The sequence below is a fragment of the Poecilia reticulata genome, linkage group LG2, assembly GCF_000633615.1.
Source record: "Poecilia reticulata strain Guanapo linkage group LG2, Guppy_female_1.0+MT, whole genome shotgun sequence".
Lineage (NCBI taxonomy): Eukaryota > Metazoa > Chordata > Actinopteri > Cyprinodontiformes > Poeciliidae > Poecilia > Poecilia reticulata.
In genome coordinates this window covers 4957285-5026305 of record NC_024332.1, presented here as the reverse complement: position 1 = coordinate 5026305, position 69021 = coordinate 4957285, and the positions used below count along the sequence as shown (strand labels likewise).

At 38.4% G+C, this 69021-nt stretch overlaps 1 protein-coding gene across 11 annotated transcripts; it reads right to left on the bottom strand.

The window, feature by feature from the left end:
• Window positions 1–24464: 24464 nt before the first annotated feature.
• atp11a (ATPase phospholipid transporting 11A) lies at window positions 24465–67654 on the bottom strand. Of its 11 annotated transcripts, none has more exons than XM_008426773.1 (33): window positions 67256–67654; window positions 46916–47038; window positions 46583–46672; window positions 43819–43899; window positions 43627–43734; window positions 43377–43505; window positions 42941–43044; window positions 42805–42852; window positions 42178–42242; window positions 42015–42096; window positions 40991–41141; window positions 40701–40898; window positions 40508–40621; window positions 40113–40172; window positions 39871–40037; window positions 39706–39777; window positions 39335–39408; window positions 39127–39230; window positions 37713–37894; window positions 36824–37075; window positions 36542–36719; window positions 36356–36458; window positions 35716–35861; window positions 35555–35614; window positions 35349–35476; window positions 34943–35078; window positions 34264–34287; window positions 31590–31655; window positions 31410–31513; window positions 31155–31320; window positions 28697–28815; window positions 28052–28130; window positions 24465–26472 (listed from the first exon to the last, which is right to left on the bottom strand). In XM_008426773.1, the coding sequence occupies exons 1-32, from the start codon at window positions 67298–67300 to the stop codon at window positions 28079–28081; spliced, it is 3531 nt and encodes a 1176-aa protein (XP_008424995.1). In that variant the 5' UTR covers window positions 67301–67654; the 3' UTR covers window positions 24465–26472; window positions 28052–28078. The 11 variants fall into 11 exon arrangements, 10 of the variants coding, with proteins under 10 accessions (XP_008424995.1, XP_008425004.1, XP_008424987.1 ...); XM_008426782.1 differs by having other exon boundaries at window positions 24465–26425; XR_535314.1 differs by having other exon boundaries at window positions 24465–26425; window positions 28052–28815.
• Window positions 67655–69021: the final 1367 nt, after the last annotated feature.

The following is a 69021-nucleotide window of genomic DNA, read 5'->3' as shown; positions in this document are numbered from 1 at the left end:
GGGGGGGTGAAGATACTTTTAGGAGTATTTCTATAGCTTTTTAATTTTACTGGAGTGATTTTACTTCAATAAATTCTGATTACTCTGCCCACATGAGTAACTTCACTGAAAGAACAAACTTGCTTTAATCAAAAAAGAAAGTCACCAGACACACACTTGAAGTTTTTGTCAAAGTTTCCTGAGTTTCATGTTGAAAGAAATTAATTTGAAAAATGTTTCTTTTGCCTGATTTTATTTTGTAATCATGGTATTTATACAAATCATTTTCATTTTAATCTTTAAAACACCAATATTTCCACATTTCTTCCTATTTTAGTCTGTCTTGCAATGTAACTTTTAAATATTAAAAAAATGATGTTTTGATCAGTTAGTACTTAAATAGACTTTTTACCTAATTTTTTTGGTAATGACCTGGACGGCTACGTTTTACTTTCACTTGAGCAAAATTATCTTGAGTTAGTGCTACTCTTACTAGAGTATGATTTTGGGTTCTCTGCCCACCCCTTTCTATGACTTTGCAAAGTACAGCAAGAAGCTTTTAGCAGAAGATGATGAATTTGATCAGGCTTATTAATGGCTCCTAATTTGATGATTCCATCCAGTAAAGGTCCTGGTCTTTGTCAGTGAGGTATATTCCTGACTGATGCATCCGGTTCCAGTAGGAGCGGCACTGAGCCCGGCGCAGCCCGGTTTTTTTCCTCTCCTCATGTTCTGCTTGGCACATGTTTGGACACCGCCGCTCTGGCACTTCTCTCTCCATAACCCTCCCCGCCCCCATCCCGTGCACTCCTGATGTCCTGAACGTGGATAATCGGCGTCAGTTTATCACGCCTCCGCATACTTCCCTGCCTCTTCTCCTATAAAAACCCTCACCTCTGTCGTTGGACCCGGTCCTGTCAGGGGAGATTACGGGGGACCGATTGCACAAGACTGAATGTGGCGAGAGGAGATTAGCCGGGGCGCCATAGAAAATAGCGACAGGGCCAACAGATTCCTTGCGAGGGGGCCTTATCATGCAATTACACGTTGACACGTTTTAACCATTTTTCAGCCTCTTAATCCGAGGGTCCCCCTCCTCCCCTTCTTTTTCCGAAAGCAGACCTATTGCTGCTGAGGGAGCCTCGCTGCTCTCCGTCTGACTCCCTCCATCAGCCTCTGCTGCTGCCTGAAAGTCTGCCTCATTTTCTCTGCTGAGTTATCACTCTGCTCATATCTCACACCATCTAGGAAGAGGAGAAACAGACATGTTTACACGCCTAAATCAGATATACAATAAATTACTAATAGGTTTCATTGTACAGTGTTACAATTATTGTGATTATACCTAAAGGAAATCAAAATCAGGATAAAAAATCTCGACAGTTAAATGTTTGTTTCAGGTTGCATTATTCTCTTTTTAATTTTTCTGTTTTTGGATTAAGGCACACATGCAGATTTTTGCTACAGATTATGTCAGGTTACAACAAATTTATTGGATTTTGTCCTGGACTTTGACTAGGCCGTTCAATAGCACACAAACACGTCTTGATCTAAACCATCCCATTATTGATTCAATAAAGGAAGACATGTAAAAAGGCTGCAACTTCTTCAGAAAATACAGCTATTTGTGGCTCTTCTAAAAGACTGCATCTATGTTAACATGAAATTTCATCACATCATCTCTAACATTCCCACGATATTTATATTCTTCCACCATCTCTGTGTTTGTGCTGTTAATTCTGGTCTTGGATTGGAAGGAAGGTGAGAAAATCTCCTCAAACCAAAATCATCATGTTGTGTTTCAGGTGTTTAGATCTAGGTGGACTTCATGAAAACGTTTCATAAAGTCCTTCACTAAAGGCTCACACTTATCCTCATCACAGGTCTCCAGTTTAACAATGACAGTATCATCTACAAATTTAAGGATGTGGTTGTTGTCATGGTAACTCCTGTAGTTATCATTATGCAAGATGTACAATAAGGTTGACAGAGGAGAAACTACGTTTACTCCCACCTTCTGAAGCCGAGCTGTTAAAAAATGTAATAAATTATTAAAGTGACATCGTATATTTTAAAATTAATCAGTATTTTATGTGCTTAATTAGCTGGATAGTATGAAAACAGACAAGAAATCTAGAAATAATGAGTTCTAGGATCTTGAGATGTTTATGTGTTTCAGCTGGGGGTTTTTTTTATTCCATTTAAAAAAAATTTTAAAATAATGTTTAAATTTTCTAATAATTCATCTTTTGTATTTCTTCTTTTATTGCAAATTTCTTGACGTTCGACCCGTTTTTCTTTGTGAAGAACTTAAACTAGAGTATAAACTCAAATAAACTTGCTTTCTTGCAAAGAAAACTGGTTTTGTCAGTTCTGTCATCTGGGTTTGTATTTTGATTATTTCCTTCAGCCCTCATCTCATGTATCTGATTCTTCCTCTAAAATTACTTTCAGCTGTTCCTCATCCTCAGCAAATTCTTGCATCAACTTTTGATTCCTCGACATGATCGAATCCTGACAGGTTTGACCTAAAACTACATCCAAACTGGACAGTTAATCTGATTTATGATCATTTTCTTGTAACTGAATATGTTACAGATTCATAATTGAAATATAAAAGCTCTTGAAATGAATAGAAAACGTTGTTTTCAGTGGAACGGGAGCTGTCCAAGTGCTGAAATGAACAAGGTTCCTCAAATTTTACTGCTTTGCATATTTTGTTTCCTACAAAACTAAAAACAAATAACTGATATAAAGCACCTAATGTCGGAGCTGGAAAGAATACAGAAACAAAACGTGTAGAAAGGCCTTTTTTTTTTTTTTTTTCCGGCTTTTTTTAAGATGCTCGTGTGCCCAGGTCAACTGGAAGCGAGAAAAAGCTTCAGCATTTCTACCTTTAAATCAATTATAGATGCGGGGGCAAAAGTGAAGTCTTGTCAAGACAATTACCTAAACACCATGGTACTTTTCCTGGAGGGATAGGGCACTCTGGAGAAGAAAAGAAAAAAAAGCAGGTGACAGAGGAGGAAGGAATGGAAGAGAGCGGGAAACACTAACATGATTACAACTGTAGCTGGGGCTAAGGTAATCACTGCAGTTAAAAGGTCTCCTGCCAGCCCAGAGGCCAATGAACCGCTCTCTTCCTTTCACCTCTGCAGAGGGGGGGGGCTCTGTCATTTGCAGATTGCAGGTGAGATCTGGTTCACATCTCTCCAATCTCCTACCAGAGTAGTGGCCAAAAACACTGGTCAATTAGTGCCATTCATCAAGAATAAGGCTGGCCGAGAGTATTTAGCAGCAAATTGTTCACACATTCAGACTTGAAAGTCCTAAAAGTCAAATGTGATACTTTTACACTTTCAGTGGAGTTTAAAAACAGAAGGAGGAAAAAAAACCATAGATAGGAGAAATTACAGTTTTCCTTCACATTTTGTCGTGTTGTAGCCGTAGAATTCAAAAATATTTTATTTGTATTTTATGTGATAGACAAATCTGTCCTTCAGTAAAGGAAAATGTGATTCTACAAAAAATCCAATCATGGTTGCTGAATACTAATGCACACCACACCTTTTAATTTATTATCATTTTTAGAAACGTGTCTTTTTCCTTACAATTAATAATTGTGAACTACTTTGTGTTTGCGTCTCACATAAAGTAAAAGTAAAATACATTAAACTTTGTTGATGCTGTGTAGCAAAATGTGGAGAAGTTGAAGGGATGGCAAGACTTTTTTTTAAAGCGATGCAGATGCGGTCGAATCAGCTGCAACATTCACAACTCAGAAGATTTTGTCTGTAATCTTTCAGGCACTGAACGCATTTTTTGACATTTCTATATAAAAAGATGATTTAAGGTCGTTATTTCTTTTAATATATATATCTAAGCATACCTTTGCGGTATTAAATAAATGAGTTTTAGACCGAGCTGAAACAAATACAAGTACTGTATTAATTAAAAATAATTGCATCATATTTAAACCATTTAAAAGCATGCTGGGAAAGATGCTCCTTTGATGAAAACACAAACTTCAGTATGCCGTTTTGCAGACAACATTAGGAATGCACATTTTTGTGTCATCGTTGAAACACGTTGACCTCTGGTAGTGAAGGTAAGACGCAGAGCAGAAAGCTATTAGCTGCACTATTTAGTCTGCCAGTGATTTTCTCTTCTCCTGCTTTTTCTAGTTAAACAAAGAAAAAAAGAGTTGATTATTAGAAAAACTCTTAGCATTTGGTCTCATGTCATCTCAGTCTCTTCCTTTTTGCATTATGAGAATCCTTTTCAATGCTCATCTGTTAGAAGGAATTAAAGATCTACTTTTGTGTACTAATAATATCTGAAACACAGCTTCAGATGTGTTCAATGTCTGGTCTGTAAGGTTAAGATGTCTCTCTGCTTCAACCAATCAAATGAAAGCTAAATGATCTCTTTTTTCATATCAAACATCCATCCATTTTCTTTACASCCTTGTCCCTCAGTGGGGTTGGGAGGCTTGCTGGTGCCTATCTCCAGCTAACGTTCCAGGCGAGAGGCGGGGTCACCCTGGACAGGTCGCCAGTCTGTCGCAGGGTAACACAGAGACACACAACCATGCACACACACACTCACACTCACACCTAGGGACAATTTGGAGAGGCCAATGTTTTTTGGACTGTGGGAGGAAACCGGAGTACCCGGAGAAAACCCACGCATGCACAGGGAGAACATGCAAACTCCATGCACAAAGATCTGGTCCAGGAATCAAACCCAGAGCCTTCTTGCTGCAAGGCAACAACTCTACCAACTGCGCCACTGTGCAGCCCCATATCAAACATATTTAAAGAATTAACGAAATGTATTAGATAAGAGTGTGAACAATAATCAAACCAACTTCTTGCAGCTTTTTAAATATTTTTTGAACTGAACTGTGTAGCAAATAAAAACAAACATATTTTTACATCACAAAATACAGTTTTTGGTTTGGTTCAAAGCCGCTGAAGATTAGATGCATAATATAAAAGTTGCAAACGGATTTAGACTGCATGACTCATGAAATATAATATCAATTCCTGCATCCAAGCCAGTGATTGCAAAGATGCACTCAAAGTGAACAGCCCACTAATCATTAAGTTTAACAACAACAAAAAAAGGAAAACCTCACAAAAATAAAACAAAGTGAGTTTGAAACGGGGACGTTTGATTTGATAACCTGAGATCTGGGGTGACCCGAAACATCCTGTGACCCTCAGAACATCAGCACAGATCCCACTCAGCCCTGCTACGCCAAAGCGGGCTGCTCTGCACGCTCTCACACACACACCATCGGCGTGAGCGTGCAGAAGTGTTTGCGCACACATTTGTGTAAAACAATATGCTAATCTCTGGCGTGGAGTGGAGGGATTTGCTGTATAAAGGATAGAGAGAGAGGGAAGCATGCTTGTTAGTGATAGCCTGGCTGAAGTTTCCTACACACACCCACCTCCCTGATCCACTTATGTAGGCCTCCTCGCGTGCGTGCGTGCGTGTGTGTGTTTGTGTGTGAGAAAGAGGATGAGTGATCTGTCAGAATATACGTCGTCATCTATAAATTCTTTTCCTGTTTGTGTTATTTGCGGATGCTGCATATTGAATATTGATATCCCCCGTGTGTTTGCTGGTGCATATGTGCGTGTGTGTGTAGGTGTGTGTGCGTGTAAGAACAGGGGGATGATCTGTGTTGGCAGCCAGTAGTTATGGACTCAGATTAAACATGGAAAGGGATTCAGACTGAGGGTATTTACAGATTCTCATTATAGCCTTAGTATCTGAGCGTATACACACACGCGCGCGCGCGCACACATATATACTCTAATCTTATCACCTTTACAGCTTAATCTGTTTACTGTGATTAAACCACATTTGAAAGTAACAGATTTTTTACTTCAACCTGGTTTGAAAACTGAAACGTTTCACTGTTCAGGATGAAAAACTTATAAAGGGTCTTTATAATTCAACAAAGTGAGACAAATTAAGTTACTGCTGTTATGAAAGGTGTATTAAGTCCAAAACTTATTGATCACCTTACAGTCATAAAGTTCAGCTGACAGTGCGGTGAGAAAGAGTAGCTGAAAATGTTAAACATTTTGAAATTTTGGTCTCCAATCAAAGTCCACCAGACTATCAGGTGTAAAAACACGTTTAATTTTTCTACTCTTTTTGAAGCACTTTGCAACTTTTGTTAAATATGCTACATCAATTAAATGTACTTGATATTTATAACATTATGCTGCTCATGTATGTTTTTATAAACAGGAAGAGCTGATTAGCATCTCAAAAGTGATAAAACCTGAACTATGATCCCCAAATCCCAGAGAAGTTGAAATTGAGACTTCATGGATGCACGAAATGAAGTTTCAGAATGGATCAGAATGGATGGATTTGAAATCCTAAATAAATAACTCCAATTTTTAACTCTACTGTAAATCCATTGTAAAATGAAAACGTTTTTGAAAACGAGCTCGTGAAAACGAACAAGATCAAACCCAACATGCAGACTGTGAAGAACAAAGAGGAAACTTTACACAATATAAATCATGTTTACACAAACTTTTTTTTTTTTTTTTTAAGTCGGCAACATGGTCGGTGGAGATGAGGGAAAGAGCTGAGGGGGAGCGATGGTGAGGGATGAGTAAAGGATGAAAAAAAAACAACAGAGGGAGGAAAAAGCAGAGCTGAAACACAACAGGAGCATCCATCCTTTAACCAGTGGGGAGTTATCGCCTAACCACAGAGCTTTTCCAAACGCTTTAAAAAGCACATTTGAAGATGTATTAGTACATCCCTGGATCCACTTGCTGCCAATAGGGGGCTGCTTGCTGGGCTTTGTGCATGTCTGTGTGTTTTTTTTTTTTGTGTGTAGCTCCCTTCAAATTCCCTTAGCGAGCGTTGCTAAGGTGCTTTAGGGATGGGATTAGCTGGAGGCTCATCACACATTCCATAGCAGGAAAAAAAAAAAAAAAACGATGTAAAGACCGAGAGGAAGAATTAAAGAGAAAACAAAAAGTAGAACGACAGATAAAAAAACCCAAAAATAAATAAATAGAAATGACAGACATTAAGAAACCTGGTGAAAAAAAGTTATTGTGGATTGTGAAGGTGAAGAACGACAAAGTAAAAATTTCAATAAAAAAAAATGGAAGGATAAATTTACAAAAAAACTTTTAAAAAATAGAAATGATGGGGGAATATAAGGAATATGAATAAGTAAACTGAATTAGAGAAAAACATATATAGTAATAAAGAAGCAGGCGAAGAAACAAGAAGAATAAATATGAAGGAAGGAAGAGGAATGAAGGAATCAGCTTGCTGACTGTTGCATCAGCCTGATAACCCAGGGCAATATGTGGAGAATAATACGCGTAATAAAGCATGAAGGCAGCTGTAGGAATGTGGCCATGAAACCATCTCTTCTCCTCGTTTAGAACATTTGAAATCCATCGGAGCAGCAGTCTGGCAGGTTTGGCATCAAAATATTTAAGACGGTAGCGCAGACGGGAAAAAATATAATCCTGGGTTATAAATGGGCCGATCTTAACGAACAGAACAAACCAGCAGTTCCAACAAAACTCCTGAGTGGTGCAGGCTGTGCCGGTTTGATGAATGTACTGCTTAAATGTGAGGGCTGTACTCAACGTCTGCAACTCTTTGGCTTTTGGTCTACACTTAAACCGAGGATCAACAAGGAAAAATTGAAACTTTTACAGAGAACAGATGCATTTTTCTGAAATGAGCGTTCAATATTTATGGAAAAAGCTGAAAAAAAGCATCTAATTTATTTCCCAACAACAGCAAACAGACTGAGCAATGCAACAATAGAACTCTTATCAATATATTGCATTAAAATGTTTAGAAAGTTAGTAACTTTTTATCTGATTACTAGATTAATCATCAGAAAGTAGAAAAGGAACAGATAGCAGACATGTATAAGGGAGTAAATACTTTGTTCACAAAACTATTTTGTCCTCCAAGATTTCCCATCCATTGTAATGGCCGTTACTCAGAGCTCAGCAAGGAAGAAATACTATATTAATCATGGCGCTGCCATTTACTTTGCACAATAAGCAGAGCAGCTGTCACACACTCCCACTGTATTACAGCTTAATGTACATGTCAAGTCTCATGTTTTCCCTCCAAGACTCACATTTCAGTGGCCCCTGGTCACCATCTGTGATATGAAAACATTATAATTCAAAGAAAAGAAGTGTGTGGAAAACCTTTCCTGCAGAAGGTCTGAGGGGAAGCATGGCTGCTATTTGTAGCGCTCTATCCCTGAACAAAACACTGCAATAATCTAGAAAACATCTGGAAATACTAAAACAGGATAAATAACGGAAATGAAGGTTTTAATGAAATGATTTAAGCAGCTTTATGTGAATTACAGGAGTTTGTTTTTTGGTTGCCATCATTAACCATAGAAAATCATAGTACATCATACTTTTTTAATTGTTTAATCAAGGTCTATCGAGCTTTTCAGAGCAAATCATCCTTTCATACATTCAGCAAACTCTTGTGTGACTCTTGTGTGCCTGTGAAGCAGGAGGGGAGGGTTGGCCGGTACCTGTGGCTTAGGTGTGGTCCAGTCCAGCTCCTGTTACCTGCATCTCCAATGCAACATGAGCTTCCTCTGTTTGGACAAATTGACAGAGAGAACTGAGCTGACAGGCCACCAGATTTCCCTCTCGGTTTATCTCCATCTTGCCCAGTTTGTGTTAACACATCACTTTCTCTCTCTGCCCGACTGTCATCACTGAGAGAGGTTTAAAGGTTGAACGCTGCCATGTTTATCCGCTCGCAATCACCCAGCAGGTGTTTTCAAAGCCGGAAAGATTTCTAAAGTTTATGTTCCATCATTTCTCGTCTCGCTACATTTCAATTTGTCTTCCTCCGTCCACCTATCCATCTAGTGTTTCCATGATCTCATTATGTACCTATGAAAAGAGGCAGGTAATGCAATCTGGCATAGCATGGTGTGCCATGGCATGTGTGCGTTGATTACCTGAATGAGAGTCAACAGAGTCTCTGTTTCACCCACTTATCCTGTCTAGAAATAATCATCTAATCAAACGTGCTTCCACAGATACAGATATGCAGCTCAGTCATAAAAGTACAACTGCAGCAGGTTGCATCATTAGGAGAGTCATCTTAGGCACAAACAAGCAAAACAGCAAACCTACACAGCAACAATAATAAATTCAGTTTCTCTGAAGAAATGAAAAGTGGCTTCTAGAAACATCAGATAGAAGTTATGTTTCTTCCTTCACTCGGAAACATTAATACCAAACCGTTGAGTGGCGTGTATTTACTGTTAATTATAAAGACAATGTACCTCATGGAGACATCAGATTTGACCTTTGACCTATAAAAATGGTTCTTCTTCTATTTATAATGTCTTCACTAAATGTTGAATTTTGAATGTCTTAACCTCTTTTGCTCCGTAAAACGTTTTGTCTGAATGGCCACAAAGACGCATTGAATAATCTTATTTTACTTGATTTAGAAATCTGGAAAGCTTGAAAAGGTTCCACAATTAGTTGTGCTGGATTTAGATCTGGGCTTTGACTGGACCAATCTAAGAGTTTTGGTTAAAGTCAGCGTACTACAGCGTCGCCTTTGTGTTCACATTTGATGTCCCACTGGAAGTTGAACTTTGACCCAGATCTCAAATATTTTAGAGTCCCTGACAAGTAATTGGGCTTCATTTGTCTTGCTATGAATAAAAAGATAACCACACCATCATACTGCCACCACTATATCACTGGTAGGACAATGTTTTAACACAACATCATACAGACTGTTCTGTATGTGTCTTTTGCAGGTTTTACTGCAAGTCTAGACATGTTTTCTCTTTCATTTGATGCTTTTCCAAATCCAAATAAACTGCATTGTAGTTTGTAGGTTGTACATGGCAAAATGTGGAATAGGTAAAAAGGTATGGAGACCTTCCCAAGGCAATATGCTCATGTACTTGTTATTAAATATAGTGGGTGACGTATTCTGGCTCAGAGTCCCGTTTCCTTCAGTAGGGATTTTACAATTTGTCACAAATAATTATAGCCATTTTTACACGTCCCTTGTTGAGGCATACTGTTCTTACTTTCCTATTTTTAAGCAGTGACATCTTTCTTGGCCTACCTCTGTGATGCGTTTTTTGTTTGTATTCATCCTTTCGTGGTTCAACAGCTTTTAAGGTATTCAAGCACTTTTTACTGCAGAATCAGAAGCACTTTTGAATTTGTAATCACTGGCTTTCAAAAAGCAATTAGATTATGATTGAATATTTTTTTTATTATTATTATTTAGGACTGAATAATCTACTAAAATGGTTTTGTGTCATAGTTGGCAGTTTCTGGTGATTTTTAAGACACACCAACACATTGTATTTAACCTTCACTGACGAAAAACATTTTAATTTGACATTTGTTTGCGACAAATCTTTTAATTTGTACAGTTATGGTTTTCTTTAAAATGTAACTCTTCTGAAAGCCCAACGCGTCCTCTGACAAAATTGTGAAAAATCCCACCAAAGCGGGAGAAGCCAAGGGACACAGAGGGGCGTGGCCAATGGTGTACGTAGCAGGGTGTGATCAGGATGAAAGCAGCACAGTGGCCGACTTATCCACTTTGTCGCAATATTTAGCGACTATTCAGATTCTAAATAGTAACTTTATTCCGAAAAAAAAAAATCAAGTAGCTTTTTTCTGTGTTGTTGGAGATTTTTATGGCTGTGTGTCTGAGTGAGACGGTTTTATATCCGAATATGGAGCTTTGAAATAACTGTACCACAGTAACCAGCATTATGTTTAGAAAGAGCCTTATTTTAGAATTAACATTTATGTTAAGAATTAATGTTAGAATTGTTTTTCAGTGTTAGTACTATATTAGAACATTAGCATTACTCTTAAAAGTAACACCAACATTATTTTTAAAATTAGTGTTAGGCATTATATTAGAAATAGCATTAGTATTATTTTATGCTCATCATGAATATACTATTTATAATAGATTTCCTTGTGTTTCTTTTTTATCTAATCAAATGAGTTAAAATGCTGCATGATTAATAATACAATACATTTCTGATTACATTACTTACCAGTTTCTACTGGCTTTTCTTACACATATTCTATTTCATTGTAAATATATTTATTTTAGTTTTAATATCAAATAAGTTAACTCCAGAAAAAGGTACAAAACATCCTTTAAATTTGTAATTGGGATCCTTTGAGTGATTGTTGACAAATAGACTGGATGATTTAGCATGATCATGCTACATATGGTTAAAGAAGCTAAAAAATGAGTAAATGCTTTAGTTGATTGTATTTTTATCAACCTGGAGGACGTTTGTCTCTAATTCTCTCCAGATGCTCAACTGGCAGGAGCAAATGACATGACAAATCACATATTGAACCACTGCAAACTCACATCAGCTAGAAAAATAATAATAAAAAAAACGATCAATCGCATTCAGGAGAGGAGAAAAAAAAGTGCTGAAAATAAAAGGTGACACAGGGAGGGAAGCCGATCGACTGTAGGTTTGACCTCCACTCAACACAAACAGCCTCTGAATCCCTGAATCTTCACGGCCAGAGGATTTTACTGTATCAATCGCCCCCCTGCCCCCTCCTCCTCTTAGCCACCAATCCCACACGGCTGGACAACCAATAAGTTGCGGCGAGGACTAAAAGCTCCCGCAGGGTGAGCGACAAAAGGACTCCTACAGTCCTGGAAGGAAAGTGCTCCCTCTCCTCTCACACTTTCTTCTCCCGTCACTGTAGGAAGACATTATGGAAGTCATTATTTTGGCCCTCCAAGTTGCCACTGAAGCTTCAGGGCTCCGACCTGGCTAGGCGTGCTGTGCGTGTGCATGTGTGTGAGTGTGTGCGTGTTTGTAGGCCCTGCAGGACGCCGTCCAGACCCACAGAGTGGGAGATGGGAAGCATTAAGAGTAATTTTTTTTCCTCAGATTTCTGACTTTTTCTCCCCTGCTGAAGAGCCACGGCACACGGTTTTTGCATTTGTACTTGATAAACTTTGATATGAGGAGATGCATACACACACAGCTGGTATATGAAAATACAATAATGTCAAGTGTCAAAAACCCATGAGTTGAAACAGGATTTTATATTAAATGGAGGGATTTTTTATTGTTATGCAAACATAATCATATAATCAAGTGACTAATTGTTGAAAACAGGAAGTGGAACTGATTTTATTACTAAAAATGTGCATTTAATTGTTTTTGGTGTCAAATATACATCTCAAAGATTTAGTAAAGTATATAATCCAATAAAAAATTCTAATTAAATAAGTTCACTCTTCTTGGGCAGAGCTCATAGAATTTGGCTGTAGATTATGCATTTATCCTTTTTTTAATGTGGGAATGGTGCAAAACAATACCTAAAATCATTTTCATTAGACCAAATACTGTTTGCTGACTTGTTCCTACTTTATATGTAATTTTGTGACCTATTTAGTCTCACTATCAGATACCATTTGATTTTTAAGTTGATAAAGTTATATATATTATGTTACAGAAAATTCAAACTTTTCCACTCACTTCTGAGTGGGTGGAGTTTTGATTTTGAATAAAATGCAATCAAACAAAGTCAGACCATCCGATTCAGGTTGAATGAACACAAATATTTCTCTGCAACTGTACAGCCAAACAAAGCCATTGCTGTCTCAGACGTGAAAAGGTGTTGAAAGAAATCAGAAGTCTGATTTTTTTTTTTTTTTTTTTATTATATATTCATAAAAACATCCCTAATCTTTTTTTTTCTTTTATTACAAGACAGCAGCAAGAAAAAACCTCATCATCTGCATAGTAGTAATAAACAGGAGCCAAATTTTTATACATTATGCACAAACTGTTTATTTTGTGCAAATATGCAATTTGTTCCTACATTCTGATTAACTGATTAATTTGCAAGTACGCACTAATTAATTTGCTTGCTTCCTTTGGGTAATTTGTTAACACAAGATCAGCAAACACACGAACCGTCGCCTCTTACCCAGGAGCCACAGTGTGCACCAAAGGGAGCCTGCCTCGTCTTACGGCTGCAGCTCCACCGAAAACATGATTTGTGAATTCTTGGAGCGTTCGCATATTGTTGATTTCACGTTGTTTTTTGGGGGGGGTTTTGCCAAGTATTTCTGTTTTTTAAGGCAGAAAAACATGTAAAATTGTTGATAAACTGTAACCTGATCAACTGCCTTGTGCACAGCATGCTACTTGTAATCCCCTCTATAATTCAGACACCGTTTAGACGATGGGCTGCAGAAGGTCCCAAGTTTAGGTGGATGACCGTGTATTGGTAGGTTTATGAGAAGTTCAAAGCTTGTTTTATAACCCAATTCTGATTAAATCATACACTTTATTGAAGTTGGGTTTGTAACATGAATATTTTTGCAGGGCTCTAGCGGTGGTAAGCTGCTTTGATTATGATTCAGAAAGTTTTGCCTTTTGGAAGCCTGTCTCTCTTTACTCACACAGGAAGTAGTTTGCCACTGCTTTCCACTTTAAAGCATCCAGGTGAGCTTCTAAAACCAGACATTTAGGCTTCATTTAAACCACCAACCACTAAATTCTCCCTCAAGCCCTATAAAATAACTTCATCACCCTAAGCTCAGTAGTCAACAACCTGGGTTAATCCTGGAGGGAGTAATTTACCAGGATCTGCTGTACGTACTGTATGTCCCTGTTTTATTCATGATCTAATTGAGGTTAACTGAAACGCCACTTAGCAGTCGTCGGTCCATCAACACCAAACAGCTGCCATAGTGAATTAAATGCATTTCCAAAACAAATGCAATAAAAACCCTTTTTTTTCTTTTACTTCTGACCTTATGTGAAGAACTCCTTTTAGCTTCACATAGCAGTTTTCTTCATAATAGTAACATTACTGCATAAATCCCTCTCATCAATGGCCCTGATCTCGATATTATTGCTGTATTTGTCATGTTAAAGATCATCAGAGGCTCCTTTCAGCCGCCATCGACATGATCACTAGCACCTTTATTTCCAACCTCATCACCGCCACCTTCTCCTTCTGGCTCTGTGATTGTTCTGGAGCTCTTGTATCTTTTGATTCGGCGTCTAGAGAAGGCCTCGAGCTTTTAGGCAGAGCGACTGATGGTTAGAAAGAAAAAGGGTGGGGGGGGGGGGGTACAAAAAAATAGAGGACAGTGGAAGCAGGAGAATCAGGACGGAGGCTGTAATAGGAGACGCCCAGCAGGAGGGCTGTTTACTGTCACTGAAGGAGAAGAAAAGAGAGATGAGGAGGCGGGGGGGAGGGGGTGATGGAAGGAGATGGACAATGAGAGGGAAAGAAGATGCAGGAGGATGAACAGATGAAGACTAACCTTCAGGAAAAAATTTAATAAATAAAAAAAGGTGTCTTTGTAATATTTCTAAATCCATAACATCATTTTCTACTTTACAACTGAAGATAAAGATAACTTTATGCATCTTTATCATTTTTGGGAGAGTTAAAACACTAAATACAAACTCTGCTTTATGCTGTATTTTTTATTAGTGAACACAGCGCTGTGAAATAGTATTTGCCTTTAGTTACACTTAAATATTTTTGATTAAACACAATTTGATATCAAACAAAGATAATCAGAATAAATAAAAAAATGTAAATGAAAAATAGTCAAAATGTGACTTTAGAAAAGCGTAATTGCCTTCTAAGCCTAGCTGACTTTTTTGTGCCTCACTTTCCAGGAATTTTATTCCTTTGTTAAATTATAAAATCATGTGTTTTTCACTTAGTTTTTAAGTTAAAATAACTTATTTAAATCTTACTTGTTACGCTCTTCTTTCTGATTGGCTGCCAGTCATGACTCATTGGTGCTCAGCCTGGAGGTGTTTGAAGCTTAATGTAACCTGTCCTGCACTCAAGTTGAAATCTGTTGAACTTTGACCTCTGCGAGGAACTCACACGGCCAATCAAGACAGGATATCTATGAAACTGCTCTGGACCAGGCAGAAAAACAGTCGGTTTATGTGGAAACTTCTCTCTGGATCAAAGTTTTCTCTCCCTCTCTTTCCCTCCACAGTAGATTCAGTTAATTTACCTGTTCTGCTGCAACTTAATCAATAATCCATTAGATCCATGAAGTATGAATTTGTTTCAAATCAAACAAAAGTTTATAAGAATAAATTGAGTAAATGATCCTAAATGAGCAACGTGTGAAGGAAACGAACAAATCATCCAAATTAAGGAGGCAAACGATGAAAACAATACATATTTAGAGCAGCTGATAGCTGCGCTTCCATTACAAACATACAGCTTGTCTATATTCTACTGTTCCATGAAAAATCCCAAACTTCTGATGATGTATTGTGTGTTTTTATGCTTTTATATTTTTATGCTTCTAAACTCACCTTTGAGTCAAAACAATCAGGTTTTTTATCCTCATTGTGATTCTGAAGTTGTCTGGGTTTTGTCCAGTGTTGTGATGTTTGGCACCTCAACAAACAAAATGCTGATCCTCTGAAGACAAAATAACAAAGGAGAGCTTCCTACTCGGTCAAAGAAACACTCATTAGAGTCACTCTTAACCACTAAGATCAGTTGCTACCAGATAAGGACCTCCCTCCTTGTACTCAGACCTCACCTGTCACACCGACACGCCCACTGGAGCTCTCACCTGTCGAGCTGCTCCAGCGTTCTTTACCCGCCGCTGGGACCGGCTCCAACATCTGTCAATTATCCGTAAGCAAATCCCACAAGTGACTGACAAGCCAGTAGAGCCATGGATCAAGTTCAGTCTCTCGGGGATGTGTGTGTGTGGGGGGGGAGTGTGCGTGCGTGTGTGGTGTGTGTGTGTGTGTGGAGTCAACCTGCTACACAGCTAAAGCTCTGACTTCAAGCGGCTCAGGTTAACTGGAAGTTGATGGGCTGAAAAAACACAAATTGTTTTTGTGGTTGAGGCCTTGTGGTCTGAAGATGGAGACCATGAGAGCAAACAAACAATTCTCCAAGCAAAAATCCCGAGGCAGTCAGTCAGGAGGTTCGACCGTAAGAGGGATTTCTACAGAGCCCATAAAGGGGACAAGGGCCATAAAAATATAAGTAAACTAAGTTGGTTTCTTGTGTGCACTGGATTGTATATTGCGTGTCCTGAAAAACACCAAATATATCTTAAAATGTCATCCAAAATTTTTAAAAAGACAAGATAAATTATTTATTTTGTTTTACACTATTGTGTAGGAAAGCTATGCAGCAAGCAGCTGAAACACTACCGGTTAAATGTTACGACATTCAAACCGCAGCCCTACGTTATGCGGCTGGTTTATTCAACAAAAAGGTGAGCAAAAACGGTCTCAATAGCATGTGGCTATCAATAATGCTGACCAACATAAAGTTACTCCACTCAGTTAAGTTTAGATTTTACATCAAAATTAGATAAAATGCTAAGGTTAGCTAATATAATTCAGCTAACCTGAATTAGCAGTTATTAGCAGTTATTTTCATGAACAAACAGTCTATTTTTTAATTTTTTATTTTTTGCTTTACATGATTTAATCTAAACATGCTCGGCGTACATCTTCCTTTTGGCAACTTTTCAAAAATTTCCTTCCAATTCTCTCAACAATTGGGTAAAAACGGAGCCATTGTCTACCTGAGGACAGGTTAAAGGATGAGTCTTGACCTCACCTTACAACCTGAGCGTGCTCACAGGGCGTGGGGCCGTATTAATGTCCTGAGTTAAACACAGTAATTACTCAGCTTTATTGTTCTCATAGTACATCATCCATCAGGGCTTGACTGTGTATTTGTGGGTCTTTGACAGAGAAGCAGACTGAACGCTGAATCAAAGAGGTGACTTTCAACTCCTATCAAATATCTGCTGAGAAAGGAGAGGAAGAGGGAAAGGTAATGGATCAGGGACGTTTCTCAGGCAGCTGCGGCTCAGGGAGATTATCCAAGACCTCTAACATGGGGGCTTCAACCCTGTCAGTATGTCCCAAGGACATATGTTCTTCAGCAACATGATAATCACTCTAATACCTGTGTGTGTTAAAAGTTTGAAAAGAGCTAAATTACATTTTGGTACCCCTGGAAAAGATGTTTATTTTTATTAAACATCTTAACCATTTGTAACAAGATATTTGTTGGAACAATCTTTAGCCTGAAAACAATTTATATAACCAAAGGATCTTTTTAATCAATGCACTAAGCTTAAAGTGTCCATATATATGGATGGATTAAAAATTCAACCTTTTTAATCCATCTGGTCCAGTATGTGCTCCTCCGCCTTCAACAAGAGAACATAACTGGACCAGTATCTCCAGTATGTGGACATAATGGTCCACAGTAACCATCTAGATCCAGTGATCTTTTTGGACATTAAATTAACTTATTTTTCTCAAAACCAGCACAAAGAATTGCTATGGTACTTATATTCTGATGCAAAAGACACAATAGGTTGAATTGTGGTCTGTAATGGTGAAATCAAGGCTTTAAGCATTTATTATATTTGATAAATAAGTAGCTTTAGCTGTAAATCTTCAATAAAGAAACTTTAGACAAAAGTGGGTGCCACTCATTCACTCCAGAATTAAACCCAGTCTATGAGGAAAGTTCATTGAGTTTTTTGAGCCTTGAAAACTCCACGAAGGTTAGAAAACTTCACGAAGTGCCACTTCTTCCTAGACGTGTCCCTCTGACAGCAGCTCCACCTTGAGAGTAGCAGCTCTCAGAGTTGCACAAGGTTGGAGGGAGAGAAAAACAGGGCTGGAGAGGCAGAATGCAGAGAAAAAGCGAGGTGAGGAAGAAAGAGGCGAATGAATGCCAGCACAACTGAATACAGTTCTCCAAGGCTGCTCAGATTGGATCAATTCAGCCGTGACTGAGGACTGTGATGAGTGGTAAACATGCTGGATAATGTGTGTGCGGACGGGCTCCGGCTCTGTGTGTGAATGTAAGAGATTGAATTCACTAAGTGAGGTCTTTTGTCTTCCAGTGAATCCAGTTCAGTGGAAGGACGGGCAGAACTATGAATCCTCTGTCCAATCTAATTGATTATGTGCAAGGTTGGAGCCTCTCAGAGTGAAACATCGGCACAGACAGCCTGAGAAATAGACCGTCAAACAATGATTATGAGATCTTATTTTCTCGGCGGCCTTGCTCCTTCACATTCACTTTTTTTTTCTTTTCTTATTCTCTGTCCTGGATCATTGAAGACGACGATCTGAAGAAGCTGCAGCGGTATGGGCTTCTTCTTTAAGTGTTTTCCAACTAAAAATTTCACCATTTAGTTTCTTTTTCTCCCACATATTTGAGATTACAACCTTTTACAACTTCATGCATTTGTGCCTAAAAATATTAAGTTTTTGTCATTAAAAAACTACTAATGAATGTCTCTCTTTTCAGACTCAAAATAACACAAATTATATACTTATGTTTCTCAACTAAAAAAGGGTGAAAGTTAGAATATGACAGAAATTCATATTAAATTAATAGTTCTTCTCAGCATAACAACCAACATTGCATCATGTCGAGAAAAAAGCTTTAAGAATTTACTAGAGGTGTAATTAAATGTACAATTTTGAATATCTTTACAGAAAGAGAATGAAGTTTTTCTAAAGTGTTATTGCAATAGTCATGAACAATAATATCACAACTGCTTGTTTTCCCAAATAATAAGTAAGGACTGGCATACGAGGTCAATAATCCAAAGAAACCATGCGGACTCAGTCTGAAGTTTGAAAAGGAGGAAAACTGAATTTCCTCGCTCTCCTGCTGGGTGTGTGTCTGAGCAGAGACGGAGGACAGGCAATATTTATTGACAAAGGCTGCTTCGCTCGATAAGGAGAGGCATAAAAATCAATCAGCATAAAGGTCTGCAGGAAAAAAGGTGAAGCGCATAAAGGAGGACCGAATGCGAGAAAATAAACCCTGGAAACGGACGGGGTCAGGGATGGAGAGAGGGAATCGGATCCGAACGAAGGACAGAAGAACTGAAATAGCAGAAATTGGGAACAAACTGTTTCGAAACATCTGGGATTTAGAGAAAACGTGATGAGCTGGTCGCCGAAAACGGCAGAAAATGTTGAGTTTCTTGCCGCGGGCGCTTGGATGGTACTCAGCATTGAAGAGGGGGATGCGTACTAATCAGATTAGTTTGCTTCTGCAGTCGTTGGTGGAGACAGTGAGAGGTGTCCCATATTTAGCCCCCGCCGATGTGAAACAAGCTTTAACCTCTCTTCTCAATGCGATTCTGGGCTCTTTAAAGCAAGCACAAAGGCTGAACTGGATACAACTCATACCGATGAAAGCTAGACCTGAGATTCTCCCTGCATGATAACCTGGAGTAAGTTTCAAAGTTTTTACAGAAAAAACCTTTAAGTAAAAATGTCTGAGAAGATCTAGCTGCTTTTAGAAAAGCAGAACAATATATTGATTATTAAAAGTATTATCTACAACAGCAATGTTGATCAACACAGCTATGTTATACCCTCTTACTTAATTAGTGTGGTTTTCAGCTGCACACCTTTCATTTCTACACCATGACTGTCCTTGAAATATTTCCAAACAGGTGAAGTCGTCTAATGAAAATGTATTAAATCGGCTCATGTCTTGGTACAGACAACCAGGTCAGATCAAATCAATTATAATCCCAAACTAAACAAGTTCACACAAAGCAACAGACCATGTTTAAGCTCCAAGTAAAGATATCTGCACCACCAAAGCAACAATTTCCATTTTCACGTGAGACCTGTAGCTGCACAGGTAACATAAGCAACATCACCGTCAACAAGCAGCAGCTCAGCTCACTTAAATCACATCTAACAACCTAAAATGTGATCCAACTGAAGTCTTCAATGTCTAAAATAAGATTCTCACACCAGGTGAATGCAAACGAGTCTATCAAGTTAACACTTTTTTTTTCAGAAAACACTATTCAACATTTAAACAATAGCTTACTGCTGTGATTTATTTTTGAAAATTAAATGTACATTATCTAACACTTTAAAAATATAACTACATTTACACTCAAAAGAAAATTGCAGAAAATAGTTAGTAGTTAATGTTGGGGGCCCCATTAACTTCCTATTAATGACTTAATAGGAAGTGCTTTTATTTTGAAAAATGTTCCTTATAAATTATGCTGTTAATTCTGACGTAAAGTTGCTTAATACGTAGCTCAGCTGGATATTTATTTGTTCACTGATGTGATGCGACAGCAAATATCAACAGGTCGTTAGAATCTGCGAAGGTCCAGGTCAACAAATCAAACGCACCTTTGACAGGACAACGAACTCAAAAGAGGTTGTTACTTATTTTCTGAAAATGATAATTCCCATAATGTTACCATGACACCTGATTGATCATCTGTACCAACCAGGTGTGGCACTTCCCTTGGAAACGCCTACTTCCGCTGCAGGCATACCTCGTTAAAATCTGTAAAACACCTGTCGCTGTTCCCACAATGCTGTGCGACATATGCTACAATGGGAAAGCTTTTAGGGGATTTTCTGAGTTCTCTTGATTTTGCCAGGTTGAGTAAACTTTTTTCTTTCTTTTTAGTTCTTGCAGAACAAGTGACCAAATGTCTCCTAAAGAAAACTACAAATCTAATAGATAAGTCAAAAGAATACAAATCCCGACACATTTGCAACAAACCTCCAGCACAAATGCAAACTGGCAACTCCAGCGAGACATTGAGGAAAACTTAAATAAAGCATTATATAAATATGACTCACAGTTGATGTTTACTCTGATGGAGACCTTATTGACAAAACTTCTCCCATCTTTTCTCCATTAATTGCTCCCAGTTTTGGTCTTCAACGACACTCCTGTTGACAAAAAGAAAAACGAAACGTTTTCCAAGCCGTAACCCAATTGCTTTTCTTTATCAGTTGTATTTTATTGTTTTTACTAGCCTTATATTTCACTTCAAAAAAATGTCCTAGAAGCGCCGCGTCGATGTCCAGTTTCTGTGTAAAACTTTAGTTTTTAATTAGAGTCAAATTTCACCTGGCGTCTTTTCCGTGACGCTGCAATCCCTTCCTCGGCCAACCAGGAAGGATAACACGAAGCATACATTACAGCCCAGAGGGGCGCTGTTTCACACTTTTCATACTGTAAAAATTCAACTAAAATAAAAACAATAAAAATCGGAAACTAAATATTCACCAGTTGGTATTTAATAACCAACTGAATTGCAAGATAAGTAATTTGATTTGTTAGTTTATTATGGTAGCCAAATACAAAGCAGTACATATAACTGTTAAGTTTTACGTATTTGCATAATAAAATAAGATTCAAAAATAATATTTTCTAGCGTGTTTTTGTTCTTTTTTTTTGTCACATTTAGTTGAAATTCAGCAGTGACCTAGAGAATAAAATGCATTTGGATATAACATTGTTCGTGCGTACTCACCAAGACGCCTACACCACCCTCACTCTTCTGCCAACCGGAGCACTGAGATTGTTCTGTGTTGTATTGTATTGTATTTGACTCCATTGTGTGTCGGGACATTGACGAGTTTGACAAAAAAAAAAACATGACAAGACAAGAGGACAAATGGAATTAAGTTTCTGCACAATTTCCCTCACTTGTAGAAAACACAGAGGCAGAAGGTGATGGGAAATGTAAGAAAGGAAGACGAGAAAATAAAAAAAAGAGGTAAATAAAAATCTGATTACTTTATTTAGTCAAACGACATCACGCACAGACTGAATGTATAAGTCGTTCTTGCTGGGGTGTGTGTGTGTGTGTGTGTCTGAAACCGTTTCCCATTAAAAGCGAGGCCACACTAATGAGAAAGTCCCTTTGTTGTGCGGCTGCAGGAGTGGCCCTAAAAAGCCCGAGATCTAAACAATCAGCAGCAAATAACAGCAATTTCACAGCTAATTCATAGATTTCACGTGTGAATGCCCCCATTGCCACCCTCCATTTAATGCTGTGAAAAGAGACAAGTGTGACATTATAACCACAGGATCAAACTGTGGGTGGTGGGTAGAGGTCAGGGTCTAATGACTTAAGTCTGGTTTGAGTGTTAGACTTGCATCCACAGAAGTTGATTGTGGCAGACTGCACACCTCCTTACTTAGGGGGCGTGGCGTCGTTACTAATGTTAGCGTAGCAGCTAACAGAACTGCACTTTCTCAGGCAAATGATGTTAGATTTAGGTATCTAAAAAACTTATTTTTGTTGTATTTAATGATCTGAAACATTTGAGCGTCACAAAAAGAACAAATCTGAAGAAATGTGAAGTGGGGCACACATTTTTTTCACACTATTGCAGATGCTACATGTTGCACATTTACTTTTTGAAAGAAAAAAATGTTTTCTTCATGAATTAGTGGCTTGAGCTGCAAATGTGTGTCATTTGCACAGCTCTGAGCACTTAAAACATTTAGAGATAATACTACATTAGGTCATGGGCAGATGCAAAATAAAGATTATAGCATAAACAGATAAAGACGAGAAGCCATAGTTGTGATTAAAAACATATATATTTATTAAAAAAATGTAATTTTTTTTTTCTAAAACTTTTTCTTAACCAGGGCAAAGAAAAAACATAAAAAATAATTCATGTTTTAGACAAATCTTTTGTATGAATTTATCAGAACCTTAAAAAAAATCTGCAATCCTTCATAAAGGAGGATTAAAATGATTCCAAAACCTCTTTAAGTCTAAAATAATACTTGTTAATTTACTACACAAGTAGGAGGATTTTTGTTACTTTTAGACAGCTTTCTTTTTCTCCGGTGATTGCCGCCCTTTGTGCTAATTTAAGTCAGCTACTTAGTTTAACTTTCAGAAAGGGAGCATGTAATCATAATCCGGGAGAAGCTAAACTTTTTCCCTTAACCCTCATTTCACAGTCAAACACGACTTTCTCTAGGTGCCTGGCGGTCTAATGGGATTACAATCTATAGAAATCTTGTATTTTTAACAAATCACCTGTTGCTGAAGATGCTCGTAGCGCGTTGCGTTTACACATCACTGCCAGTCGGCGTTTAATTGCGTGAATCTGCTAAACATACCTCAACCAGGAGAACACACCAATGCGCTTCCAGCCATCCGTCCCCAAGCAGCTCAAGGTGAGTCTAAAGAGGTGATGAAGAGCTTGGAAAGAACTTTGTTACACCTTCAATTACGCCACCCACACGCCTATATATTCTAGAGCGTGTTCTAAGTAATGCAGCCTAAAAACAAATTGCAAGGTAGACACACTGCATTATTTATATTTGAAGTTTAAAGTGGTTTTTAGATTCGACAAAACAGGCCGTAAAAAAAAAAAAAAAAGAAAGAAAGACTTCGGTCGTTCTGCTCTCGTTTCGCAAATGACTGAGTGAGTCACTGCATGCGCTTCAACTTTTGATGAAAATCCCGCTCAAACGCACAAGATGGAAACGCTCTGCCAGTTTTCCTCCATCTGCTTCCCTTCTGTGCATCTTTTTTGGGTTTTTTTATTTTATTTATTTTTTTATAACCGTTGCCCAGATTTCACCTCTGACAGTCTTGCCCTAGATATTTCTCCCATCCTTGTCAGACGCACTCGCAGGTCTCATCTGCTGCCAGCTGTGGAGGAGAGGACGTGGAGATCAGCGCAGATGGGATGTGAAAAGGATGACGGGAAACCAATCGATCCAAATCCTTCATCCTAATCTTGTTGACGTCCTCGGATGGAGCAGACAGCAGCCCTGCAGCAACTTTAGGGAAAATCTGTAAAATACATTTTCATCTTTTTCCCCCCCTCTCTCTTTCTCTCTCTCTCTCTTAGCTTCATGTAACATTTCCAGAAAAACTGGTTCAAGTTTGCAGCAACGTGAGCAAATGACTCAGTTCAACCTTCAGACTGTATCTGAACATATTTTAAAACTTTCAAGATTGCCTTGTTGCTTTAAACACAAGTGCAAAAAATACTCTACTGCTCCCTTGTGGCGTTTGAAAAAACTGCACCAATAAGAAAATCCATTGCCACACAGGTCAATAACTTAGAATAACGTCTTAAAGAATTTATTTCTGCAATTCCACTGAAAAAGTGGAGTTACGACGATTACTTTGAATAGTCACTCTGACCAGTGAGGGCATTTAGACACACAGAGTGGCATATTTTAAACATTTATGTCTCTAATGGTCAAGAAAACAAAGTTTCTCAGAAAAAGTTGATTCTTACAGAAGACCAAAATAAGCATTTAAAATTTAGAGGAAGGAAAAGGTGTCATAAAAATTGGTACTGGAGCGATATGGATGCTGTTGCAGCTTTTAAGAGATTTGTGAAGCAAGAGTTTGGTGGCGATTCACAGGACGTGGACCATAGTCACCGTCTGTCCAGGAAACTGGCTACAATGTGAAAATTCTTGTGAAAAGAACCAGTTATAAACAATGATTAAAATGAACAGAAGTAAACACTTGAAATATACAACTGTTGCACTGATTGTTGAAATAAACTTTTGAGAAAATTCAAAATTTGATGCATACAAAAAAATCATAACACAAAATTGTTTTCCCCCATACATCCACTTGTGGCTTTTATTTTGGAGCAAATGTACAATCGTGTGCCATTGAAAGCTAAAGAAAAATTGGCAAAAAAAATAAAAAATCCACAATAAAATCTTGATAATACTCTTAAAAACTGTATACAAAAACACCCCAAAACTGTACAACAGTTAGCATAAACTACACGTATATACTGTTTATATTTTTTTGTCTTTACTGTATCTGAGCGTACAGCAATTAGGCGATACCATTAGTTAGTGAGACGTACAGATTTCTTTACAATGATGCATTGCAAAACAGAAACGGTAGCATTCTGTCTGAATGTCGCAGGTTTAGAAAGTCTCACGCGAACACGACAATGGAGACGGATACAACCCGTGACTCATGGCTTTAAGTGCTTCTACAGCAAAGTGTCATTCCTCATCTGTTGCTAATGGGCGCCGGGTAGTATTGCAGTTTTCAGGTTTGCTGTTTTTAAGTTCCAATATTTTTGTCTGATTTGGGTGGAAATTTAAGAGAACATCAAATATTTTAAAATTTCTCAATCCAGCTCCGGTAACTTCATCCCAACTCTTAAGGTTAACTTTTACTTTTAGCTCTGACAGGACATTAAGAGGAGAGGCATTTTTTTTAAAACTCGTTTTCTTTGTAATGTCCTCCACAATTATTAGCTCTCGTGGTAGAAATGTGCTAAAAAAAAAAAAAATCCAACAAAAAAGAAATGTTTAAAACTATCACTGGTAATTTCAACTAACAAAGCACATTTTCTGACTTTGATGGCTTCCCGTTTCCCTGGGAAATAAATACGACCCAACATAGAGGCCCGTTTCTATTGGTCACTCTTCAAAATAGGAAAGACAAGAACATCAGGAAACGGCTACTTCCCCTAACCTTTGGTATATCTATGGTCAAAGCAATACATAAACAATATTTTTTCTTTTCTACCATCATAATCAAATGTGGAATTTGTTAAACTCCACTGGGAATTTAACTGGAATCATGTGCTTCGGTCAGACGACACTCCAAAAAGGTGGAGGAAGCATTATGATATGGACCACTTTGTTTGTTTTTTCCCCCAAAGGCACTGGGAATTTTGTGGGAATGCTTAAATTTCCAATATGAGAGTATGCTACTGCAATAAAAGATGGGATTTACTATGCAGCTTTTCACACATTTTACATGCCAATCTATGAGTTAGTTAATGTTCATTGCATATATCTGAAATACGAAAAAGATAAAGACGTCAGGAATTATAGAAGAACAATAAAGATTTGTGTCAAAATGTTAAGTCTTTAGCTGGTAGTGCTGATTTTATGCATTTATAGATTTGGATGTTCATTGATTTCATTTTGGATTTGAAGTGTTTGAAAGCAAAAACTGAATTCTAGCTGTTAAAATCCAGCATTTGCCATAATTCTAAGAGTTAAAGCAGGAAACAAAGACAGCAGGGATAATCTGTGTTTTACAAAAATTTCCTTTACAGAACTTAAATACAACCATCTCGGAGACAGGCATATAAATAACACAGAAACAGATACCAAGCAGTCGTGTTGTTTTGGTGGAAGTCATAGCTAATTTCGTCACCAACTTAAACTCGCTATTAAACTTATTTCCCCAAGTTTGCATCTATGCAGCCATGCTTTGCAGAGTCGTTGTACCATCCAAATGCTCCACCAACACGTATTAATGCACCGTAAAGCATTTAAACAATCATTTATTTCATAAACTAGCACAAGGCACCTAATGTAAAGCAGCTAAAAGTATCTCTACTGTAGCAGCAAAAAGGCTTTGGTTCATCGAGGTCCTAATCAAGTCATCAAAACAGCATCTCTGCTCTGTGTCATGATGGATGGAGAGATGATTCAATGGAGGAATGTGGCAAAGGAGGAGCAGGAGGGAACAGTGGATGGTGGTGATGATGATGATCAGACAGATGGATGTGGTTGTGGCAGAGGTGGGAAACCTTCCACAGCATTTCACCAACAAAGAAGAAGAGAAAAAGAGAGACAGCTACAAAAAGAGAATTGTAACATTATTTTATGGCTTTTGAAAAAAACAGACTTTAATCTGACTATTTAGGAGTTGGGGATTTGTTTCATTTTTAACTTTATTCTCTGTTTTTTTAGGTTTGTGTGGCCACTTTTTTACTTGAATTAATAATAAACTCAAATCATATTTAGAGCAAAAATATCTAAAAATTATTTTTTTTTAAATGCTAATCAGTCATTTTATTAGTTTTCAAAGCAGAAAAGTCATTTTAAATGCACTATTCTGAAAAAAGAAAACAGGAAGCACGTCCAAATATGGAATATGACCTCACATCTGTAATGGCACCATCTAGAAGGCCGTTTTCTTGACCAAAAATGATCTTCTTGACCAGTTAATAACTCAAATGGGTGTGAGGCGACACAATAACGGGATGTAGTGAGCACTCTGCTCACTACATCCCGTTGTGAGCAGGGATGTAGTGAAGGCATGTTGCTGGCAGCAACATGTCTGTTCAGCAGCAGACTGCAGGCTAGCTACCTGAGAAGAATCCTAGAATAATCAGCCATCTAAAAATCAACTCCAACTTAAACCTCATAATAAAAACAAATATCTTTTGTGCAACATGCAACTGGAAACTACTAAAATTAAATGTTTGGTTGAGTCTGTGTATCAGACAATATAATTGTAATTTTAACTATAATAAGCAGCAGTAGGAATAATTATTGAATTTTATTTCAAAATAAATGTATTTAGATCATCATTTTGTTTTGCATTTTCTTGTTGTAAATACAGTGATACTTTGGAGTTCTTAGTTATGGTCAAAGTTTTCATAAGGTGTGAATGATAAATTTCCCTGTTCTCATTTTGAATAATCTTTTGGTGCCTTAAATAGACAAAAGTTTTTTAAACCATCAAGGCATTATTAAATTGACATTAGGTTTGTTTTATCATCACTGAAGCTGTAATCAAACTTTTTTTGGCGATCTGATGAGGTACCTACCTCAGAAGGCAGTTTTTAGTGAAGGCATTAAGACTTTGGGGCACTTTGAGTTTCTTTGATTTGGGAATTATTTTTAGATGCTTTGATAAGCAAACAAATAAGGCAACACTGAACCATTTCTACTAGAGATGCAACAATCTTTCTGAATCAGCTACTGTTCACTATAAGCACATTAAGCAAAGTCTTGTACCTCAATTCACTTTTTATTAGTTTAAATAAATCATAAAAAGGCCAAAGGGATGTACTTTGATTCATAAAAATGGGTATAATCTTGTAATAGTTTCATTTAAAATTAAAACTCTGGAATCTGCAGGTCAGATCTCAATGGAAACCAGAAATCTGAATCTGATTGGTGCATCTCTGATCTCTAACAGCTAAATAAGGAGCGTTTATAGAACCTGAAGCTCTGAACATAAAACCTTCTAGCTTCACGACATATCTATCCCAGACAGCACTACCTACAGGTAGCAGGAAAGCCTGAAAGTGGAGTCAAAGTCGGTCTTTGTTTTTCTTTTGATTGTGCGTCAGAGACTTTCCCAAACAAGGACCGACTGATTCGCCGGCGTTCAGGCTTTCCTTCTCTGCTACATGCCTCCTTACAGTGCAGTAGGATCTGCGCGCAGAGCCCTACGGAGAGTTTCTGGACAACATGTTTGCACACAGCCAACAGCAGTTATTCCTAGAGAGAGGCAGGTCGGGGCAGAGAGGAGAGGGGAAGAGATGAAGCAGCTGAAAACAGAGTGAAATGAGTCATTATAATAATAATAATGATAATAATCCCAGTCAATACGTAAAAACAGTTAAAAGATGAAGATGAACAGATGAAGTACACTTTAGCTGTCACTGAAGGCAGATACTGTTAAAGGGCCAGTGCACATATTTTAGAGTGAAATCACAGTTCTCGAGTCTCTGTTTTGAGGGTTGAGACTTAAATCCACTGAGTCCCAACGTGGCAACATGTCCGACCCCAGCTCAGAGGCTCTGGGAGGTTAAAGACAAACCCTTTTTTTGCTCAGTTCAGCTCCTTTTTATTTGAAAAAGTATTTATAAAAAAAAAAAAAAAAAAAAACACCTCACAAAAACAAAATAAATTAGACTGAGGTCTCCGGCCCCGCCCCTCTGTAGGCGTTCCCCGGCCTCGAGTGTCGGGAGCCGTCAGTAAATCGGAGCAGGGGGGTGAAGGTGCGGTAGTCTGGCGCTCTTTGCCAGCGTGTGAACATGACTTTCTTGTTTGGGGTGTCAGACCTTCGAGGGTTCCTTTGGGTTCCAGAGCTTCGCTGGTGGTCGCCGGCCCTGGGCGGAGGGTGGAGAGCCTCCAGGGGCGTGAACTCTGACAGCTGGCCCTTGTAGAGCTTATCGGCGCTCTGTGTGAGGAATGAAAGAACAAAGATAAGACGAAAACATTTGGAGTGCTGCAAATAGTTTTAAGAGAGCAGGTGAAGGTGACGTGGCTGTAACAAACATTTCTTGAAGCTTCATAAAATACAACAAAATATGCAAATTAGATGAATTTAATGGGGAAAGCTGTGCCACCTTCACATGGACTAGCAAAGCAAACAAAAAAAATTCAGAAAAATAAATCATGCAAACGCAAATCCGACCACTGAGCATGCAAGACACTGCAACCTGAATACACCCGCTTCTGTTTCTGCAGCCATACAAATCCGCCACCAGATGGTGCCAAACCCTCATATGAGAAATCAAACGCTTGACAGGTCTTCATAACCTTTGAACTTTTTCACCTTGCACTGTATGTAATTGTGTTTTATTGCGATTTAATGTGAGCACTGCATAATTATTAAAAGTACATTGAAGCACAGGGGTGAAAATGAAGGTCCGGGGCCAAATCTAGCCCGCCGTAGCTATTAATGTGGCCCTCTGTATCTCAAATATTTTGTTAAATTACATGAATGTGAAAAGATTTTCAATATTAATTTTAAGAACTCACTGCTATTTAGTAATTTTTGAATAGTAAAATTTTTTTATAGGCTCCAATTAGAAATTGCCCAAATTGTGAAAAAGTTCAAGAGATATGAGTGTTTCACATTTCCTGATGGATTGCGTTTGATGACAATTTGAAATCCCAGATTTATGCGAGTAAAGCACCACACCCTGGCAAAAAGTAAATAAAAAAAATACATAAATAAAAATCACTCCACCAACTTGAAGCTTTACCGTGCGGGTAACCTTTTAGGTTTCTGTGAGAGCTATTCCATCTAGTAATGAGTCTGAACTGTGGGAGGCCAGGGCCCTCTCAAACCTTGTCATATCTCTGCCATGCTGTGGATACACAAGCAAACATCCTGTGTTTGGGAAGACATTTTAAAGCGACGCAGTTGGAAAAGAAAAAAAGCACGGGCTTGAGGGCGTACAAAGGAAGCAGGAGGGAGACGCAAGAAAAGTGAGACAATGGGACAGGAAGAGGAAAGGCAAAGGATCACCTCGTGGAGGACGGGGGTTAGAAACTGATTCTGCTGGAGGTCTGAGACAGCATGAAGATGGTGGAAGGTTCTGAGGCAAGGCGCCGACGCTTAGCCTTTCACAGAGGAGGAGAGAAGGGGGTAGAGGAGGAGCAGGAGCCAGCAGGGTGGAGGGAGGAGTGAGGAGGAAAAGGAAAGAGTTACAACTTTGTAGGTCAAAAGGTCACACCATCAGCTTTAAGAGAGTGGAAGCAGAAATGAGTTCATAAAAATGAGTGAATGTTGGCTTCTTACCATAAATGTGTTTTACAATTTTGTATTCATTTTAATAAATAATTAAATCTCAGTAATAGAGATCTCTTTTTTAACACACTAGAGGTCATTCAATGGAGAGATGAGCTTCAGGTGTCACTATAGATGTTTTGATAGCATCTCAAAATATTTACAGTATCTCTTAAAAGTCTAAATCTTATCTAAGTGTTTTTATTACACTTTAAGAGAAAAATAACTTGGAAGTAACTTTTCAGTAAGATATAGGAGCTTGTTTTAAGATCCTTAATGTTGATGAAAAAGTGGAAGTTATAAGTGACAGTCAGCCATTGGAACAACACATTTTAACTGGAAATATAGGGAAAATGTCTAGTTCCACTGGCAGATTACTTCACTCATTACTTTTTCCATCAATATTAAGATCTTAAAACAAGCTTATATGTTTTTGCAGTGTGTAACATATTATTCAAAGTAGATTCAAACGTTTCTATCAAAGAAAACTCAGAGTAGCGACACAAGATTCTTCATAAGTGAGGCATTCATAGTGTTAGCAGCTAAAAATAAAATGTTGTACTTATCTAAGTAATAAAAGGAGCAAAGGACACAAAGGATTGTCTTAAAGGCTGGCAGCCAGCACAGCAAGGACGTAGCCTAGCTTAGCATACAACTGCTCAGCCACAATTACCAGTTCTACACATGTCATCACTGGTAATAAAACTTTTTGTAAGAATGCTCCGTAAACATCAGTAGTTTGCAGTGAAACCTGATTAATCATTCATAACTACAGGTGAGGATGGAAGTTGTTCTACTTTAGATATTTCATGTAGTGAAAATAACCAAGAGGCAAAAAAGATATTTAAATTTTCTCTTCAAAGTGAATGGTTTTGTTATGGTTTATGATTGTGAAACCTGTTTACAACACGGCTAAACAGGCGTTACCTGTACAACAGGTACCTCTGTGATGAGTAAAAATGTGAGACGGTAGGTGAGGTTTGTGTGTGTGCAGTACGTACCTGTATGCGTTCAGTGGTGGTGGGCCACAGCGCCCTCCAGAACACCTTCTTCACCACGTCCGGCAGCAGACTGGCTGTAATCAGCAGGATGATGCTGAGCCAGGCCGGACCGCTGGACAGCATCTGCATGAACACGTAGTACATCCGCTGGTAGTTCAGGAAAGGCCTGGAGGAAAGAAAAGAAAAGAAATTAGACACAAACATAATTATTTATAAGGCATTAAGCAATATGCTATATATTTTTTTTAAATTTACCAAATAATTCCTCCCCACAGCAGAGAGAAGACTACAAAGAAGACAAGCGAGCCCCAGATGACAAAATGGTTGATCCACGTCCAGTAATGAGTATCGAGAGCCAACTAAAAGAAAACAAGACAACAGGTAAATGTCTGCTCGTAACAGCTGATTTAACGTAACCTGCCATTATTGCGTTACCTTGAATGTAACGGTGAAAACGAGCACAGTAAAGACCAGAGTCCCAAACGTCCAGTTTCCAAACATCTGCAGATAAAACGTGTCAGCGGCTGTAATTGTCACTTCTCTGCTTGTTGCATTAAATGCAAAATAAGAGTCAATAACATGAAGGGTTAGTGTGATGCCATGAAACAGTAATATGTGCGACAGTCTACATTATAGCTGCTACTTGTTGAAAATTAGCTACGGTATACAGGTGCATCCCAAAGAAATCTTTTCATTTATTTCTGGCCATTTGAAAACACACAAAACAAAAAAAAACTGTTTCAGAGAAAATGTGAATATTTATCGATATAACCTTTTTTTTTTTTTTTTACATGTTGTGGTCTACACAATCTTGTTACTAGATGTAATCTGAATTGTGTCAAATGTGTGAATAACAAATTTGTACTTGAATATAAAAGCAGGTAGTGAAGGTAGTGAGAATGTTTGGGGTTTTTTTACTCCTTTTTGGGTGTTTTCTTTGTTTTCTTGTTTTATTTTTGACTATTTTTAATCTGTGTTCAAAATAAAAATCAGTCACAGTAAAGATTGCTGCCTTGACTGTTGTTCAGCAAGCAGTGATTGACTCCTCAATAAGAAGAGCAAGTTGAGTGCTGCATTTAAGGATATTATTGGAAAATTGTGTGGAAGGAGAACATTGCACAGGGAACACCTGAACCAGGAACATCAGAAAAACATGAACTGCTGCTTAGTGGGCCTAAATCACAGTTTTGAGGAAGTGTTCAGCTTCTTGGGAATTTTCCACAACAAATGATAATTTGGGGCACCATATCATTTTTAGTGCCATTTATTTTAATAATGCAATAAATGTTTTTGTGTGCGTTAATGATGTTCTAATTTATTGAGGTGCACCTGTCTTTAGGAGCACAGCTTCAGAAAGGAATCAATCAATCAAACAGATGGCAGCTAACAATAATCAGGTGAGGAGCTTGTCATCAGATGACTGATGGATGGAAAATGGTAAAGCGCACTTCTACATTCCTAAAACACCACAAGCTTGACTAATTTAAAACTGCAAACCCAATTTTCCTCCGACTTTTAAGCAGTCACCACGTCTTTCAGAAGATACACTGAACTCGATTATTATTGACACAGGAAATGGAAGTTGGAGGTGGTGCACCACCAAAGATCTTCCTGAATTAAACTCGTACACAAACTGGAGCATTTGAAGCAATTTTGAGCAGATCTACGTCTCTGTCTGATTTAAAAGTCGATGTAAAAATCAAAAACATTACAGTGGAACCCTGTTGGTGTTTCAGTATTCACTGATTTTCTGTGGAACATAACTATACATTATTGAACACGCCATTTACTGGTGTTTGCAAAGCTGCCAATCCAGGAGTGCCATTCATTTTCCTTGGCCCTGATTGGCTGTACCTCCGATATTTGCACTCGCCCACCTTCTTAAAAATCAAACAAAGTTGATGTTAAACGTTTGTGCAACAACGTTTAACATCAAGTTTAACACAAGCATAGGCATAAATAGCAGAGGAGCCAAACACCAACTCCTTGTAGACAACACAGTCGTCCGAGACTGCAAAACCTGACACACCAACCTGTGTACCGCTTGGATTGATTACAAGAAAGCCTATGACTCAATGCCACACACTTGGATCATTGAATGCTTAGAGATGTACAACATCAATAGGACYCTAAGAGCCTTCATTGCAAACTCGATGDGGCTGTGGAAAACCACCCTTGAAGCCAACTGCAAACCACTTGCACAAGTGTCCATCAAATGTGGCATATACCAAGGAGATRCTCTGTCCCCACTGCTGTTCTGCATAGGCCTGAACCCTCTCAGCCAAATCATCAACAAGACTGGCTACGGATACCGACTTGCTTGTGCAGCAACAATTTTGCTGCTACAAAATTGTTGCTGCACAAGCCAACACAAATGTAGCATTTCTTCAAAATGACAAAATAAAACTTTTTATGCACCACCTCCTACCTCCATTTCCCATGTAAAAAAATATATATAAATAAGAAAAACAACTGTCCAATGCAAACATGAGAACAGTTTAAAGAATCATAAAACTTTAGAAGTTCACTTTGGTCTTGAGTGCTGTCTGACTAGCTGTTAGCATTAGCATCAAGGGTCAAAACATCTGGTTAAAAAGGCCAAGAGCATCAGCTTTTGCAAGTAAACTATTACCTGCTTACCCGTTTATGTTCTGCTTCAACAGAATATTGATTCAAAATTCCTGAATTATTCCTTTAACACGCACAGAGAACATCTAATGTGAAAATGACAAAGATCTGAGAATACCATTGGCATTAATTTTTCATTTGCTACAAACATCCTTTAAAATGCACTTTTGTTTAAAATATTAGCCCCCTTTATAAGGCTCATTAGCTGTGAAATATCTTTATATGAAGGATGAATAATGTCTAAGATGAGAAAATGTGGTAGTTTCTTATTCATCCACTCATTTAACATGAAGTTAACACATAAAAGAAGCACAGAAGTTTGCGAACACCACAAATGCCTTTAATAAATCTACAAGCTTAAAGAAATTAGCATGAGATGAAAGTAAATGCTGCTCTCTATCGATATGTTAGATGGGGGAAGAAACAGAGAGCTGGAAGGTGAAACTATTGTGAGGTGGCAGAGAGACAGGGACAGGCTTACCATCTGTGTGTTGGTTGTCATTAGCTGGGAGGAAGAAAGACAAGCAAAAAGAAAAAGCAACACAAAGGTAAGAGTATAAGAAGAAAAATAAAGAGGTAGGAAGAAAAGCATAAACTTTGTAGCTGAGGTAAAAAAAACAAAAAACAAATGAGATTTTAAAAAGATTTATAGCAAAGGAGCAACTTAAGGTGGTTAAAAGAAATCATGAAAAGAAACTCAAACATAACAGAAAAAGATGACAGAAATGCTACTTTATTTTGAGCAGCGATCCGAGAACCTATTTAGATTTCAGCTTTTGATCCAACTTGTAAAATCATCTACTATTACCTAGTGTATTCAGTAGAATAGATAGAAGCAATATTAAGTGGATTACCACTGAATATGCTTGTAGTGTTAGTATTTCAATTTACAGAATATGAACAAAAATTAAGGGCTACCGGCAAATGTTCAATATTTCCAAAAGGTGGTGAAACGTAAGCAATAAGCAGATAATTACAATGTTTAAACAAAATCATAAATTACCATTATCTGAGTTGTAGACAAATCAAAAATGGCAAAAGTGGAAAATTAGAAAGACATTAGTTGTCCTAATTGAACAGATATTATTTAGATGTCCTCAAGAATGAAACAGCTGGATTTTGGTCAGACAGAGGGGCTGATACGGAGGTGTCGGCGTTACCTGTCCGTTGCTGGTGAAGGTGGTATTGTCAAACAGGAAGTAAGCACCAAAGAACATCACAATGGCATCATACACGCCCAGGACAGTCCAGTATATGAAGATGGGCCACGTTAGTAATGAGTTCTTGGCTATATCTCTGATGACGAAAGCAAGATTCACAATCAAACTCAGAAACTCACTGGATTTAGTAGAAATCCTCACATTCCATACTTTTTATTTTAAAACATTCACCAAGTGAATTTGTTTACATGTTTCACCTTTATTTTTCCTAAAACTAAAAGTTACCTCTATGGTAAAGCTACAATAGGATTAGGAAGCTGTTGTTCTCACACTACTTCTATCTCCTACTACTCTCCTCTATGCAAATCCAGAGTTGGAAAAACCCAGACTTTAAAAACCAACTCACCTGTAAAGCGTTGGCTCCTTCTTCAGGATGTCCATGTTGATGTGCTGCTCCATGAGGCTGTAGAGGAGGATGGGCAGCGACGTGAAGCTGATGTTGTAGAGAGTCAAGTAAGCCGTGTCATATAGTGGCTGTAGAGAAAACAGACCAGCGCTCGTCTTTTTATCTTTATTTCTGAATTTCTTATATTGGTTTTTGACATTGCCAACCTGCTGGGAGAAGCCACAGAAGAACTGGTAGAGGAACTGGGGAAAGATGAAACAAACATTCTGGGGGGGGGGGAGAGAAAGTTTATGAGATTAAAGGAACATATAAATGTCTCAAATATGAGTTTTGGAGTAACAAACAGCGTAAATGCAATGCGGATTACCTTGTAGAAGAAGTATTGCACGAGTTCAGAGATGCGTATGTAGTAGTAGTGTCCATGAACAAGCAGCATCTTTTTGAGGTGTTTAAACTTTGGGATAGCGTAGTCACTGTTTCTTACTGCTTGGCGACCCTCTTTACCCATAATGCCTAGAGTGAAACGTATAGCAAACAAATCATCAGCACTGCAGTTAAATGCATTAGCTAAAGCTACCTGGAGAGATGCTTTGAAATGGTGCACGGCTTTGATCAAAACATCATCAATAAATCAATAAAAAACATCATCAATAAAAAACATCAATAAATCGTTTGCAGATGTTTAAAGACATACCCAAAATATTTGTGGCTGAAATTGTAGAAAGTATCGTCTCAGAAAGGATCAATTCAGTTTTAATTTGTAAAAATCTTATATATTTTTATTTTTATTTTGCAGTGATAAACCACACGGTCTGTCTTATAAAACACATTAAAGTTTGTGGATTCAATGTGAAAAATTTTTAAAGTGATTAAAACCAACGAGGCTGGTAAAAACAAACAAAGGAATAAAACACTAACAAGCTGTAAAGGATTAAAACGAAGTAGTATGCAACTATTAAACGTCCAGTTGTGTTTTCATTGTTTGCTTATGTTGGATAAACACCAACCGATGCCAACGTGGGCCTCCAGGATCATGCTAACATCATTTGCCCCATCTCCAATGGCGAGGGTGATCGGGTGCTCTTTGGAGGATTTGATCATCTTGACTATCTGAAAACAAAAAAAACGTCAGCGATTGTCGTCGTTGCATCGACTGGATTTATCATGTTAACGCCTAAGGGAACAATTTCTACCTGTGCTTTCTGAAGAGGAGCCATTCGACAGCAGAGCACTGCGCTGCAGTTGCGGCAGATTTCCAGGAATATCTCTTTGTAATTCCCTGAGTTGGAGTCTTCCTGGCTGGGCCTCATCACAGCGGAGAGGGTGGCGCCGTCGATTATCAGGCCATAGTCGATGTACTCGCTGGATAAACTGGAAAGACGCCACAGACCAATGGTTGAATGGTCTCATATTTCCATCCTTTGCATTTCTATTTAAATAAAGCAGAACAGAATCAAGTGGTCACAAACACGCACCCAGAGGAGGCGTCGCGCGGCATGCTTCCGTAATGCCGGAGCACCGTTCTGCTCAGCTCAAACAGGACGTCGTGCAGGCTCTGCTCCTCCGTCCGCTTGGTGGTGAGCTCCAGAATCTGGGTGCTGCGGCGAAACAGCTTGCTAGCGTAGCAGGTAGCAGCCGCAGTCTCCATCTTGTCTCCGGTCAGCACCCACACTTTCATGCCCGCCTTGTGGAGAGACTCGATGGTATCTGCAGCTTTCTCCTGCAGCCTGGGGAGGAAGCACGGGTTTGTTAAGAAACATCAGACTATTGGCAAAAAGCATATAAAAAGAATCTGAGCATTTGAGTCGACATTGTAACCCTGGTAGTGTGAAACAAAGTATATATTTCGGAGTCAAATACAGCAATTTTCTATTTTTTCGCTTTATAATTCTTTGCACTGGTAACATCCACAGGTGGATCAATGGTTTCCAAATGTTTGTAGTCTTGTTCATAATGGTTCTAAAAGGTTTATATAATGTATAACGCAAAAACATTTTCAAAATTATGTCATCTCATTTTCTCTTAAACTATAGCAGCTGCTTTGACACTTGCACTTCTGATGGAGCTTCCAAGTTTTAGCTTTATTTTGATACCAAGATTATTGAAATAGAGTTTGGAATTGCTGAGAAAAACTGAATTAGATTTGTTACTTTAACCACATAATTCAGAAAACAATGTGGGGATAATGAGATAAAGAAAGCAAACATATATTTTTTAATACTATTACTACAGAAACATGCGCAGGTCACATTTTATTCGGAACAGTTCCTTTAAAACTTGTCCTGGGTTCGTTTTTGCTGCACCGTAGCACCCTGATTTGGGATATTGGGGCTTGCAGAGTTTTAATGCTACACCACTCTCTACCTGTCCTCTACAGCGGTGGCTCCCAGCAGGATGAGGTCTCTCTCGATGAGGTCATATGCCTCGGCCACCAGCTTGTCCTGGTCCTGAAATTCCAACTTGGCCCTGGTCAGGAGGTGGCAGACCTGCTCATACTGCTCCGGACTCAGCCGCCGATAAGCGACGCAGAGAGTCCTCAGGCCTTCCTGGAGGGAACACAGACAGACACGGAAAGGGCTTTGAAACATAAAGGCATTTGCTGTCGGCTCTGAGTAATGTGGTGTGCAGTGTGTGGGCACTGGGCTCACTAGTTCAACACCCACAACCTACATTTCCATTGCCACTGAAAGCTGTGAACTGTCTGCTGCTGCAAACACTCAGAGAGAGAAAGAGAGAGGAACCTCTTTTTGGCCTGGTTTTTACAGCTACTTTAAATTGACTTGATCTGCTTCAGCTGAACAGACACACTGACCTGAAACCACACTCTCAAACAGTCACACCTGTTTCTATAAAATATGTCATTTTAAAGAAGTGATTTTTTAACTGGCTGCACAGTGGCGCAGTTGGTAGAGCTGTTGCCTTGCAGCAAGAAGGTTCTGGGTTCGATTCCCGGCCTGGGGTCTTTCTGCATGGAGTTTGCATGTTCTCCCTGTGCATGCGTGGGTTTTCTCCGGGTACTCCGGTTTCCTCCCACAGTCCAAAAACATGACTATCAGGTTAATTGGCCTCTCCAAATTGCCCCTAGGTATGAGTGTGTGTGTGCATGGTTGTGTGTCCTGTGTGTCTCTGTGTTGCCCTGCGACAGACTGGCGACCTGTCCAGGGTGTACCCCGCCTCTCGCCCGAAACGTTGGCTGGAGATGGGCACCAGCACCCCTCCCGACCCCACTGAGGAAAAAAGGGTGCAAGAAAATGGATGGATGGATGGATGGATTTTTTAACTTTTAATATTTTTTTAAACTGCAAAAACAAAATCTTAACAGTTATTTTTGTCTAGTTTCTAACGCAAATATCTTATTACATTTGAAATCAGAAAACTGATTTGCACATGAGTGGTCAGTCGCCACCATTAAATCAGATTAGACTAACAATTAAAATTTTTTTAATTAGGTTCTATAAAATGTTAAATGTTTGCAATATGACTTGTGAATGTATTCACACCCCTTGAATTGTTTACATTTAATCAAACTCAACTCCATATTCATAAAAAGTGAAAATTCATAACGTTTACAGAGAAAATGTGGCTGATGTGGGCCATGCTTCACTGATTCACCTCTTGTGGTAACCTTGGAAACTGTGGTCAGGATGTAGCTGTGGAAACCACGAACACTGCAATCTTTACAGCTCAAAACTGGTTCTTATGAGAACATCTTAAAGTTATTCTCAGCGTTTCTGAGGAAATGTGGATGGGTGACTATGTGTCGTGTTTTTGTCCTCACCACTGCGTTTCGCTCCACCCGCGCTTTGATCTGCTCCATCTTTCCTGAAACAACTCTGGGGAAGATGGAGGAATCGGCTCCTTTGCAGAAGAGGTACAGCTCACCTGCTCACAAAAATGGAGATAAAACAAATAGAGTAAGAGAAGAAAAAAAACCCCACTAAAACATAAAAATAAACAAGATATTTATACAGTTTTAGATGCGTTACCCGTGCTGGACCTGACGATGACGCTCATCCTCCGTCTCACGGAGTCAAAAGTTAAAACTTCTAGCAGCTCAAACCTGCCGTTAAAAATACAGAGCAAAATAACCACGGCTGAGTTTGTGAATCATGGACAAAAACCTTTATAATTTACAGAGGAAACCTCAAACAAAAGGTCAAACATGATGCAAAGCAATCTTCTTATCCCAGCTGGAACACTAATTGAATTGCGAATATGCACAACGTTGAGAAGTTTGAAATTTTCATGCATTTCTCTCTGTATTACTAATTAAATCGTTACGTAAACTGTGTGAGACAGATTAAATTAAATTAAAAAAAACAATCCAGAGGTGGTGAGTGTTTGGGGTCACACTCACCTCTCTATCTCATCTTCCCTGTTTAAGATCTCCATCTGACCGTCCTTCAGCCGCAGATAGGTGAAGCCCAGCCTGCAGCACAGAGCATTTTAACAGACTAAATGAGTTAGGAGAAAAAAAAAAAAAAAAAAAAAACTTAATTCTTCATGCGTTTGTCTGCTCCACCTCTTCATGCCCTCCACCAGCGCCACCTCGTCTGGCGAAGAGGAGATGTAGAAGGAGGAGGACTTGCCCTGGTGGATGCCATGTTTGATCCCATCCACCGTCTCCTCCTCCTTCACCTGTACCGTGTGGCACAAACACAAGGCGCGGAAAAACAGCTCCTCACGCTCCTGTGGTGGACGAACAGAGCCGTTACCCATACACACGCAGACACCCTAAAACTGTCAGGGAGGAAATCCACTCACCCTGGCTTCAGGCCCTGGCGATGTGTCGATCATATCGATGCCAGCAGCACCAGGCATCACCTGGCAACAACAAATTCGAGTGAAAGTTACTATTTTTAAGATTCATCTTTCTTTTCTGATTTACTTTTCCAATTACAGAGTACAAAGTGTTTATGAACTCAAGATATTAGAGCAACAAAATTTAATCAGGTTCACATTTTAATCAGTATTAATTTAACAAAACAAACGGTTAATCAGCACTGATGATACAAAACCACAAATTTTACAGTTTGGTCCCTTGAATTTAACTACAAATAAATGCAAATGTTTGTCTATTTAGATCAGAGGGATTCGACATAATTTGGCAAACTTTCTGTGAGAAATAATTTATAAAATAATAACCATTTTATTATTACCTGTCCATTACAGATGATATGAGGTACGTAAACGTTTCCGTCCACACAGCACTCTATGAACTCCATGTTGTTCTCGGTCAGAGTCCCTGTTTTGTCTGTGAAGACGTACTCCACCTGGAAAAAGCAGAGTTGATTACCGCATCTTTACTTTCCTGTACTTAAAGCATCTGAGGTTTCTCTGGTGGATCTCTACCTGACCCAACTCCTCGTTCAGGTCTGACGTGTTGACCACGGCTCGCTCGCCCAGCTCCTCGTCAAACATCTCATCGTCCCACATGATGAAGTAGGACCCCAGGAACTTCTGCATCTCCACGGTGACGTACATGGAGACGGGGATGATGTAGTTGAACAGCACCATAAAGGCCAAGAAGTCTGTGAACGCCCTGATCAGCTGAAGAGGAAAGCGACGAAGAGGAGCCTCAGAAACTAAAATGATGAAGAATGTGTTCCGTCGGGTCTAGAGGAAGTTAGCTGAAAGCTCACAACGTGTCTTTGCCTCTCGCTCTCCGTCTTCCCGTTGTACCACGGCTCGTCTCTGTTGGGGTCGGCTTGCCACACGTACTTCAGCGCCGTGTTGATGACGGCTTTGCTGATGAGGATGCACAGGTAGACCACCAGGAAGGCGTTCATTGACCTGCAGGGGGAGACAACGAGCAGCTGCTGAGAATTCGTTATAAAAATTAATGTTATTTTAGTCTGAACCGTCCAGTTTTCTAATTTTAATCATCATTTATTTCCCTTACTTTTTTGTCAAATTCATATTTCAAATTGTCAAAGAAATGTCAATATTACACAAATGTTTAATAAATTACAATTTATGGTAATTCTTTTTTTTAATTCTTTTAAGTTAGTTGTTGCACAATACTCTCACCCTGATAAACAAGCAGCTCAAATAAATCACAAAAAAGCACAAAATAATTTACAAACTTTCCAATCTGCACCGTTTCACAAACTGATGTGCATTCATTACTGATTAAAAACAGCAAGTTTTGTTTTAGGAAGAACAAGTTGTGCTAAATCAATTAATATTTTATTCATATTTATCCACAAAGATGCTGCTATTAAATCAAATAACTGAGAAATCCACAGCAGAAAAACCAGTCAGACAGGTGCCAATAAAGAACTGGCCAAACAAAAAACATTCACAATGTCGAGCAGAGTTAATTTTGGTTAAAAGGAAGACAAATGCCAAACGACAGTAACAAACTGCAAATGAGATCCACCTACGAGCCATCTGGACAGAAGACTCCATCAGTGGCAAATGGAAAGAAATAGACTGAGTCTCTGCAGCAAGCCACTGAGACTCACTAACCAGCAGTCGGTGAATAAAAGATTTGAGATGTGAACAGATGGGTATGAAAAAAAAATTAGACGATTATCTAATCAAGTGTGAGAAAAAAAGATGATCAGGCTGCAGCTTTGATGGAGAATATCAGACGGAGCTAAACAAGGCAGTTTCTAAAATTAAAAATGAAGGACTGGGAGACGGTGGGGACGGAGTGCTTACTTTTCCACCGCCGATCGCTTCTGAGATTTGGACTGGTAGTTGAGAGCCATCTTGGTTTCCATGCCAGTGTAGATAGCAACACCTTAATGCAGCAAGAACGTAGTTTTAAAACACACAAATCACTAAATCACACATAAAGGTTCTGGTGTGTTTTGTGTGTTACCGTAGATATATTCAGTGTTTTTAAGCGTAGCTCCGCGTAGCAGCAGATTTTGAGACGCCAAAGATCTACAGAGGACAAACACTCTTTTAGTGTTGTTGCTTTGGTCATTAATAAAGAGAATAATAATAATAATAATAATAATAATAATAATAATAATAATAATAATAATAATAATAATAACTATTATTACAAAACCAGATGAAGAAACTAAAAAAAAATTTAAAAAAATCACAAATTTTCTGCTGCATCCAAATACAATAAAATGTCACACAAAGTACTACTCCAAGGAAATAAATTACATTCATAAATCCACAAATTTTTACACTACCACTCTAAAATCTTGCATTGGAATGTGTTATAATCTCATGAAACTAAAACTAAACTTTGGACCAATGATTCAAAGGATATAAAAACTATAATCAGGTCAAATTAACAGTGAACTCTGATGCAAAACCTGCAAAAATCTAGAACCCTGCAGATGCAGAGATTTTATTTTAAAGAGTCACATAATAACTTCATAAAATGAAAATTAGTTTCACAATGTCCTAAAAATTGGACAGAAACAAACTGAATCCTATAGATGTTTACTAGAGACAGTTTTCTTGTTATGTTCGGACATGTATGTACCTGGACACGGGCTCATTTCCCATGTAAATGTTGATATTGCCCCTAAATCTAGACAGAAAAGAACAGAAAAGACATGAGGTCAGACATGTTTCTGATGTCAATTCAAACCGTGTCCGTCTGTGTCTGTTGCACTGACTTGTACAGGTCTGGCTGCGGCTGTTCACAGTCTATGGTGGCGTGGATGTAGTTGACCTCTTCCTCTGTTTTGTAAGCTTTGGTGTCTTGTATTGCATGATACGTCTGTGAAAAAAAGACCAAGTTTACATCTGAAGAACAGAAAGAGTGTAAGTGGTAAAAACAAAGCAGGAGAAAGTATGAAGCCAAGATCAAATGCTACTTTTTTGTGTCTGAACTACCCAGAAATATGACAAATCTGTGCAAATTTGAAGCATGAAAGTGTCTAATGCAGACACTTTCATGCTTTCATGCACTTAAGTTTTTTGGGGGTGGGAGTTTTGTAAAAATTTTGAAACCGTGTATAATTTTGCTTTGATTTCACCATAAGTTTATTTTGTGCAATCTGAAACAGATTAAATGTGAAAAACATGAAATATCATTTGCATAAATCCCACCTTGTGGCTGCTTTCCCCGTCCAGGCTGGCCGTTGTAACGTAACACGTCCCGTCATCTCGGGATGAGGAGAGAAGAATGAGATCGCACGGAAAGGACTCGTCTTCCTTCACGTACACCACATCTCCGACCTGAAAGAACAGAGAAGATGAAGCTCATTAACCCACCGATTCCAGGAAGTTTCCTTGCTCTGGTTAGCGTCTGCTAAAGTTTTACAGATAAATACGATCAGAGCGAATTACAGTCACGCACCGTAAGCTTGCGACTGTGTTTGCGGCTCACTTTCCCGTGCTGCACCACCTGGACCAGACACTGGTTGACAGCTTTGTCTGCTTTATGTCTCAACCAGTCCTCATAGCCCTGCAGGACACACAGAGGAAGGAGTGTCAGATGTGTGGAGTCGAAGCTAATATGGAAGCGCGAAGCAGAACAATCAGGTCTCACCTGTTTAATGGCCGTCACAATGATGACAAAGAAGAGCGGCAGCCCGCTGGTGACGGGACTTGTGGGAGTGTCGATGATTAGCTGTGGTCACAAACGCGAAGACGAAATAATGGTGAAAGACTAAATTACACAAAGCTAAAAACAAAGTCCTATCTGAATCATAAACGCCGAATATGTTTTCCCCCCTTTTATTACCACGAATAGCTTAAATTACCTTTTGTTTGAGTTAAACATCAATATTTCTTTCACTTCTCTTGCAGCCTGACTGCTGTACATAAAAAAATAAACATTTTCCTCAAGAAAGAATATGCTGGATTATTTTCTCAATGACAAGAAACTAATCCAGATGCTGCAGGAAATAACAATCGAAGAAGCTCTGCTGAGCATCAACTATCCAGTTTGATCATAGACATAATCGCATGCTAATGAGTATGAAATTCAATGAAAACTAAGCTTTGTAGGAAAATACTAAACCAGTGTTTCTCAACCTTTTTTGAGCCAGCGCCCCCCTAGCCTTTATCCAGGTCCCTCACCGCCCCCCACCAAAGAATTTGCAGGCTACTTTGCACTGACCATTATTTTATCATTAATATTACTATCACTATTGTAGATGTTTTGATTTTTATGCTTGTTTATGTATTTATCATCAAAAATAATTTCCCAGAGAACAAAAAAGTCATGGAATAGAAATTATTTTCTCAGGTGTCCACGAAAAATGCAATGAACATTCAAGTTAAAATTTGTAGGTCTAACAGCAGTCAGAGTGGGAAAATATTCTTATTTTGTGCCATTTTCTAGTTGTTAAATCTTGCACAAATTGACCAGATAAAAGATGTACAACATGCCAGTTTAACTTTTAACTATTTGCAAAACGACTGAGCTCTGCAACATTAAAACATGGATAGAACTGTAACTACATTAATCATAACTCTTCTTCTCTTCAGTGTTTGTCAGTTTCTGGTAGTGCAGCTCTGTGCTGCCTTCAGGAGAATGGGACATCAGAGTATCATCCATAAAACTTCACCCACTTGGCATTTATTGTGCAAACCAGAGCTTTCAGTGGAAAAACAAAAGTTCCAGGTCCTTTAATGCCATACAAATATGAGACAGAAACATGGATTAAATCTTTATATAGACCTGTCTATTGATTATAGATTAATAGTTTTACTGGACAGAAATTGCAAAGAACAAATCTGGTTCTTAATCAAATCCTAATGAGTCAAATTCAAAGTGTCATCAGCCTCATGACATTAACACTGACATAAAAAATAATATTGAAGAAATAAATATATCAAATCTAATTAAAAACATAAATAAGTGATCAGTTATTTACTGCTATGGTTTGTAAGATATATTTATTCTCAGTACTAGATGTGGCCTCAAGAAACCCATGGCACTTTATCAATATTATTTTACCTTTTATCTGGAAATAGTGTCCGTTTATTCTTGCCATACAGTTCTCTGTATTAATAATTGCTTGAAAGGTCTTGCCATACCAGTTTATTCCTCCGTATTTACTTTAGTTTCTTAGTTTATTCTTGCATTTTGTTCTTCATTCATTTCCATTTAGTTTCATTTGATTAGTATTATCCTCTCTTGGTTTATTGCTATGTCTACGTTAGTTTCTTTCCTGTTGCTACATTTATTTTATCATGTATTGTCGCTCACCATCAGTAATCTTTACTCATCACCTGCTGCTCCGTCTAATCGTCATGTGTTTCACATCATGTGATGATTTTTCACTGTTAAGCGTCGGATTCTCTGTTTTTATGCTATAATTCACATCTAGTTCGTCGCTCAGTTTTATGTCCCGCTTCTCCCGTTTCAGAGTTTTGCGCAATGTGCGCGTCTTTTTTTTTTCTTTTTTTTTTTTAAGCCCCTAAGGTGCAGGGCGGTCGGGAAGCGCAACGATGGGGAAAAGGCAGACTGACATAGACCTTTTAAAACAACGGAAACAATTTCTGCATTCTGATTATTGAAATTTAAAAGTGCTATGTTGTTCCATCACCCCGTTTCATACCGGATCACTTACAGCACCGGTGTTAACGTTATAAAATGAACGCTCTCTATCGTGGTATCATCCATGCAGGGATTTCTTTATTTCTTTATTTAAATTGGTTCATTTTTCAGAGGGATACACAGTGAGGGTATCGTAATTTTAGCTACCAGTAGCAGGAGAACGGAGCTGCGCCAAAAAGCTAACAGAAGCTAACAAACACTGAATAGAAGACGAGCTGCCATCGATACAGTTGCAGCCAAGCATGGTTTAATGTTACACAATACAGTTTTACCAAGTTGCTCAAAGTCTAAACTGGCATTGTTGGCATTTAAGGTGTAAAGTTTACCTTCGACTAAATGCCCCCCAAAGGCATCCCAGCGCCCCCCTTTTGTAAAAATGTCCGCCAGCGCCCCCTGCACGCCCCCTGGGAGGCGGTACCGCCCACGTTGAGAACCACTATACTAAACGAACTAAACTTGACAAACTAGGCAACCTTTGCAATGACAGAAAAATATTCCAAAAATTGCAATATTTGACATTTAAGGAGCAAATTTGTCAGTGAAAATGTATAATTCATGAGGAAATACATCTAATCTGTTGTTCTTTCAGCAAATTTTTATTTTTTATTTTTTTGGTCTGTACTCCAGTTAGCGATTAATCGATTACTAAAATATTTGACGGTTACAAAAAAAAAAAAAATGAAATGGTACGTGCTATATAGATATAAACCACTGATGTTTCACAAAATATGAAATGTATTCTTACCTGAACCAGAAAGATGATGAGAAAGTAGAAGTTGGCCACTCTCCTGAACTGCTCAAACATGTTCTTGGGGATGAAGTTCCAAAAAGTGTACTGGAAACACAAGAGGTGAAATATTCAATTTGCATGTCAATTCAAACAAGTAATTGATCAGCAGAAACAAAAACAACAAAGAAGAAACATGACAAAGTGTTTTCCTTTCAGTCAGAAAGTCGGTGAAACGCCGTTTCTTTTACAGAAACATTTTAATCCAGTGTTCTGTTGCAAAGTATAAATCAGCCACACAGTGAAGGCTGAAGAGAGACATGTTGTTTTTGTGTCTATGCTTTCACCGACCTTGGAGGAAACTATTCTGTTATCTGGAAACCTCTGCTGAATGAAGGCCTCAGCTCCTGGAGGAGGCTCCTTATGTCCGATATAAACCGTCCTGGTGTCCACACAGTTCTCCTCCCCAGCACACTGCAGGAGGAAGAAGACAAAAAAATAAATAAACAAACGTCAAACATCAACACAAACATGCCTGTTTTTAGTGTGTCTGTTCCATTTATTCAGTCTAAATCGACCCCAGTGGGCTTCTCAGACATTTACAGAGGGCTACAATGAGTTAGCGAATTGTTCCTAATGAATGAGAGTTTTTGTTGCCAAGGATACAAGGATGTGCATGTGACTCAGCCTGGAATGTGGCAGGAAATGTGTCCACCCCACACACACACATTTTCACAGCGGGTTAAGAGAATGAGAAAAGTTTCATCCATTGGTCTGGTGCTGTGATTCCCTTTTCAATACGACAAGGAAAATTATCCACATCAATTTCACGTATTCAGTCAATGACAAAAGGCCTCAAGTAACATCCAGACTATATCAGTAGGTTTTTTCTGCACTTTTAAGACGAAAAAGATCTTACTTTGGAGATTTTATTGACAAGAATATCAAATATGTTTTACCAATATGTAAAAAAAAACAGAAGAAAACACATCCCATGTCCACTGTTATGTATGGTGGAGGATCTGTGATGCTGAGGTTTCTATTCCAAAACAATAGAAACAAAACCTCAGGATGCATGAAAACCTGAGTTACATTTCTTTTGAATGTTATTTAAAGCATGTAGAAAATCAGGTTATGTTTGCCGTTAGCGGATAGTGTTGAATAACAAAGAAAAACATTATATGATCATGTCCTCATATCAGTTTTCAGTACCATCTTAGCTTGATTAATTATGTCTCAATTCAAGCTTTTGCAAAAGAAAACTAGAATAACAGCTTTATTTAATCCGAGACTGAGTGAGAGACACACTTAATCAAGGAATTGGCTCAACTTCAATTCTTCCCGTCTTGTTTTCTTCCTTCAGTCAGTCCCCACTTTTGTTTTGATAAAGTCTGCCACCTGCAGCAACCTGAACCAACAAACTCTGGGGAGATTTTTAATTCCTCGTTAAAAACAGCCTGACGATGAACGCGTGCAAAGACAATCACACGGGGCTGATAAAAGGTGGCGGTAATCTGTGACCACTGAATGAGATTGAGTGTCAAGAGGCTGCATGGCCCAGTTTGCACTTTCTCTTGCTGTCACTTCATCTTACACATTACACACACACTAACCTGTTAACTACAACACTAACAAGTTTGAACTGGAAGCCTATTTAAATCCTGTGACCTCTAATTAACGAGCAAACTAAATGATGGAGATGAACAGATTTATGCTTACTTTTTTTTTTTCCCACACTTGTTGTTTCAAATCGCCAAACAAATTTTAATATCAGACAAAGATGACATGAGAAAATACAAGTATTTGTTTAAATGTGGCAAAAGTCACATTTAGTCATTTAGTTTCTATCAGCATCCAGCTGCACCATGAACATATTTTAAAACAGTATCATGTCCAATCTTATAGACAGATCTCTTCCTTTCAGTGAAAAGAGGACATGAAAGCAAACGGCTTGCCAAATTAAGTCGCCCCCACAGAGCTGCTGTTCCCTCTTTCCTCTCCCACCTGCCTGCTCCGTCTGCTTCACCCAACATCCTTTTTGCATGTCCTTCTACCTTGAGGCATGTGCTTTAGAAGAACTTTGACTAGAGAATGAAAACCAAACCAAAACATATGTGCTGCAGGTTATTTCATAGCAGCAGATTTAAATCCGACTGAAAATGAAGGAATTACAAGATTATACATATTTAAGTGTTTGTTTGTGACCTTTATCTCAATCAAAACACATCCTGCTAACTAATTTGTTATTGCTCGAAAATGGTGGTTGTTCTTAGATTTGAGTTAAAAACAAAAACAATCACTGATCTGAGACGATTCAAATCCCAGTAACTGGATTTTGCATCATGTTGATATTAATAGCATCCTAATAAATAACTGTTAAGGGTTAAAGTTAGCAAAAACAGGTTTTAATTCGTCATCAGCTGCTGCAGTGAGCAGAACGGCAGGCGTCTGTTGCTGCTGCCAGTTTTCCCAGTGATGCCTCTTTATTGGTTTTCTCACCTCCCTCTCTCCCTCCCTCGCCACAACCTGGACGGCCTCGAAGACAATCCCTGCTACATCGATTATGCTCCGCTTTCATCCGGATTTGAGCTTTTTACATGAAAGCCCGTCTGCATTTAATCAAATAAAAAAAAAAAAAAAGAGCGTCTTTGCAAAATAAAAGCTGGACTCGTAACCCAGAGCCGTCTCAGCCCGTCGGCCTTCAGGTGTAACCGGAGACTTTAAGCCATTCTGGAGCACGATAATAAACTTTTAGCGGCGTTTTGTGTTTCAGGATGTGGGGGATTTCAGGAGCGTATTTATAGTTGGGAGGGAAACATGTGCGGTACGGAGAGAAGGATGGGGAGAGCGCAGAGGTTCTGCATCTGTCCGCCTCACTCTGCATCCGCATCTTTTCTTACAGTGGCGGAGAGCCGAGGCAGCCCATCAGGGATCAGCCCTCAGAGGCCAACATCCCCGCAGCATCAAACATGCATGAGAGGAGTCAGACGCAAAGTTACCTCTGTAGTTACTCCTGCCAACTCCTGGATATATTTAGACAAACTACCTGTCATTAGTTTGTCTTGTCAATTACGTGTGGATTCTGTGTTTAGCTGCATCTTGTTCCCACACCGAACAGTGCTATTGCCATTGATTTAACCCTAAAACTTTAAAAAGGTAAAATCAGAACAGTATATGTTGATTTTTTTAAATGTACCACCAACATTGCTAAACATGTCATCACTTTAAGTTTAGAAAGTAACCGAAATGCTGAATTACTAAGGGTGCGTTCACACTGCAGCCTGAAGTGACCCGATTCCGATTTTTTTGCAGGGGCCGTTCACACTGCCAGTAATTGCGAACTGGATGCATTCTGCAGTGTGAACGGGCAAACGACCTGAAAGTGTCCCGCATGCGCAATAGCGTCAGTGTTCTGCCATCCGCCATAAAAAGAAAAAGTGCTCAGTGTTTGCGGAAGTAAACATGGAGGCTAACAGTGGAGCTTAGCTTACATATTTGAAGTTGTTGTCCGGCTAGAGCAGCATATTAACAACTTAATCATCACATAGTCCGTCATAGTTGTTGTTATTCTTCCCGCTTGCGTGTAGAATAGGCGACCTGAACATTAGGTCGCATTTGAATCTGATACGCATCGGATATGGGTCACATTCGAAAAAGAATCTGACCTGTGCCGTTCACACTGCCATGAAAAGATTGGATAGAGGTCGCATTACGTCAAAAAAAAAAAAAAATTGGAATTGGGTCACTTCAGGCTGCAGTGTGAACGCACCCTAAAAGTTTGGCATAAGGGTTAAGTGAAAGTATTCCTTAAATATTGACTCAGATTGATGATCAAATCAGATTTTTAAAGAAATCAACAGCCATATTTGTTATGCAATACCCATAAATAGACACAAATATTTAAAAAATGGCAAAGAATGGCATAGATGAAGAAAAATGGCAAAAGATCAATTATTCATTGCATCACTAAGATTTTAGCCGTCCAATTTTAAAGTGCGAGCGTGCCAGTTCTTCACAAATAGCCCACGCTGTCCCCTCTGGACCTGGAAGCATTAGAGCCAGAAAACTGAAGCCCCGCTGTGATCAGGAACGCATAGCAAACAGGAAGAGTTGGACCCGCCCACTCACACCGACCGCCACGCTTTCTGAAAAAATGACCACTTTTAAGTTTAACCACCCCCAGATCCACCCATCCACTCACAACAACTCTAACAAAGAGAAACAGATTCAGGTACACGAAAAATAAAATCAACTATAGTTAATGGAGGTTTTTAAAGCTGCAAGGCAGAAAAAAGGCTGCTGATGCTTTTGTCATTACAGAAAAATGCTTCTTCGTAAAAAAAAAAGCAACAAAGAAGAAAGCTCTATTTTGTGAATGTTTCAAATCAAACTAGTTCCATCAGGAAAAGATACAAAGGTCGTTGTAAAACAATTATTTTGCCCTCAGAGACGATTTTGAAGTAATGTGATAGTTATGTCACCTTGAAGACTCAAATAGGGAAAAAATCATTCAAATTCTTCTAAAAAACGTAAAAAACAAGTTGTCACTATAGCCAAAACAGAAACACGTTATATATTTCTAATAGATTTCTTTTATGTTTGACATTTTCGAAGGGACCTCCAGAACAATTGGAAAGGTGGAAAGGTTGCAGGTGAAGGGTCAAATCTAAGGGGTTCAACACAAAATCTGAACTTTACTAGTTTCCATCTGCATTTGTCTTTATTTTCTTATTTGTATTTTTCAAAATAAATTGGGAATAAAGAATATAATTGATCTACAATGCTGTATGTGACTGCCCTGCGACCCTGGAAAGAATAAGTAGGTGCATTAAAGGATGGATAGATGCATTTATTGTTTTTTTTTAATTTATTAAACAGGGTTTTTTTTTTCCAAATTACTCTACAAGCAAAAGCCCCAGAAAACCATTTGTGACACTGACATTGGGGTCGCGTCACCAGAGCTAATTCTGCATGACGCCTGCCAAGCCCTGATAACATTTGGAGGACACTGGAAAAAAAAAGAAAAAAAAAAAATCACAGTAAAACACACAAACCCATGTTTGTCTGCGGCTTCACATGAGCGCGTTCTTGTTTCAGCTGATGATTAATGTGGTTTATCTCCCACTGCAACAGGCAGAATCCCAACAAAAACTAAAACACACATCTAATTTATGCACCATTTATCTACTTTGGCTGTCCAAGGATGATGCTTGCATGCCACAGTTTGCTCTCAAATTCTACATAGCTAAAAAGATAACAGAAAAAAAAACAAGGTCTTTCCTAAACAAACAGGCGTCAAAACACGGCCATGAGTGTGTCAAACATGCACTGCTGATGATTTTGAAAAGAAAAAAAAAAATTGCCTCCAATTTCATTTCATTAAAGATTTGTTGAATATTTTCTACGTGCGACACCCAATCTGCGTGTGGCAGCCTGGGAGTGCGTTTTTGTTGCTTCAGCCACAGATTAGAAAGCAGCTGTGCTCCCCATCTGTCTCGTTCAGCCTCGCCCGGGTCAACAGGCCAGGCCGAATAAGATAATAAATCCCCATCATCCACCTATGAAAAGTCACTGTTCTGCCTTTAACCGTGACAGGAGGCGTGGGCTGGTCTGAGATTCAGGATTCAAGTTTTAATGCATAATCATTTCTTTCAGTATTTTATACATAAACAACAAGTTTCTTACCAAGTGCAGATATGCTTTAAAAAAAGCATTGGAGGAGGTCTGATAAAAAAACAGTACATAGTTTGGCAAATGCAGTTTTAAAACAGCCTCAGGTCAAATAGAGTAGGTGGCGCTCCTTTAGTGTTCATATTTTGAAATGGTTTCAAAAATGCAAATTGGTCTTTTCTGTAAAAAGCTAAGTTAGGTTGTTGGGACTTGAAAGTGATGTTCATTACAAGTCAGTCGATTGTTAAATACAAAGTTGAACCCCCATCTGTTTGCAGACTGACCTATATGAGGATTTATCTATGGAACGTAATTTTGAATCATTTGTTGATTTTCTATTTCAACATGTCAGCATACAAGCAAGTCAGGAAACTGAACCTACAGCACCTTGAGGGTTAATCTCTATTTAAATACACTTCTTGTGTGTACACTGACATAAATATTTACAGCATGACTTATGATTTGCCATCTAAGGCTTTTGAACTTCACAGCTGGACTATTTCATCAAGTCTTGGATCTTAAACTCCAGGCATGCAGATGAAGAACAAACGAAGGCAAACCCACATGAATCCTCTCAAAAAGGATATTCCTGCAAATGACTGCAAGTAAGTAGGTGACCTGAATGCAACAGCTTATAAGTGACGCTCCTTCCTGGCGGCTGAACAAAACGGGCTGTGAGATGACGTTACCTTCAGTCTCCACATCAACAACAGAAACGGCTGAGTACAGAGAAAATGAGCTAAATAAGCAAATTATTCGACAATATGTCTGCGGGATTTTATGTTTTCACATACCGCACACTCAAAATGCCTTGATCACATGAGAGAAATGTTAGTATTAATCAGTCTGTGGCGATTCTGCATTTCTATCGCTTGCAGTGTGTGGGAAACACAGCTTCCATAAAACTGCACCTGCAAGTCTCTACTAGCCTGGACAAGAGGCTAATGACAACAAGTAGGGGAAGAAACCAAGATGGTTACCACTTAAAAGATCTCAAAATGGATAACCACAAGATAATTTAGACAGGATAGTTTTTCCTTTTTTTAAACAAACTTGACTTCAGGTCATCCAAAGGAATAAAAACATTTTTAATTTTTTTCCTTGAGTTATTTTTTATTGTAGTGCACAAAAAAACAAAGATTATTAAATGATTTATTATTCAATTATTCCTCGAATACGGAGTCCTGGAATTTTCATAATATGAAGAAATCACACCCCAGTTTTTCCTGCACCTTCTTTTAATATAGAAAATCTTTGAGTGGTTCTTTTTCTTATGGTGAAGATTGTGTGATAGAAAGATTAAGCCTCAATCTTTCCAACTGATTTTTAGACGATGAGACTGATTTACCAATCTTACTTGAGTTTAATGAATCTTAGTCACATTACATCACATCCATTTGTTTTGTTTTTTTAACTCTATAACAAAGGCAAATGACTAATGAAAGATGGTGTTTTAGAAGAAATAAAAAGGAAAATACAATTTCTCTTAAATTGTATTTGGAAACTGAGAATAATGTGATAAATTATAGCTGGAAAAGGGGTATGATTATATAAGTTATACTTCTTTTCAGACTCATAATCACCGATGTGATGTGTCTTCAAGAAATGTATTATGTACTCTGTGTTTGTTCTACACTGCCGGTGAAAGGTTTGTCTGAAATAAATTACTAAATTACAAAAAAATTACAAAATGTTGTCATTTTCATCCTTAGCCTTCAGTATACACGAAAATGTACGAGTGTTGTTGGTCCAGTTCAAAGCATAGATCGTCTAAACTTGACACTCAGTCAAAGGAAGTACAGTGATGTAGCTTTTATTGCCTGTATAGAAACTGAAAGTTAAAATAAATGAATCATACAGTGAAAAATGAAGACTAAAAACAAGGAAATATGCGAGGGTAAATGGCAGGGCAGAAAAATCTCACGAGATTATTCATCACGAGATGACAAGAACTGAAATAGACATTCACCTGCTTCCATTACCAATGTGGGTCAGAAGAGGGGTTTTTTCTTCCTACTATGTGTCCGGGACACTTGGTATAGCTTTGTTTTTGATATTAGGATCAAAATGAGTGCATTAAAATATTACTACAACATGCTATTGTAGCCTTTACATCTACAATTTGAAACAAAGGAATCCCTGCTACACCATGTTGCACAAGCCAAAAAGAAGCAAGAGGAACCTCGTTTTCACATACCTTTCAGGCTTTTATAGTAATCTTCATATCATGAGAAAGTGCAAATATTCACCGAGAAAGAATTGAAGAACTCATTAGAGATTGACTAAGCTCTAATATTACACTAAATAATGCACGACAAGAGCCAGGGAGCAGACAGATGCATGGCTTTGCTCCTCTGAGCTGAACAGAAGAGTGATTGTTGTGGGTTTCCTGCGGACAAGCGAAGCCATTCGTCTGGTGTCACAGAGCCATAAACCTGCTGGTCGTACTCGCCTTCTCTGAAGGGAGTGCCGCTGTCGCTCATGTGACGTTCCATATGACTTGGCCTAATGCTCTGGTGATGACAAGCGTGATTCTGAGAAGTTCTCAACACTTGGATCGCCTGATTATGCTTGTAAAATCAGAAGTGATGACATCAAGAGATTATTGCAGAAACTACAAGGGAAGTAGTTTAATGTAGCAACTGTTTAGTCATGCAGAAACTGTCTTTACTCAAGAATTAAGTAATTTTTTACTCAAGAACGGGAGTAATTTTTCCTTACTTTTCGACGTTAAAAACAGACAAAAATTTTCCGATTTCTAGCCAGTTAACATTAACAAAAAAAAATTTGATTTGCTAAATGCCAGAATAATGAATAACCAGTAGTTATTTCAAATTCAGATGTTTAAATGCACTAATAGAAAGGCTTCCAACATTTTGGGAAAATCTAAGTAGTACCGTTTTTCATTTTACGCACATATGTTAATGTATTAAGCACACACCACTTCTGACAAAATGGAGAAATGGAAATAAATCACTATTGTTACATTTGAAGGAAAAAAGAAGCATGTTGTGGAAATATTGGAGCCATCTCTCACGACATCAGCCAGAAAGTTAAAGTTTGGTGGGCGGAGCTGGTAAAATGGTGCAAGTATGGCAGCCCATAAACCAGTTCTGTCTGGAGAAACGGGTCAGAACTGAAGCGAATTATTGCGAGAAACTTGTGGAACAAAACCAAAATTATTTGACTGAAGTTTCACCGCTGGTCTCACTTTAAAATCAAATATAAGAAACTGAATTTTGTGTTTTCATTGGCCGTTAGGGATAATCATCAACATTGAAGAAGCAAGGTCTTGAACTACGTTACTGTGTGTAATGTAAGAGTTTCACTTTTTAAGCCGAATCACTGATGTAAGAAACCCTTTCAATTATTAATGTTTATTACGCTGCACCTGTATAAAGCTAACTCATCCAGCTATAGCGAACCTGCAGTTTGGGTCGTCCAAGGCACTTGGACAATAGCAGTAACCCGCAGCCCTGCTGGTCATCAGGCGTCTGTTTTCCTTAGGGTGGCAGAACTATTAAACGGCACATCTCGTGAGCACATATTTCATCTCCATGTGTCTGCACGTTCACTTCCCGTGGTAATGCAAAGCTACCTCCAAGACTCTGATGAGATCAGAGGAAAAGTCCTAAAATGCCCCCAGAAGCTTCATCTGCAGCCTTTTTTTTTACCAACTTCTGAACACTTTCCTTCTATAAATAGTATCGTTTCCTAACGTCGCTTGATTACAGGATTTACATTACAGATAATCATTTACACGTGTGCACGCACCCGCATGTGGATGAGTTCAACTAAATAAGGAAAAAGATTCGTCTAGATAAACAACTGATGTATGCAAGTGAAAACAGTCATTAGGCACAGGAAATGGCTTCTGATTATACACGAGTTGGAACCTTTTAGTCAGAGTAATTGTGCAATAAATGGTTCCTGTAACACAAGTTTTTAGCGTTTGTTTCTCTTGATGAACTGTTCAGCAGACCTATATTATTGGACTGGAGTCGCAGCAAAAGGAATTTAGTGAAGAATGAATTGCTACGAAGGAATTATCCTAAAGACAAGAAAGACTCAAAGATCATATGCAGTAAAACTTTGATGAAATAAAAAAAGCACAGCACCTGTTAGAATGACCCAAGGCAAGAATTATTAGCAATTAGTTTGCTATAATTCCTGGGTAAAAAACAAATAATTTTTTTTTTTTTACAAGAGAGGAAAAATTACATACACCCACCAATTAATGCACCCGAAATTAAAGTTTATACATGTTAAAGTTTTGGGAATGCTGCCTTTTCTCAAACAAATTTTACATAAAGTCCCCATCTAATAATTAGATTTCAACAAGATTATACCATCTTTTACCTTATATTTTAATTAATCTCTTCCTATGACGTATACCCTGTCCTCTTTGCCGTTATTCTGTTTCCAAATGTCCTGTCTTATATAGTTATAAACACAAAATCACACCCTTGCACCTCTGCCACCTGGTTTAGCAAGTTTCTGCTTTGAGGTCGGATGGAAGATTGACACCCGTTTTGTTCTCAACATATCAATCATACCATTTCAATCCAACAGAGTTGCGCTCCACGCCTCGTTTTGTTCTGCTATGCAGTCATCGGTTGTGACTGAATTGGCTGAAATAGCCTTGGGAGGTCAAGACTATTTCTACAATGATCCATGAATGTCTAATTGGTAAAAAATTTTTTAAATCCAACATAAAATACAGACTCACAACTTCCAGAGTAAATCTAAAGAGCAGCTGACTTGTATTTCTACTTAAGACGTGTTACTTGTGTAAACAATTACATGCTTATTGCCAGGAACGTCAAAAGTTTAAAATATTGATAAGAGACCTGATTTTATTAGTTGTCCAGATTACTGCTGCCAAATAAGGACAGCAGAGCGGCAGAGGAAGCTTCAGGAGGATGGAAAGTAATAAAACAGAGAAATATTGAGGAAAAGGCATACCTGCATCAGTCTCTTCATTCTGCTGCTCTTACCAAATCCTTTAGTTTCTGTCAAACTCCAACGCAGCTATGAAGGGCCTGTTTTTACCGAGGCCTCACTCTGCCTCATTACTCATATCTTCATGACCTTTTAATATCTCTACCTAACTGCTCTCCGATTACCAGTTCAGCCAACTTTCTCCCCCGTTGTTCTCCATCGGTCTTTAAAAGTCAATCATAGGAGAATCAACAGATAAAGCCAAATCCTTATGGAGAATCGATTCTTTGTTTCAGTTTTAAATGCCGTTACTCAGATACCTAACCTATTGTTCAAACCAATGATAGGAATGTTTTTCCAACATCTGACCTGCAAAAAAATTCAAAATCATTTAAGCTGCAGTAAAAACGTTTCATGGAACTATTTTTTTAAATCTGGAGAGATAAACTATAACTCCATTACTCAAAGAAGAAAATTAACCTTGATCCTCCAAGGAAAAAACAAAACACAGTGAAAGTTATATCAGGCTACTGAACCTTTCCTATGGATGGAAAAATGTCAGCAAAGACTTTTTACTTTTCTACTATAAACCAGTTTGAGAATTTAAATTGGTAAATGTCAAGCTGTTTGTTTAGAATAGTGCTAAGCTAAATATAGTGCCAACACTTATTTTCTGAAATTACAAAACGACAGAAATGTTTTTGTGTTTTTTTGGGTTTTTTTGTAAGTCTTGCCACCAGTTCGGGGCTTTGTGTTAAATGTATTTGTCTCCAGTTAGGTTCTGGTCGGGTCCGGTTTCTCCTCACTGCTCTCTGCTCCTGTCCCCATGAATCCTGCTGCCCTTTCACGTCGCAGAGAAAGAGACAGATACATTCACTCTCATTGTTTGAGAGAAGAAGGCAGTGAGAAAGGAGAAAAATACAACCGTCAGTTTACTCAGAGGACATCAGATTAACAGTTTCTGCTCACTTGGTGTACAGACACCAGAACTGTGGGGGGTTTGTTATATTTCTTTACCCTTTCTTGCATGTTTAAACATTCTGTCCATTTTGTTGATCTCGTTTTAACTCTTTAAATATATAAATGGCTGTGCTATGTTCTAGCAGCATAATATGTAATTAACATATATAAATAAATGAGATTTCTTCACATTGTGAGAATTAAATCTCCATGGGAAAGAAAGAAAGAAAAAAAAACACAGATTAAAGGGTTGAGGGAGAACCTAATAGCATAATGTGGTTCTCATGAGACTGGTCACCTGACATGGAGAAGGTACTATGGGGATAGATTCCTGAAAATTACAGCTTAGATTAGTGGAAACATGTAGCAATGCTGTCACTAAAAGTCACCATTATACTTACAGCTTGATAAATGTTGCCTATCGGCATTTTCTTGGTTTTATTTAAATAAAACACAGATACAAAAACTGCAACTAATATTCATAGCATGACTAGTTATAAAGTTATATATGGAGTGACCAGCTAATCGTTTCCATCAGGAGGAGCAGACATGTCACACCAAGTTTTATTATTCTTAAAATAAAAGACGAAATTAAAGCATTTGTCCCGTCACGGGACACACCAGACCATTATTGAAGTTTTAAGAGGATAAAACAAAGTGTCACAAATCTCTTGCAGCCTGGATGAGCTGCAAACATGTCTCAACACAGAAAGCACAACTTCCTATTGAATAACTTCTCACACCTATTAAAACAACTTTTACTATGACTAAAAACAGCGAGTCTTCTTAACTCCTTAACAATCTGAGAGAGCCATGCATGGCGTGTTCCTTCACTGGAAAAACATTGTATCTTAGTTTCCAACCAATCCAAGACAATAAACTAGTTGTAAAAGTAAGAATTAATGTTAATGTTATAGATTGTTTATATTGGTTTTTTGTACTAGTTGGGTTGATTTTTCATTTAAAATAAATGTTTTACAGCAAATTAAGTTTTGTGCTAAAGTCATAAAAGTACCCTGATCCTTTAGAAATGTAACCCAGATGATTAAAAATCAGAAGGAGTCAGTTTTCAACACAAGTTAAAATAAATGCAAGTTATTGAAGCCAGTAGTACGAGTGTTGGTAAAAAATTTAAAAAAAAAAACAGAACAGAAAAGTATAAACTTGTACAGCTAATTTTGTTCTCTACAAAACAGCAAATAAAACTGGAAGCGGTCCAGTCTTCTGAGTGCACCAGCAGTCTATGGTCAGCTTTTCGAGACGCTGATGCCACTTACTGTACGCAGATCAATAAGACAACTTAAGGCACGAGAGAAAAGTTACAGCAGTAGAAGTTTAGCTTTAAAAAAAAAAAAAAAGCCTTATGTAAAACAGTTCAATAATTATGGCAGATGGCAGACTACATTAAAATTGAGCTATTATGGTTTTAATAGATTGCATTTGATTGCCAATTCTGTCTCCCTTAGTGCTGAAGCTCAGTTTTGTACATGAGGAGTGAAGACGGGAAAAAAAAAAAAGAAAACAACCAACGACTAGGTTGCAAATTTAGTGGCAGCCTCTTCCGTCTATGGCAATCATGCTCAAATATTCATGCGGTGATTATTTATTTATGCTAAAATGCTACACGTGGCACCTAAAAACGATTTGGTTTGTGATTTGGGCCTTTGAGTAATGCAGCACTAAAAGATAAATGTTTATGCGAGTTTGGTCTCATTACTTACGTCATGTCTCTAGGAGCTTTTTCTTTTGAAGATTTTCCCTTTTTTTGTACAGAACTTTATTATGCGTGCCTTGAAAAGTGATACATAAATTACATCTTACAAGATGATGAGGCTGGTTATTGTATAGTGTATGTATATTATAGTTGTTTAATGTAATGGATCAAAGCAGACTAACAGTTTCTTCAGTTAAAACCGCATTAATTTGAAATCCAGTCTGTGTAATTTCTCCCTGTGTGCCTCAGTTTTCTGCCGGACTGAAAGCCAAACAGCGTTAGCAAGGATCACAGTCGTCTATATATCATGGTGGCTGCCAAAGTGCATTGATAATGTTACGGAATAATCAATGTTTAGGGGAATCCACTTGAGTACTCTGAAAGTTCAATGCAATACCTCCTATTCCTAGCGCATGCACTTTGCTGCCCTGTATTAAACACATTACCAATGATGTTCAGCTTCAGAGCAGGGTTTTTGGAAGGAAACGCAAACAATTGCCAGAATTACTGTAACAAAATAATGCGTAATCCCATCTAATGTTCATTTGCTAATGCCACAATCAAACCTATCAGAGGCCAGGGATAACAGAAGCAGCAGCAAGGAGGTAAATGTCTTCTGCATCATCAGGATTTGGAAACAGCATACTTGCCATCATTTCCTTATACTGTGAACATTAATGCATACGTGCATCCATCAGCACTTTTCCTACAAACTAGGAGCAATGCTGAAATGATGAGCCAAGTTCAAAAACAGTTCTCTCTCCACCTCCATCTATTCTACTGGTCTCTCTCTTTAGATAGAGGCCTTTATGCACCATTAACTCAGGGCTATCCATCATCTGTCTCTTGTCTAGTGGGCTGTACTGTTACAGACTCCAACACCAGCCTTTAATGGGGTTTACACTGTTCATGAGCTACAGTTTCCAGTCAAACTGTTTAAATGTTCCAAACAATCACTTTCTGAAGCACCACTGCAGGTTGGTGTGCAGCAACTAATTTGACCCTGTTGAGGGCAATATAGTTTGTAATAACAGAAGTTAATTCATCATTTAGCATAAGGTTCTGCTAAATACCATGTAGGTGTATCACTTTAGTGTTAGCAGAACTAATGTTTATCATCAGTGCCATGTTAACACAAATAACTTTTTAGCTAGGAGTGCCTAATCACAAAAACACAAGCAACTCAGGTGAAAGTACTTTACTTTAAAAGCTGTAGTTTCTTGATGTTTTGTTAAAAAATGAAAATATGTAAATTAATATGTGTATGATACTTCATGTTTGCAGGTTAGTTGAATAATGTAGAACTTTTTATGAGGCTAAAGTAGCTGAAAAGTGAGGGAAATTATCCTTAGATCCAACAGCAAAGCACTGAATCTCTCTTTATCAAGTTATAACCAAGTGATATTCAATATATTTTGGTCATCTTACAGATTGTAAAATATTAATGAGCCTCAACAAGTCAAGTTTTTTCCCATGAGCTCATGTGGGAGGCGAGCAAAACCCAGTCAGGCAGTGAAACAATCCCAGGACCCCAATGGCTTAGCGAGAGTCTATAAATCCTTTAGGCAAAGAGGCCAACTCCACTGCACTTTGTGGATTGTAGACAGAATGGATAAGCAGGTGTTTAATGATTAGCATGAGGCTGAGAGGAAACCTGCTGATGCTGGCATACATGAAGCGCGACTTAAAAGCCACTTTAAAAGGTCTCAGATACATGGCTGCCCTTCAAAGTAGCAGAAGTCCAACGTTGGCAAAGCTATCAAGACCTTAAGTCTATCTTGTTTCATAATCCTCTTCAGGAGAGTTTGAGCAGCCTTGGCACATGCTTAGATGTTTTGGTTTGATGTGTATCAACTTTAGCAAAAAAGTAAAAGGAAAATAATTGTATTTTTGCTGGAAATGTACAACAAATGTATGTCAAATTTGCAAAAAGCTCACCCTAAAACTGGTTAAAAAGGAATTCCTGGAAACTGGATCTTCTTTTTCTATAAGTCAATGCTCAGGACTCCTGTTAGTGGCCAGTTGAACACAAATAAAGTCTTTCCATATTTACATCAGAAGCACAAGGACGGTACATGTCAATTACAACCTTCTTGTCCTTCTCTGGGATCCCCTCAAGCAACCCCCGGTGTTTCCTGAATGCTACACTGAGCTGTACATGACTCAATAACAGGCTGCACAAACATCCGTCTGCATTGTGCACCAGTTCGCCCATGAATTATTGAAAATGAGACAGAGCCAAGGAATTCATGCGATCCTCTGCCCTCTGCGTCACCTAAATGCTATTCCACCTCCCTGCTTTCCAGCAACCAGTAACAACTACTTTACTCCCAGTAATATCGCCTCATGGTACTATTTTTTTTCCTCCCTAAAGCATTTCATTATGCCTCACATGTGTGCCGATTAGCTTAACTCTAGGTGCTAGCCAAAGTAACAATTACAAAACAAAGTAGAGCAGAAGAAACAGACCTCAAAGAAGTGTTGGAAACTGGATTAAGTGGATGAGGACCTACTGCCCACCAGTAACCCTTTAATCCACGAGTTGAAGGCAGGAAGCCAGAGGGAAGAGAAATCCTGTTTGAGTTCATTAATTTATTTGGAAAGTCGCTCAGATGACCTGATACTTGTTTGGTCTGCACACTGCAAAAAAAAAAATCTTACTAAGTATTTTTTTGTCTAATTTCTAGTGCAAATAATCAGACAAAACTAACTTACATGCAACGTTTCAGCAAGATACAAGAGCTCGTTTTAAGTTAATACCCAATATTGATGATCAATCATTTGGTAAAGGAGTGTCCAGATCTGTCAGATGGTGAGCTTGTCCTGAGCACAGGCCTCTTCAGATCACCCCACCGATTTTTAATTGGATTCAGGTCTGGACTCTGGCCGGGCCAATCCAGAACTTTAATCTTGTTTAAGGTGAAGCTAGTGGATGCTCTGGCTCGTTGTTGCACGGGCCGATAAAACTAGTGGTTAACTCGTATTTGAAACACAGAACCCAAGTTTTAAAGTCGAACCATGATGCTACCCACCACCAAGCTCCACTTTCCCGTTTCTGCAGCAAAAAAACTTCTGGATTCACATCAGAAGACATCTTCTCACATTATATTTGGGACTCTCAACATCACAGTCTATTTAAACGTTTTATATTTCTAATTTTCCCCTAAACAATCCCAGTTTGATTTTAAATGACCTGAGCAGGTTTAATGTCACATTAAAAGGTGGAAAATGTTTTTGGAAACCCTGAGATTTTAACAAGCCAGTCGTTTTATGTCCACCGCATGAACTAAACCTGCACAGTCACGGCCATTGATCTCTTCATGCAACATCCAAGGCAATCATTCTTGCTTATTCAGGCAACGATGAAACTGCAGCTGAGAGCACAGATGGAAATAAATGTCCAAGTACTTTTCGCCAGAATTAATCAGAAAATCATTGCCGCTCTAATGCAAATAAATTACTGTTGCGTTAGAGACGACTTACATGTGTACACCTTGCTTTACAATAGTTCTTTTATATTTTCCGTGTATTAAAAGCAATTTCCGTGCAGCCTGTTGAACTTGGCACTGATATGCTGATGATTGAGAGGTTCAGTTTCTCAACATGGCGGAACATTAACACTGGCTCCAACTCGAAACCAGATATAGGAGTAAGCCAATTTATAATGGAGCTAGTACTTTATCAATATTAAGAAATTATTGACTTAAAATAAGCACTTACGTATATTTTGCTGAAAAGTTACTTGTAAGTTAGTCTTGTCTTATTTTAAGTGCACTAAGATATTTGCACCAGAAATTAGACTAAAATTACTTGGGAAGACTTTGTGATTTTGCAGTGTACAAGTTGATTTTTCTTTTGGATCCAGAGCTACTAAATATTAATAACTATTCTGCTTTTTTTGGGATTGCAATCCATTAAAAAAAGAAGGGCAAATAGGAACTGGCAGGAGAGACATCATAGAAAACTGGTATTGAAAAACATCTCAAGTCAAAACTCCAAATTAAAAAAAATTAAGGATTTTAAGCCTTTATCAAGCAATATGTAAAAAAGCAATAACGAGAATGGTGTAAATATGTCGATACATAATAAACAAAAATTTTAGTGAAAAGTACCTAAGAAAATTAAAACAGCTTTGAATTAAAATAATAAAACAAAGTTAAAAAGCTAAACAATTTAAAAGCTAACATTTCAGATGATGTCAAATGTCAGAGAGAAGATAAAGAAGATAAAGAAGAGAAGAAGCCTGTCTGATGTCCAAGGGAACGTCATCCCGTAATTTAGGGGCAAAAGCACGGTCTCCTCTGAGCTCACGCTTCGTGATCAGGAGCTGCTGATCAGCTGACCTGAGGGAGTGGAGGGATGCAGCAGCTCGGACAGGCAGGGTGGGGCAAAGCCATGAAGCACTAAAAACAAATACAATTAATTCTAAAATTAATCCTAATATACACACAGAGACTGGAAGGGAGAAAACGTGGTCGAACTTCAGTGCGTCTGTTAGAAGACGTGCAGCAGCATTCTGTGACCTCTGAAGCCGAGAGACGTAGAAACCACTGATTCCTTTATAAAGTGCATTGGAGTCGTTAACACGGAGAGTAAGCCACAAAAGATCAGTGCTAAAGCAGCTGCTGTGCACAAGAATGTCAAAGTTAAGTGGAAGGAAAATGTGTGGTAGAGAAAAAAAAGTGTAGAACAATTCAATTCCTTTGTTGCTACTGTACATTTTGCAACCAAATTGGGTTTCCCTGGTTGAGCATTAAATGGGACATTTACAGCTACGAATGTCCCATTACTTTAACTACATATAACATTATTTAAGTTTTTAGAAAGATGCATTTCCTCTGATCTGTAAGATTATTCAAAGTGCTGCATCATTTTCTGCTGAAGACGACATGCAAAATGGATGAACGGCTTGAATAAAAGGGGGGGGGAAATAAATCACTTTGAAAACTTTCAGTCTAAAAAAAAAAAAACAAACCCGACATGAGTATTGAAAAAGCGCAGCTTCATGTTGCGGCTGGATAAGTGCAGAGGCTCTACATGCTACAGTGAACACATTTAGTTCTCCGTCAGCCTGAACGCAGGAGACAACCACGAAACTTTGCAAAGTCGGCATGTCACACTTTTAAAGTGAGCTATCGGCTTACATAACACCCAGTGCTGTTAAACTAATCGGAGATGGCGGCATCAGACGAGGCTTTTAGGAGCACGTGAAGACAGCGCTGAGGAACTGTATAGATGATAACCAGTGGGTTTGGATCGTCTTATGCTCTTAATTCTATAAAAATGATCTAATAAATAAAAAAGTAACAAATGGACAGCATTGTTTCATCATTCTTCATAATCCACTGTCAGATTGAGGTTCTGAACTTGCTTTATAGCTTTTTTTTTTAAAATGCTTGACAATCATATGCATCTTAGGTTAAATTTTAACACTGAAAGTTCAACAGGGTGATTTCTTTTGCATTATGCATCTCATTCGCTTCAGTTTATTGCGCCTCTATTGTGAAATGATGCGTTTTATCAGTCACACCTGCTCTCTGTGGCTGCGCAAGACTCAACGTGTCCACACCAAGATGTCTTCAAGGTGTTTATAATTTACAGGGTTTCACCAACTCAAATGTAAGACTTTGTGGGACCATAACGAGTGGAATTTAAGACCACTCAATGCTAGCAATGAATGTCATGATTCATTGCTAGCTAGCAAAAACGCTAGCTAACTAGGAAGAGTATGTTAGCAGCTAGTTACCGGTGACCTTAACCGACTCACAAAACGCAATAAGAGGCATATTAAAGGTCATCCTGCTTTTATTTTAATGAATTTAAAACATTTTAATAATGTGCAGACACTGTGTTTTATTGCCCTTTACTTCTCCAGATGTGGGAAACAACCAAGTCAAACTCCAGACTGCTTATCATCCTGTGAGAATCTCACGTTGGCCCTCGCCCAGTTTGACTGCAAGTTTTATATAGCAATTAGAAAAACATGGCTACAATGAGACACAACAAGAAGAGCCCTCGTCACACCATCATTCGACTGGTCACTCATGAAATCCCAGTACTGACTAATGGCGTTCAGGATTTTTTTTTTATCCTGAACAGCGCAATCTCTTTTATTTCACCCTAGCCTCTTTGGTCGAACCGATTACAGCAACACAGCTAATCAGCATCCCACATCCTATCAGTCGCTACCCCCACTTTGCATGCGTCTGGCTCCATTTCAATCTGCACACAGCAGGGATTTCATTTAATCAGCTAGCTGCAACAGTTGGGAGGCAGTGTCTAAGCCTTGGGTGAGCACGGAGTCCTGCTCTATGTTTCAGTAGAGCTCGCTCTTTCTAGATTACTGTCAGAGGCATTACTGGAGCCTAATGCAACCTGCATCCATCCATGCAAGGCCGGCTGCAACCACTGCTGCTCATTGATTTGACTGGTAGGAAGGAAACAACTGGATTACATAATTCTACTGGGAGGGGGTCATAACAACCGTCGGTCTGCAGCTCCTGCATGCTCTGACACGAACACCTGAGAGGCGTGGACTCCACCTTTCAGTTGTTCAACCACAAACAAAACGGTGCTCAAGTGCACAAATGCTAAGCTTTATCTTCCAACGTGTCCTCATAACAGTTACAGTAAACATGCTGTTATATAAATTTTTTTTTTAAATCGGTTCAATAGCAAAAAAATAAACAAGAATATGGAACTGGATTGTTTAATACTCAAAATGCATTGATTATTTCCCCCTGGTCACTGTGGCAGACAGAGAAAGCTGTCCTCCAGGTTCTTTGATGAAATGGGAATTACTAAAGCAAACTTATAGTCTAACAAATTGATACAATCTGATTGTACAATTCTGAGCAGTTTTCTTCTGGCACTCTTTCAAAAACTGCATTTTTAGACACGAGTTTAAAATCTAACAGAACAAATACATTCATTTTAGTATTTTGATTTTATTTTTTGTGCATCAAAGTTCATGCGCTTGGTTGCTGGATAAATAGACCGAAAACAGGATTTAAGTGCACTTATTGAACAGAAGAAATCAAAACCAGATTTTTCAGGATTTTAATTTTGGCCGATCACGGAAAAAATTGGCCGCTTCCGATCCCGTCCTGATTGATTGGTGCATCCACAGCTTCGTCTCTAATCTACGGTTTTGTTTTTGTTTACTGGTTTATTTTCACCGCAGCTACAAATTCGTAACACTCCGTTCAAAACAGCTGTGCTGACATGGTTTAACGAGTCGGAGCGCGTGTTTTCACTCCCTCGCTTGAGTGCAACTTTATCCACGAGTAGCCGTTTCTGCTGAATTTGAAACCAGCCGAGGGATATAGTTTACATGTTTTCACATCGGTTAGGTCGACGGAGAAGACGGAGGCGAAAAAGGAGGTGTAGGGTAAAGAAAAACTTACATATCGGCTGATGAGAGTCCGAAGAGTACTGAAATCCATCCCCATCCTGCTCGTCTTTCCTCTGCCAACACTTCTCCCTTCTTCTTTTTCCGTGTTTCTATTTCCCCACAGCCGCTGGCTTCCTCTTTATTTTTCTTCTTTTGTCCATGACTTTTCTCAGCCGAGCCTTCTTCCTAACGTGGAGTGGGTTTGGTCCCAAGAACGCAGCTCCCGACACAGGAGACCAGTTCTCACCTTCGAAGCCCACAAGAAGGAAGCGCACAGTGGGCGTCTTCTACGGCACTTTCAGCGCACTTCATCCAGAAAAAGTGAGCTTACCCCCCTCTTCAGGTTTTCTCTTGTGCTCCCCTCCACCTGAGCGCGTGCACTAATAATCTTCTTGTCTCGCGCAGCGGCCAAAGCAGATTTGCTTTCATGTACGTCACGAGATGCCAGGTGGTGCCTCTGGTCGGAGGTGGGACGCATGCGCGCTCTAGTGATTTCGCTGTGTAATTGATTAGTTGTTTTAGTTATTTATTGGTTATCGATTAGTTGGGGCGGGCCGGACTGTCCTCCTACAGGTGCATCGCATTCAATCTGTATATCTTTGAATATTAATATACGGCCATGGCAATTCTTTTTACGCCAGCCTTTTAGAATATTAAAATTAAATGTGCAGACAGCAAGTTTGACTGGAAAATCAAATCAGCACTGATAGGTGACTCTTAAAAAACTTTTGAGCCCCAATCCCTACATTACTGAATGTTCTTCTAACTTTAAGACGGGGTTTGCGTTATAATTTTCTCAAAACTGTAGTTATTCCTGTTGGACACTTTTTCCTTCCACTATAGCTTCCCAGTAATATGCAAATATTGGTGGCTTGCCAGTACAATTTCATGACCAACAAAATGTCGGAGTTTTGAAATTAAAAGAAACAAATGCTTTAACTATATCACCCTATTTGTTGATCTGTATAATTACAAACAAGTTTAATTTAAATTGGAATAATAGAAATAAACCAACTTTCAAATGACATTCTAACTGATTCAGAACCATGTGGATATTGATTTACAGTGATGACGAGCACTGCTCGGCTTTATTGGTCTTCTTTCAGCACTAGATTTACAGTTTCTACTGGTGTGATATGCGATGTACAAATAATTTGCAAAAAGTAAAAGGATAAAATTATTTGATCAAAACATTCAGTTAGCAAATATAGTCCTACTTACATCACTAAGATGTTGTGATGTTGACTGTACTTTATTTTACTTTAATTATTCACAATTCTTGGGTGGAATATGCCTAACAAATTGCAATGAATGTTTTGTAAAATAAATGCCTGAGATCAAATAGGAACCACAGCCCGCACTACTTTGTTTCAAGGGGGAAATATTTTTATTATAATGTCCGTCATCTGTTTCCTGGAGACGCTTTCGGCGGGTTCATATGAATCATTAGTGTAAAGTTAGGTAAGATAACAGTAACTACTTCTTGTTTTTGTCCTTCGAAATAAATTCTGTCAACAAGAAATTTGATTTAAAAAAATATTAAACAAAACATGCCATTATTTGTTGAAGTTCATGCCGTTTTATTTTCAAACGTTTCAGTCCTGCTCTAAATTAAAATATATCATAAATTCAATTTATTTTTTAAGTGACAGAACTACTTTAAAAATGATTGCAGGTATTGTTTTAATTTAGTATTATATTTTGTTAGCTTCTATTTTATTTTTCAGTGTCTGTGTTACTTTTGTCATCTAGTCATTTTTTATTAATTCTTCTTATATA

Excerpts from the sequence above, each read along its gene's own strand:
- atp11a (XM_008426746.1), bottom strand. The coding sequence starts at position 67,300 with ATGGGGATGGATTTCAGTACTCTTCGGACTCTCATCAGCCGATAT. Across the intron at positions 43,900-46,582 it reads TCATCATCTTTCTGGTTCAG|CTAATCATCGACACTCCCAC; the intron begins GTAAGAATACAT and ends TTGTGACCACAG. Across the intron at positions 40,038-40,112 it reads CGCCAGGGCCTGAAGCCAGG|GAGCGTGAGGAGCTGTTTTT; the intron begins GTGAGTGGATTT and ends CGTCCACCACAG.